General features: G+C 39.5%; 1 long non-coding RNA gene and 1 pseudogene across 1 annotated transcript; both read right to left on the reverse strand.

Moving 5' to 3' along the window:
• Positions 1-4,595: 4,595 nt before the first annotated feature.
• On the reverse strand, positions 4,596-7,410 carry LOC112582594 (annotated as a pseudogene).
• A 19,960-nt stretch (positions 7,411-27,370) lies between these two features.
• On the reverse strand, positions 27,371-59,481 carry LOC123465582. Its single transcript, XR_006640826.1, has 2 exons — positions 58,934-59,481; positions 27,371-27,624 (listed from the first exon to the last, which is right to left on the reverse strand). It is a non-coding gene; the product is annotated as an uncharacterized LOC123465582 (long non-coding RNA).
• Between the last annotated feature and the right edge of the window lie 11,309 nt (positions 59,482-70,790).

Consider the following 70,790-nt stretch of genomic DNA (forward strand, 5'->3'; position numbering starts at 1 on the left):
GTGTTACATGTCTACAGTTTCCAGGGTGACACTGTCCCAGACACTTTATCTGAGATCACATGTCTTCAGTCCCCAGGGTGACCTCACCCAGGCACTATATTTGGGGTCACATATCTAGTCTCTCCCATATTGCATTCTCTCAGACCCAATACCTGGTGACAGATGTCCATATTCTCCGGGGTGCTGTCATTTCCCAGATCTTGTACCTGGGTCACATGTCCACAGTCTCAAATGTGAACCCCCACCCAGACCCTGTACCTAGGGTTAAATATTTGCTATCTCCAGAGGACACCCTTCATCCGGTACCTGAGGTCACAGTTACAAAATATCCAGGATTACATCCCCAACAAGATTCTGAACCTGGTGTAACACGTGCATAGACTCCAGTGTGACCGCCCTCCCAGAACCTGTTCAGTTCAGTTTAGTCGCTCAGTCGTGTCTGACTCTCTGTGACCCATGAATCGAAGCACGCCAGGCCTCCCTGTCCATCACCAACTCCCGGAGTTCACTGAAAACTCATGTCCATCGAATCAGTGATGCCATCCAGCCATCTCATCCTCTGTTGTCCCCTTCTCCTCCTGCCCCCAATCCCTTGCAGCATCAGAGTCTTTTCCAATGAGTCAACTCTTCGCATGGGGTGGCCAAAGTACTGGAGTTTCAGCTTTAGCATCATTCCTTCCAAAGAAATCCCAGGGACAATCTCCTTCAGAATGGACTGGTTGGATCTCCTTGCAGTCCAAGGGACTCTCAAGAGTCTTCTCCAACACCACACTTCAAAAGCATCAATTCTTTGGCACTCAGCCTTCTTCACAGTCCAACACTCACATCCATACATGACCACAGGAAAAACCATAGCCTTGATTAGATGGACCTTTGTTGGCAAAGTAATGTCTCTGCTTTTGAATATGCTATCAAGGTTGGACATAACTTTCCTTCCAACGAGTAAGCATCTTTTAATTTCATGGCTACAGTCACCATCTGTAGTGATTTTGGAGACCCAAAAAATAAAGTCTGACACTGTTTCCACTCTTTCCCCATCTATTTCCCATGAATGATGGGACCAGATGCCATGATCTTCGTTTTCTGAAGCCAACTTTTTCACTCTCCACTTTCACTGTCATCAAGAAGCTTTTTAGTTCCTCTTCAGTTTCTGCCATAAGGGTGGTGTCATCTGCATATCTGAGGTTGTTGATATTTCCCCCGGCAATCTTGATTATAGCTTGTGTTTCTTCCAGCCCAGAGTTTCTCATGATGTACTCTGCATATAAGTTAAATAAGCAGGGTGACAATATACAGCCTTGACGTACTCCTTTTCCTATTTGGAACCAGTCTGTTTTTCCATGTCCAGTTCTAACTGTTGCTTCCTGACCTGCATACAAGTTTCTCAAGAGGCAGGTCAGGTGGCCTGGTATTCCCATCTGTTTCAGAATTTTCCACAGTTTATTGTGATCCACACAGTCAAAGGCTTTTGCATAGTCAATAAAGCAGAAATAGATGTTTTTCTGGAACTCTCTTGCTTTTTCCATGATCCAGCAGATGTTGGCAATTTGATCTCTCGTTCCTCTGCCTTTTATAAAACCAGCTTGAACAACTGGAAGTTCACAGTTCACGTATTGCTGAAGCCTTGCTTGGAGAATTTTGAGCATTACTTTACTAGCCTGTGAGATGAGTGCAATTGTGCAGTAGTTTGAGCATTCTTTGGCATTACATTTCTTTGGGATGGAAATTAAACCTGACCTTTTCCAGTCCTGTGGCCACTGCTGAGTTTTCCAAATTTGCTGGCATATTAGGTGCAGCACTTTCACAGCATCATCTTTCAGGATTTGAAATAGGGCAACTGGAATTCCATCACCTCCACTAGCTTTGTTCGTAGTGATACTTTCTAAGGCCCACTTGACTTCACATTCCAGGATGTCTGGCTCTAGGTTAGTGATCACACCATCGTGATTATCTGGGTTGTGAAGATCTTTTTTGTATAGTTCTTCTGTGTATTCTTGCTACCTCTTCTTGATATCTTCTGCTTCTGTTAGGTCCATACAATTTCTGTCCTTTATCAAGCCCATCTTTGCATGAAATATTCCCTTGGTATCTCTAATTTTCTTGAAGAGATCTCTAGTCTTTCCTATTCTGGTATTTTCCTCTATTTCTTTGCATTGTTCACTGAGGAAGGCTTTCTTATCTCTTCTTTCTATTCTTTGGAACTCTGCATTCAGATGCTTATATCTTTCCTTTTCTCCTTTGCTTTTCACTTCTCTTCTTTTCACAGATGTTTGTAAGGCCTCCTGAGGCAGCCATTTTGCTTTTTTGCATTTCTTTTCTATGGGGATGGTCTTGATCCCTGTCTCCTGTACAATATCACGAGCTTCCATCCATAGTTCATCAGCCACTCTATCTATCAGATCTGGGCCCTTAAATCTATTTATCACTTCCACTGTATAATCATAATGGATTTGATTTAGGTCATACCTGAATGGTCTAGTGGTTTTCCCTACTTTCTTCAATTTAAGTCTGAATTTGGCAATAAGGGGTTCATATTCTGAGCCACAGTCAGTTCCTGGTCTTGTTTCTGTTGACTGTATACAGCTTCTCCATCTTTGGCTGCAAAAAATATAATCAATCAGATTTCGGTGTTGACCCTCTGGTGATGTCCACATGTAGAATCTTCTCTTGTGTTGTTGGAAATGGGTGCTTACTATGACCAGTGCACTTTCTAACAAAACTCTATTAGTCTTTCCCTTTCTTCATTCCATATTCCAAAGCCAAATTTGCCTGTTACTTCAGGTGTTTCTTGACATCCTACTCAATATGCAAGCAAATTTGAAAAACTCAGCAGTGGCCACAGGACTGGAAAAGGTCAGTTTTCATTCCAATCCCAAAGAAAGGCAATGCCAAAGAATGCTCAAACTACCACACAAGAGCTCTCATCTCACATGCTAGTAAAGTAATGCTCAAAAATCTCCAAGCCAGGTTTCAGCAATACGTGAACTGTGAACTTCCTGATGTTCAAGCTGGTTAGAAAAGGCAGAGGAACCAGAGATCAAAATGACAACATCCGCTGGATCATGGAAAAAGCAATGGAGTTTCAGAGAAATATCTATTTCTGCTCTATTGACTATGCCAAAGCCTTTGACTGTGTGGATCATAATAAACTGTGGAAAATTCTGACAGAGATGGGAATACCAGACCACCTGACCTGCCTCTTGAGAAATCTGTATGCAGGTCAGGAAGCAACAGTTAGAACTGGACATGGAAAAACAGACTGGTTCCAAATAGGAAAAAGAGTACGTCAAGGCTGTATATTGTCACCCTGCTTATTTAACTTATATGCAGAGTACATAACGAGAAACTCTGGGCTGGAAGAAACACAAGCTGGAATCAAGATTGCTGGGAGAAATATCAACAACCTCAGATATGCAGATGACACCACCCTTATGGCAGAAAGTGAAGAGGAACTAAAAAGCCTATTGATGAAAGTGAAAGTGGAGAGTGAAACACTTGGCTTAAAGCTCAACATGCAGAAAACGAAGATCATGACATCTGGTCCCATCATTCATGGGAAATAGATGGGGAAACAGTGGAAACAGTGTCAGACTTTATTTTTTGCGTCTCCAAAATCACTACAGATGGTGACTGTAGCCATGAAATTAAAAGACACTTACTCCTTGGAAGGAAAGTTATGACCAACCTAGATAGCATATTCAAAAGCAGAGACATTACTTTGCCAACAAAGGTCCATCTAATCAAGGCTATGGTTTTTCCTGTGGTCATGTATGGATGTGAGGGTTAGACTATGAAGAAGTCTGAGTGCTGAAGAATTGATGCTTTTGAACTGTGGTGTTGGAGTAGACTCTTGAGAGTCCCTTGGACTGCAAGGAGATCCAACCAGTCCATTCTGAAGGAGATTGTCCCTGGGATTTCTTTGGAAGGAATGATGCTAAAGCTGAAACTCCAGTACTTTGGCCACCCCATGCGAAGAGTTGACTCTTTGGAAAAGACTCTGATGCTGGGAGGTATTGGGGCAGGAGGAGAAGGGGATGACAGAGGATGAGATGGCTGGATGGCATCACTGACTCGATGGATGTAAGTCTGAGTGAACTCCGGGAGTTGGTGATGGACAGGGAGGCCTGGTGTGCTGTGATTCTTGGGGTTGCAAAGATTCGGACATGACTGAGTGACTGAACTAACTAACTAAGATGCATTTGAAGAATTGAGAGGCTTTAAGAATAAATGATTCAAGGCTAAAATGATTCCCATATTAACTCAAATTTACATGAATAAAAATAAAATTTTATCAACAAATATAACAAAAAGCTATGACAAGCTACTGAAGCCAAAGTACGATATATAAAATACAGCCTCTGGGAAACCTGGAATTGACTATCAATATAATCCAGGTAACTGAAGCTTCATTTTGACATATTCATTTAAGGTTTGAGCATTGCATTTATCTGCTTCTTCATAATACTGTAATGTGATAACATAAAGATTAAAATTATTACCTTAATAAAGAGTAAATTACTAGTACCTGTCTATGTTAACAATTTAGAACTAAATCTCTTAACATTTCATAAATGACACGATGTCCCTACTCAAAGTAAAGGATTTCTTTGGTCTAATTTTTATTTGCTGGATACAAGGTATGCTTTTAGGCTGGTTTAGAGACCATAGATTCACAGCCTGTGTATTTTTTATATTCAACTAGATTCAACATTTAGCCAGAATCAAGAATCACTTTGAACTTTCTTTCAGGAAGTCTGAGAATTATTTCTCCTTCTGGATACTCACTTCTTCTGTTTTCTCATTTTTGTACCAATACACTCTCTCTTTTAAATGATTTCATTCCTTGATTAACTCCTTGTTTCTTTTCTCCAGCATCAGAACTTGTTTCTCATATTGGCCTGAAGTTTTCTCACAATCTGCTGAAACTGTTCTTGGATGCTAATGACCGTCTTCTCTTTACTGTCGGCTCCCAGTTGCTGTCGGAGCAACATGTTTTCACTCTGGAGTTGAGATAATCTCTCCTCTAAGGATTCCTGCTTTCCAAGGTATGTATTCACTTTGCCTTGTTCATTCTGATACATGTGTTCAATTTCCTGCTTTTGACACTCTGATTGGCTTAGATCTCTGTGGACACGTTCTAACATCAAAGTCTTTTCTCTAAGATCATCTCTCGTGTGATGCAGCTTGACTTTCAGCTTATTGAAGATACTTTCCACTGTACATAGTTGCTGGGAAAGCGTCTCCTTGTTATCTTTTAGATTAGCCACATCGTACTTCATTTTGCCCCACAAGCATAACCACTAGTCTCTTGCTGTCTGGAAGGTAAGTTCCAGATCTCTTTTTGATGTTTGACCTTGATCATGATCATGTAAGGCAGCAGCCAGTCTAGAATGGTAGGATTTCACTTCCGTTTCCAATCTCTGTTTACTTTCTTTTTTGTTTTCCAGCTTAGAGTTTAGCATCGTATTCTCAGCTGTCAGAGCATTAAGCTGGCCTGTATAGTGGGATATAGTCTTTGTTAACATTTCCTCATTCAGTTTTATTGCCTTTTGAATTTTTTATCATCATTCTTTATCATTTGTCATCATTCTTTACTTTGAGAATTTCAATGTCCTCAAAATAGTTCTCTTCCTTTTCCCAGTGCTGATTTTTCAGTGCATCTATCTCGTCTTAGCATGGAAATTTCCTCCTGCAGCATGTGCTTTTTGTGCAACAGGTCTTTTGTTTCTTCACAACTATCATAAACCTAAGTGAAACAAAGGATATTTTTAGCTAGTACTCAGTAAAGTGACATTCCATGATTTCTTCGGAAATGAAAGTCTAACTTGTATGTTTATACAATTAAAAGACTGCACCAAGTGTGTCTCCAACAGGAACAAATAAGGTTCAATTCAATCCTCAGACTTTATACAAGCAGAAACTCCCAAAGGTTCAAAAATTTAATGGAAGACAATGAATTCATGAAGTAAAAAAAAAAAAAAAATCCCAAGAGATTTTCAAAAAGCTCAAAACTGGAAAGGCTTCTCTCTCAACTACAACAAACCCAAAAGGCTTAAAATAAAAGATTCATAGATCTGTCTACACTTAAAATTTGCATCTGATGTGGAATATTTATATAATGGAAAACTAGTAAGCCATAAAAAAGAATGAAATAATGCTATTTGAAGCAACAGGGACGGACCTAGACATTATCACCCTAAGTGATGTAAGTCAGACAAAGACAAGTATTATATCATACTGCTTATACGTTGAATCTAAAATGAACTTATTCACACAACAGAAAGAGACTCATAGACACAGAAAACAAACTTACGGTGACCACAGGGGAAAGCAGGGTAGGGGAAGGGATAAATTAGGATGTTGGGATTAACATATACACACTAGTAGATATAAAATAACCAACAGAGATATACTGTACAACATAAGGAACTACACTTAATATTCTGCAATAAGAATCTGAAACAGAATATGTGTGTACATGTAAGCATGTGTGTGAGTGAGTGTGTATGTGTATTAGTCACTCAGTCATGTCCAACTCTTTGGGACCCCATAGACTATAGCCTGCTAGGCTCCTCTGTCCATGGAATTTCCCAGGCAAGAATACTGGAATGGGTAGCCATTTCCTTCTCCAGGCTGCTGCTGCTACTGCTGCTAAGTTGCCTCAGTCGTGTCCAACTCTGTGTGACCCCATAGACTGCAGCCCACCAGGCTCCCCCGTCCCTGGGATTCTCCAGGCAAGAACATTGGAGTGGGTTGTCATTTCCTTCTCCAATGCATGAAAGTGAAGTCACTCGGTCGTGTCTGACTCTTAGCGACCCCACAGACTGCAGCCTACCAGGCTCCTCTGCCCATGCGATTTTCCAGGCAAGAGTACTGGAGTGGGGTGCCATTGCCTTCTCCATCTTCTCCAGGGGATCTTCCCAACCCAAGGACTGAATCCAGGTCTCCTGCATTGCAGGCAGATTCTTTACAGTCTGAAACAGCAGGGAAGCCCCATTTATATAATATACACACACATATACATATATATCTAAGTAGCTGTGCTGTATACCTGAAACTAACAGAATATTGTTAATCAACTATAATTCAATAAACAGCACCACTTGCTAGGTTTATAAATGCTGCATTTGATACCTCCTATACATCTACTTCACAGTAAGAGCCTTAACTCTGTATAAATAGACTAAATTTTGTACAGAAGTTTTTCCTTGAAAATATGCTACCTTCTAACATTTTAATAGGCAATTACAAGAATTACACCTATTGACAACTGTACTAGGCACTTATACAAACATTAATTAACTCATGAGCTGTAATGATTCTGGAAAGGAAAAAGTTAAAAATATGAGTAAGCTGCAGCCTTTTCTCCAGGTCTTTGGACTCTACTAGTCTTCTTACATCAAACCACATGTTTCTAGTACAAACATATCAATACAAAATAAGCTTCCTATTTAATTCATGGTACATACACTAATGGTAAATAAGCTAAAATTTAGAAAGCTTTTAGAAAACTATGAGATTATTTGCTGCTGCAATAACTTTCATTATCTCTCCATGTTTAAAATAGTAAGATGGGAAAAATACAATGAAAAGCACTTAATAACTATCACTAAATATATATTATGCCATATCTATCACTGTTTTCAAAAGTTCCTTGTACTGAAATAGGACACTCACAGAGCAGAGGGCTCATTTTCTCACAAGTAGAAGAATCACATCCAAAATGTGGTCTCTGAACTGCCTATAGTTTCCTCCTTACCATTAGGGGAAGTGATAAACTAATCTAATGATCAATCGAGGAAGTGAAATAATTACCAAAACCCAGAATATCTTTAATTGGTAGCAAGAGTTTCCCCCGACCCCTTGGTGCGGGGGAGGCACTTTTGTAAGTTTATTCTAAAGAAACAAGTTTTTAAAGTGTTCAAAAGTGTTTTTACAACTGATGCCACAGTTTTTACAAAATAAAAAACAGTAAATGATGTGAAAAGGTCGTTGACAGGGTATTGGTTAAAGAAATGACAGTGCAGCCAAGAATGGACTCTGATTCAGAAACTGAAGGTGACGACGTGCATGGAGTGACCGACACATTCACTCCAAAGCAGAGGAACTTGGTCAGGTAGTGCAGTCGATGGTGGACCATATATGGTCTTCCTTGCCTAAACCACAATCAGGGTGCCGGCTCCTCTGAGATAGTCAGAAAAGATTTGAGATTGATTCCTATGGAAAATATTAAAGGCCTCTCCTTCGATGAGGCCATTGTATGTCACTACCTGATTGCTCTAGACAAATGGATTTGAATTACAAATACTACTTTCCCGAGCTCTTCCCGAGAGCTTTTTGTTGTGGGAGATCTGTTGCTAGGACCTCGGGGATGGGACACAGTCCAAGTTTGAGAGGGACATCGGGTGTGGAAGCAAATTCCTCTGCTGTGAGATGCCACTTGAGAACTCTGCAGAAGGAAGGACAACCAACTTCAAGAGTGTCTGGTTTCTACCAAATGCTGGAAAAAAATTCCTGCACCTCTCAAGGATGCCAGTTAACACCTGTCCTTGAGGACTCCGCTGTGAGGGAGAACCATCTGGGAAAGCTGGAGCCAGCTCTGAGCTGTTCATGGGGCAGGTGGACTGGAGGGCTGACGGACACAGAGGGAGGGGGGGTCCACGACCCTCAGCCACCTGCCAGATTGAAGGCCAGAGGCAAGTTGATGTAAAATTAGGCACGATCTTCCCTCCCAGTGCCCCTTCTCTTCTAGACCTATTCACTCATGAATGGTCCATCAAGGCTGAAGGATTGGTTGCCTGAGGTGGGCTGAGAGCTTAACCTCCAGTTTCTACACCATTCTCAACCCTGTGGTTTCTCAGGATCTATTGTGTGAGCTACTGACGTGACCTCTTCCTCCCTCTGCTCGAAAAAGTGCACCCAGCATGTCAGGATCATACAATTCTTATTTCTGGCCTTGTTACTTTGGGAACGTTGAATTTCTTTTCTTTTGTTTTTAACAATTAACCTAAAATTTCCTATAACACTAAACAAAATGACACTAATCAGGTAGAGTAATCTTTGGTGAAAATTTCAAATTTCTAACACGATTTTATCAATATTATTTATAATATCCCCCTTTTTAAAAAATACCATTATTTATTTAAATAAATGGTATTTTTTAAAAGGGGGATATTATAAATAATATTGATAAAATCGTGTTAGAAATTTGAAATTTTCACCAAAGATTACTCTACCTGATTCAGATCATTTCTCTCAGTCTTCACTTTCACTTCTACTGCTTGGAAAGTGAGTTCTAGGTGCTGTTTCACTTCAACTTCTTTACTATATTGGTCTTCTTTTCTTCTTAAATGCTCCCTCATTTTTTCATAAAACATCTCAGCATTTCTTCTATTCTCTTCTTCTTGCTTTAAGATGAATCTGCAAAATTTAAAACTCTTCTTAGAAAATCATGATATTATTCACGGCTGCAATAACTTTTGTTCCCTCTTCACAATTTTTAAAATAGTAAACATGGGGGGAATACAATGAAAAACACTTAATAATGGTCACTGTTTTCAGACAGAGGGTTAAGAATAAAACTGCATAAATTCTGTCCTCATTTTCTCTTGAGAAAAATGGCTACTTCATAAATCTGTGGATGGGAATGTAAAGTAATATAAACTTTCCTAAGAATAGTTTAGAAATATAGATCACAGACCATTTTTAAGTTCTCATGTGGCGGATTCATTTTGATATTTGGCAAAACTAATACAGTTATGTAAAGTTTAAAAATAAAATAAAATTAAAAAAAAAAGCATAACCACAAAAATAAAAGTTCTCATATTTTGACCAAATTATATGATATTATTAAAGAAAATGTATTTAAAATAATTAGAAAGGTAGAAATGAATTTATAGAAAAGGTGTTCCTTGCAGTATTAAATAGAATGCAGAAAAGTGAAAAACAACTGAAAGTCAATTTGGTAAATATTTAATGGGGTTTCCATTATGGTGGACTTCTGTATGCTCATGAAAATGATGATTGGGAAAAATATACATTAAGTTATTGGAAGCATTCACTGTTAAGAAAATGCTATATTATTTCCAAGAATTTCACACTCCACAATACTACTAAAACTTTCTCCTCTGTAAAATCCTAGAGGATGTTAGTCCTTATAACATGTCTACGTCTCTGCAGTATTAAAGGAAACAATAATTCAAATATTTCTTTAAAAGTGAGGTGTACAGTACCTCAAGCTGCTGAGCTCTCGTTCCCACTCCACTTTCTGATGCTCTAACTGTGATTTCACTTCTTTGGTTTCTGACAGCTCTTTTTGTAGCCCACAAATCTTACTTTTCATTCTGTAAAATTCTCCTCTAAGTAGTTCACAGTGGCTTCTTTGAAAATCTACTAGTCTTTCATTCAAAAGAAATGTATCCTGAATTTTCAACAAGCCAACAGAACCTGCATGATGAAGAAAACAAAGATAGAAACTAACAAACAAGAATTTATGTGAGTAATTTTTGAGTATAAAGGACTGTGCAATTCACGTTCACTCATCCATGCATTGAACAAGCATTAAGGGTCCATAATATGGAAAATATTCTAAAGCTCTGCAAATAAAAAAGATGCCCCTGGGTTTTGTTTAGCTTGAAGTCTAGTAGAAGACAAAGACAAATAAAATAATTATGAGCTCAGATAGATACTCTAAGAAAAGAGAGTTCTATGATCACATAACAGAACATGACATAGACTGGGTCCAGGAAAGATTTCCTTGGGGAAGAGATGTCACACTGAGAAATGAAGGATGAGCAGGAAGTAGTACTTACTTACTTAGAGTAGGAAGAACAACCCTGTGGACAGTCTCCAGCTCCCATTATGTTTTTAACCAGGACAGAGTGAACAGCTACTGATTTACCTTCCTGAGTGGAGCGAGCAAAAACAACGCTGACAAAATATATTAAACAATAATTTTCATGACAAAAGACTTCAGGGAATGAAAGACAATGATCCTGGAAACACATGAGGTTAGCCTAAGGAATGCCCCAGCTCACTGCCTTGAGAGAATTTCCAGGCCCCAACACAGGGAGAAGGAATGGAAGCTGAGTTAGCCAGACTCCCTGACAGGAGGCGATGAAGCTGACAGTCTGGTGAACCAAAGTGGGCAGAGATCACAGATTAGAACTGCAGAGAGGAGAGAGTGGAAGAGAGAGAAAAAGTACCCTGGAGATCTGAGGAGGAGCCCCTCAGGTATTCAGCAGAGGAACGAACAGAGCCCATCTGGGAGAAACCACCTGAGACCAGGGAGAAACCATCTGAAAAGACTATAGGAACTTGTGACTGGTGCTCACTCAGTCCCAGGAATTCTATCTATTCTCATGAGCTAGGCTGGAAAATTCCTAAGGCAGGAAATAATCAATCCTAGCCCCAGAGCCCCTCTGGATGCACGTATCGAATCATGAGAAGCAAGAGCCACAGAAGGATCTCTGGAAAACTCTCAATATTTGGAAACTAAATCACACAGATCTAAATAACCCTTGGATCAAAAAGGTAATGAAAAGAGAAAGTACAAAGTATTTTGAACTGAAGGAAAATGAAAACGTTAAGACTAGAAGACATTTTAGGGAACTAACAAGCTGATTCTAGAATTCATGTAGAAAGAAGGGTGAAAACTAAAACGAAATGGAACCACACAATTGTGATCTTTAATCATGCAGCAAAGAGAGGCAACAGTTGGGCTTGAAGCAAGGGGGTAGCATGATGAGACCTGAATGTTTAAAAATAGGCAATAATTACAGTTGCTGTGCAGACCAAGGTTCTGCCAGGTGGAGTGGCACAGAAAGAAGTCCTGAGATTATTTCAGTTAGTCTAGGAGGAAAATGATGCTGACCTGACCATGGGTGAAGGCATAGGAAAGAAGAAGAGTCAACAGAAGGTACAGTGAGTGAGATTATCATAGGCCTGTGGCTCAGAGTATACACTCACTTTCATGTCTTTTTAATGCAAATCAAACTTCTGAGATGTACAGCACTGTAACATATCCCTGGCTCTAGAGCAGTACTGACAAGGTGTGCATATATCACTACTCTATACACAGACAGGCTTTCCATTAACATTTATACTGCGGTCCTACCTTTACACCCCACATTGAGAGGTTTTATTTGCAATGTGGAATTCATCGAGTAAAGCAAGTCACCATCCTCAGAAAGTCTTGGACGACTGAGTTAAGTAATCCAGTTCATTCACGTAATTAATTTGTTCTTTGACTTACACAGAGGTGCCTGGTAGGCTGCAGTCCATGAGGTCGCTAAGAGTTGGACACGACTGAGCGACTTCACTTTGACTTTTCACTTTCATGCATTGGAGAAGGAAATGGCAGCACACTCCAGTGTTCTTGCCTGGAGAAACCCAGGGACAGGGGAGTCTGGTGGGCTGCCGTTCATGGGGTCGCACAGAGTCAGACACGACTGAAGTGACGTAGCAGCTTAGCAGACCTGCACGTAAACAATACTGTTTCACAATGTCCTTAAAATCTGTATAAATACACCAAGTGTACAGAGGTGATAAATCTCCGTATCAAAACAAAAACAGACATTTCTTAAAAGAAGAGATTTTTATCAAAAGGATAACTTTATCAACAGTGTTTCTTTTTTTTTTTTTTTCTACAAGAGACCCACCTCAAAACAGGGGACACATACAGACTGAAAATGAAGGGCTGGAAAAAGATTTTCCATGCAAATAGGGACCAAAAGAAAGCAGGAGTAGCAATACTCATATCAGATAAAATAGACTTTAAAACAAAGACTGTGAAAAGAGACAAAGATGGACACTATATAATGATCAAAGGATCAATCCAAGAAGAAGATATAACGATTATAAATATATATGCACCCAACACGGGAGCACCGCAGTATGTAAGACAAATGCTAACAAGTATGAAAGAAGAAATTAACAATAACACAATAATAGTGGGAGACTTTAATACCCCACTCACACCTATGGATAGATCAACTAAACAGAAAATTAACAAGGAAACACAAACTTTAAATGATACAATAGACCAGTTAGACCTAATTGATATCTATAGGACATTTCATCCCAAAACAATGAATTTCACCTTCTTCTCAAGCGCACATGGAACCTTCTCCAGGATAGATCACATCCTGGGCCATAAAGCTAGCCTTGGTAAATTCAAAAAAATAGAAATCATTCCAAGCATCTTTTCTGACCACAATGCAGTAAGATTAGATCTCAATTACAGGAGAAAAACTATTAAAAAATCCAACATATGGAGGCTGAACAACACACTGCTGAATAACCAACAAATCACAGAAGAAATCAAAAAAGAAATCAAAATTTGCATAGAAACGAATGAAAATGAAAACACAACAACCCAAAACCTGTGGGACACGGTAAAAGCAGTCCTAAGGGGAAAGTTCATAGCAATACAGGCACACCTCAAGAAACAAGAAAAAAGTCAAATAAATAACCTAACTCTACACCTAAAGCAACTAGAAAAGGAAGAAATGAAGAACCCCAGGGTTAGTAGAAGGAAAGAAATCTTAAAAATAAGAGCAGAAATAAATGCAAAAGAAACAAAAGAGACCATAGCAAAAATCAACAATATCAACAGTGTTTCTAAATGATGTGTTCAAAGTAAACTTCTTTACAACAAAGGAAGACTTTCTATTTTACCACTATTCCTTTGACAAAGTATTTTCGACAAGGATAATATTTTTGAGAGTTCTTTTTTTTTTTTTTTTTTTTTTTTTACTATACCTTCTTCTTTTCATACAGTGTTTTCCTTGCAGGCCTAAAAGAACAAATGATTCTTTTCAGGCTAATATTAAATATTCAAAAATACAAACAATACCTCAACTTTTCTTTTTTATATAACTCTTTGCATTGGCAAGTAATTGTCTATAAAGGATGCAGAAATAAATAAGAGCAGCATTAAAGGACACAGAAAATGTCAGTAATATTAATAAAGTATTAAAGTTAGATCCAAGGAAAAGGAAAAACATAAAGTTACTTGTGTTGTGTGATAGGAAACAGTATACCAGTGTTTTTGGCACCTGTTCTTTTCCATAAGAACTAACTTTTATGGCAATATGACCTATCTGGGAGGTATTCCTTCAGTCCTTCTAAGAAAGAAATCCATTTGAATAACCAAGATATTAGCTTTTTGAGGACATCCTATGCATTGGCCATACATTATTAGAAGCACCTGACATGTCCTAAAAGCATTTTCATCCCCACAGTCATTCTGAGATATAGGTATAGGAAGAAATGGAGCACACAAAGGCTGAGGAACTTGCCCAAGCCCACTCAGCATGTCACCAACAGACCCAGAATTCAAAGCCAGGAAGTTTGGCTTCAACACTGCTCTTCCAAAATATGCTGATAAAGTAATATTGAAAAGTCTTTCTAAGTAATATGATAGCAAATGAATCTATAGTATTATTTCAGGTATAGCTATAGCTATAAATAATAATTTCTGAATCTTAAAACATATTTCTCAAAAATTAAAAAGACTTCAGAGGTAGGCAAGCCTGCAAATCTACTGTCAATAAAGTTTTGTTTTCTGTAAAGAAATTCATCAATAGGCATTCATTCACCCATTCTGCTGTTTCTTCATGTATCTGACATACATGTATTGAGCACACATTATGTGTTAATGACACGCTTAGTAAAGGAAGCACGGGTTTTGTCATTTAGATCTTTATCATGCAAAAGGAATAATTTGTGAAAGATTGTTAATAATGTTTTTCTATTGAATATAAACAAAATCTTTCCCTTTTCCCTGGAATCTATAAACAATTATGAAGTTAATATGATGTGATGTTTCAGAGCACCTTACAAAATCATAGCTACTCATCATGCTACTGTCAACTAGAATCATCAAGGAATGACCATATCCTATTCAGTAGAGCCTAAGTGTTTATAAATTCACAATTATGTAATTTTTGAAAATCTATATATGATAGAATTAACTTAAGCAATCATCTGCATATTCCATTACATAGAAATATTACACTTCAGAACCAATGAACAAGCCTTTACCATAAAACTACACATGAACAGAAGTAGTATGTACAATTAGTTCACTGTAATAGTTTAAAGATAATGTCATACAATCAATAAGCTTTCTAGTATTGGAAATGCAAACAAGACTAAACTAAACAAACACGCCCTCTGCTGGCTCATTTCCAATAGCATGCTGCTGCTACTGCTAAGTCACTTCAGTCGTGTCCGACTCTGTGCGACCCCATAGACAGCAGCCCACCAGGCTCCCCCTTCCCTGGGATTCTCCAGGCAAGAACACTGGAGTGGGTTGCCATTTCCTTCTCCAATGCATGAAAGTGAAAAGTGAAAGTAAAGTCGCTCAGTAGTGTCCGACTCCTAGTGACCCCATGGACTGCAGCCTACCAGGCTCCTCCGTCCATGGGATTTGCCAGGCAAGAGTACTGGAGTGGGTTGCCATTGCCTTCTCCCTCCAATAGCATACATACTCTAAAAGTTCCCTTCTTAGCATAAAACAAGTAACAACTGTGAACTCCACATTCCTCTTCAGTTACCATCCAGTTCTTCATTGCCTGTCCCAATAACATTCCTTACTGAATGTTTACGTGTATTCATTACAGTCCAGCTTCCAAGGGGACTATTTACTGAAATGACTTCCTGGCCAAAGGCACTGGCCCTCACCTTAACCTTTCAGCAGCGTTCGTCCACTAGAGTTGAGCAATCTCTTGTTTAGGCCTGAGCACTCTATAATGCTGCTCTATTTCCAGAAGAAGTATTCAGTGCTAATATTTCTTCCCCTACAAACAAGGAATCTGGAGAATATACCTATCATCAACCTGATCCACTTACCTTAAAATGCTGTCATCATTCACGTGCAGCAGACCACCAGTCATGTCTTTTCAAATATTGGTGCCATCACATGTTCTTCCAGTGTCCATTTGTCATTCTTCTTTTTCTTTACTTCTTTCCTGTGCAAACCAGGATCTCTACTTTAAAAACTCCACAAAAAAGCCAATGTTTTATAATAATTCAACTGATAAGGAATAAAAAACAATCAATTATTATAAGATTCCAACTCTTACCCATCTTAAGTCATTGATTAATTCACAAGACAGTTATAGAGTACCAACCATATGCAAGAAAACAAATTCTTCCTTCAAACACAGATATGATTATGATACAATATGATATATAAAACTTGACATATGAAAGTGATAAGTGAAATAAGGAAGGATTTGCAGAAGAAGTGAAGAGAGGAGGTCATAAGAAACAGAAAAGGGAGAAAATCATTCTACTTGGAGATTCGAATGTGAGCACAAACATCAGGCACAGGGCATCTGGGTTCTTTCCGAGGAACCTGGAAGGAAGAGCACAAAATACATGGAAGAAAATAGAGAGATGCATCTGGAAAGACACTGAGAAGAACCTCAAGGGCTACACTGAAAACCTGGAGTCCACTGGCTAAGTGCCTTGACTCTTAGACATGGGAGTCATAAGTAGATTTACACTATATTTTTTTTGTTTTGCTTCTAAATATAATAATGGTGAATTTAGGGACTTCCCTGGTGGTCCAGTGCTTAGGAGTCCACCTACCAATAAAGGGGGAAGGTGTTTCATTCCTGGTCAGGGAAGATCCTGCATGCCATGGTGCAACTAAACCGTGCTACACAGCTACTGAAGCCAGCACCCTAGAGCCCACGCTCAGCAATAAGAGAAGCCACCACACTGAGAAGCCCAAGCACTGCAGCAGCAAAGACCCAGAGCAGCCAAAAATAAATGAAAAAGAGAATTCACAGAAAAAAGCCACACTTAATTTAGGTGGTATTTTAAATGACATGAGGCACATATACCATGAAAGAAGAAACCAAGGAGATATTTGGCCAGGGGAGGAGAGCTCACTTTTAAACCACCCACATGATGTTGGAGAACATCGGTTCTTCCACCACCAGCAGCAATTTGGCCTCCCTCCATGGACATACTCAAAGTGCTAGAAGAGAAAAACCTGTCAGCCAAGAGTACTCTTTCTAGAAAAGTTGTCTTTCAGAAATGAAAGAGAAATAAAAACTGTCCCAGACAAAACAAACCTGATGGAGTTCATCACTAGTCCCGCCTCATGAGAAATGCTGAAAGAAGTCCTCAAACTGAAATGAAAGGATGTTCATTAGTGACAAAACAAATTTAAATATACAACACACTGATTAAGGAAAATATGCAGTCACATCCGGAATACTCTAATATGTAACATGGTGGTATGTTAACAAAGGAACTCTAGAAATAAGGCTAAAGGACAAGAGTATTAAAAACAACTATATCTCTAGTAAAACATAAAATCTGTACATCACAAACATTAGCTCAAGTTAGAAATTATTTTATAGGAACATAACAAGGGACGTGCTGTTAAATATTGATATAGGATTACTTATCAGAACCCTCATTCTGCATAGCAGGAAACTACTGGTTGCTGTTTCCTCCACTCTTTCTCTGCTGAAACAATCTACTCTCATCAGCAGCATCACATATGTTCTCTGATATTTCCACTTCACTACTTCTGTGTTTCTTTTCTTCTTCAACCTTTAATGGAAGTTGGACACTAAGAATAATTGCTATGTATTGACATTAAAGACTTTTGTTTTCAATTTTATTATTTGACTCAGTGCTCACCCTGAATTTAAGTGATAAGAATATTTTGGTGTTTATTTTAATTTTATCACTTACAAGTCACTGAAATTTTTGTAAAATCTGCTCCTTTCTGTTTGAGGAAAAGACAAAATTCCCCAAAATTTCAAAAATGGCTTTCTTAATAAGATGCAATTATTCATATTCAGTCTTCCCCATCTGGCTGGCAGAGACAGTGAAATAAAAAGACAAAGACACAAAATTTGTCCTCTTTGGTCTTTACTACCTGGATTTTCCATTAAACAGCCGGATGTAGAGGATGTGACACCTTCACGCCTCAGAAAGGAAACAATTTTCTCTCTGCACTAAAGCTATTCTTTCCCCTCTGCCTTTTACAAATTTTTTTTTCACTTGGATCCGGGAGATAGCAAAAAAAGTGACGATGTTCACTAAATTAAATGAACCAGAGTTTACCAAAACACAAGGAGCAGAATGAAACTGAGGATTTGTTAGTTAGTGTGGAATTCTGGAATATAAGTAATGCTTCCCAATTCAACATTCAATAACCATCAAACCTCACAGCTAGAGGGTACAGAAATAATTACCTAGTATTGCCCCACTATTTACCAAAAAAAGCAATAAAATTAAAAAAAAAATGTTCAAGGTTTTGTTTAAGGCCCTAAACTGACACTCCCTAGCATTTTATGGCACCAAAAGAGATGATACAATTCTGGAACGTTGAATGTTTTATATTACCAAATGAATTCATCAGATTAATCAGATAAGTTAAAAGCATGACTTTGGCACAGTAACTCAATGCCTTAGTTGGGTGTAAGGCTCATCTCCTTTTTCTTTTTTTTAAACAAGAGAATACATAGAGTTTTGTTGTTGTTGTTGTTTCTTTTTGTTTGTTTTGTCTTTTTGTCTGTTGTTCAAACTCAGTCAAAGCACCTCTTACACAAAACAGCAAACAAACAGTTTTAAAAACCTATTACTGAAGAAAGAAAAATCTCACAGCATCTCAGAACTCAGTCTTCTCCTTTGTAGATAAACACTTTTTTTTTTCTTTTTTGCTCAGGGTTTATACTACCTATGGGCTTCCCTGGTGGCTCAAATATTAAAGAATCCACCTGCAATGGGGGAGACCTGAGTTCGATCCCTGGGTTAGGAAGATCCTCTGGAGAAGGGAACAGCTAGCTGCTCTGGTATTCTTTCTGGCCTGGGGAATTCCATGGGCAGAGGAGCCTGGCAGGCTATAGTCCAAGGGTTCAAAAAGAGTTAGACATGACTGAGCAACTATCACACACACACACACACACACACACACACACACACACACACTATCTATGTAACAAAATCACACATGTCAAAACTTTCTACATTTTAGTAAACAACATAATGGAAAGGTCTGTCTCAAAAGAAACATCTGAGAGTGCTGATTAAAGCATATGTGGGAGCACATGTATTTGTTATTAAAAAGATCCTGAAGTGGCCATGCTGGAAATCTAAGTGCCCAGCGATTGTGGAAAGCAGAGAAGATCACACATATTCAACCACAATGAAGAGATTAGAGGGAACACATGTTCATGTCCCATCTATCAGTCAGTGCTTTCTTCCCATTCTATGGAAATATAACTTATATTTAACCCAACAGCTTTAAAGGAAAAAAAAAATAGACACAAAACCTTAGCTGATTATTCTTCTTAAGCAATCTCCTTGGTGCTTATTCTAGCTCAGAAGACCACATGGTACATAGCTAAATGAGTTTCCCAGTCCATATGAACACTGACGGAGAAGAATTAGATATGAGAATTGATTGAAGGACAAATGCCATGAAAATAGTTTCCTGAATTCCTGTTATTGAGATAATAATCGATTTCTACACAATTTCTGTTGGGAAGCATAGTACAAAATAGCCGTATTAGGAGAAAGTCCTTAGGAAAATAGCGAAGGGCCAGAAGTACCCAGCTTTGTGTACTGTGGACAAAAAAACATCTCCTGCCTTTGGTTATGCTCAGCGCCAATATTTAATAATAAATAGAGATGTTACTTGAGAAAACGGGTTGTGGGATAAGCACATGAGTCACTTAGAGTGCACTGTCCTTGAAATGTTTTTACTGATTATGTGTTAACTCCGTATGTGCTCTGCTGGCCGTACACTTTAAGCTCTTTGTTCCTGCTTCTATAAAAAGGCTTGACTGCAGAAATAAACTTGTCAGTCCTTGCAAGAGACTGTCTGAGTGTCATTCTTTCAGGTTCATCGCTTCCAAGTCCCAGGGAGAAAATCCCCAACAAGTGGCGCCATGAACAGGGACTTGAAAGGAAGGCTGAACAAAGCGACAAGCCCTGGCAGAAAGAGGTAAGCAGGATGGGACACATAGCAGTAAAATTCCTTTCATTTCTATAATGCATCATTTTTTGAAACAAAACGGTGTTAATGTTTCAAGAGATCAGTTGAATGACTGCTATATTTTACTGGAATAATTCATGGTTTCCAGAAAAGGGGACACTCAATCTAGACACATAGAAAAGGGTTAAAAATAATGTTTTGTGAGCATATCAGCAAGGGTTACATGGTCACTTATACAGGCTATCATAGAACAAATTAAGGGCATAATGTTGATTTGGAGGTAAAAACTATTCAACCTTTACATGAATATGAGCTTAAAGAACAAGATATACAAGGTGCTTTGAAATATAAGAATGTTATGCTCAATCAGACACAATCCTTAGAAAACCAACTTAGAGACATATATATACCGGATGTGTCAAAACTGAAGCCACTTAGAACGGAGATCATTTCATTCAACGGACAGCCCAAATCTGAGGTTTTTCCTTCTGCTCCACCTGTAACAGCAATTGCGAACTTTGCTCATACTAAGCGCTTCACTCCTCCTCGGGAGATGCCTGCTTGTGCTTTTGCTTTCCCAATACAATTTGATCAACCCGTCCAAGGTCAAAATTCTTGGGACGGTATAGATTTTGGCATGTTGTCTAATTTTAAGAAAGCACGTACTCTGTATGGACCTATTTCTCCTTACTGTATAGAATTTCTCAGAGGATGGGCTGACCATTGGATGCCATATGATTTTTTTCAAGTAGCAAAGATGGCTTTAAATCCTCAACAATCACTGCAATGGCAAATATGGATTAGTGATGAGGCCCAACAGCTGATGATTGACCAGCAATCTCATGGTAACCCTGCCAATTTAACTTATGATATACTGACTAGAACAAGGACTATGGCCGATGTAATGGCGCAATTAGCTAATATTACCCTTGAGATGTTGCATTTCATTAAAGAAACTGCCTGCAGGGCATGGGCAAAGGTTGATTGTGCTAACTCTGATGGTTCATTTGTTAAGATTATTCAAGGACATGAGGAGGAATATTCTCAATTTATAGGAAAATTAAAGGATGCAATTGAAAAATCTATTAAGGATGTGACTTTACAAAATATTATTTTAAAACAACTTGCTTTTGAAAACGCTAATGAGGAATGTCAATCCATGCTTAGACCAATTCGAGAGACTAACTCTCTTATGGAATATTTGAAAGCATGTAGGGATATTGGATATATGTCCCATAGAGCAAAATTGGTGGCATTGGAAACCTTTATGTTCAAAAAGCTGCTAATGCCAAATATTTTAACTGTGGGAAGCCCAACAATATGAAAAAACAATGCCACATACCAACACAGACCAGAAAAAATAATACTACTTCTAATAAGAAGAAACCCCCAAGAATATGTCCAAGATGTAAAAACGGGTTCCACTGGCTGAATGAATGTCATTCTAAATTTGATAAGGATGGAAACACCTTGAACCCCGGTGCACAACAAAAACAACAGGTAAACTAATAAAGGGGCCATCCTCTAGCCCCACTACAAAAGGAGCACCTAATGTTATGACGCTACAAGCAGCTACATCTAAGAGTGCTTGCATTAATATACCTAGTCCTTATGATATGGAACTAATAAAATTATACAACCCCCACAAAATTCCCACTGGATATTATGGCCCGATTCCACCCAGGACAATGGGACTGATTTTGGGACGTAGTAGCTGCACAATGAGAAGTTTAATGGTATTGACCGGTGTTATGGACAAAGATTATGAAGGGGAAATACATGGTATGGTAAATGTTAAGAAAATGGGAAATGTATACTTACAAAAAGGGGAACGTTTTGCACAATTATTATTTTTACCACATGTCAAACCAATGAAGGCATCTGATAAAGTTCGGCAGGGATGCTTTGGCAGTACCAACCTTACTGCTGCACTATCCACCTTATTAAAGGAACATCAGAAACTCATGCTTACTTTATGCATACAGGGAAAGAATTTCACAGGCATGTTAGATATCGGAGCTAACATTTCAATCATTAGAGCTGCAGAATGGCCTCTTGATTGGGGTAAGGTTATGGCTCCTTCTAGACTATTAGGAGTGGGTGAAACTGATGCCACACAAACTTTTGTCAGTGCATCCTATTTACAAGTGTATGGCCCTAATCAAATTGTCATATATTACTAATATCCCAATCAATTTATGGGGACGGGATTTTCTTGAACAAATGAAAGCCACAATTTCTTTAAATTAACCTTTTAATTGGGGGCCATTGAGTTAACACCGCTGCCTCTCGATTGAGAATCTGATACCCCAGTATGGACACCTCAATGGCCCCTAACTAAAGGAAAATTGGCAACTCTTATGTAATTAGTTAATGAACAATTACAAAAAGCTCATATAGAACCTTCATTTTCCCCGTGGAATTCCCCTGTTTTTGTAATAAAAAAGAAATCAGGAAAATGGCGAATGTTGATAGATTTAAGAAATGTTAATAATACCATGTTACCTAGGAGGCCTTTACAACCTGGATTGCCCTCCCCTTCTATGGTACCAAAAGGATGGTCTGTAGTTATTATTGACTTACAAGACTGCCTTTTTACTATATCTCTGCACCCTAAAGATACAAAATGTTTTGCCTTTTCAGTTCCTTCTAAAAATCACATGGCTCCTATTAAAAGATTTCAATGGAAGGTGCTACCTCAGGGAATGATGAACTCCCCTACCATTTGCCAATATCTCATATCTGTTTTATTGCAACCCATTAGAAATAAGTATCCTACTGTGTTTATAATTCATTATATGGATGATATACTTCTCTCTATGGAATCTGAACTCTGTTTACAACAGTTATATAATGAAGTTACAACTACTCTTCAAAATCATGGCCTGCTTGTAACACCAGATAAAATTCAATGGAAAGCACCCTTTAATTATTTAGGACATGTTATGGAAGAATCTAAAATCAAACCTCAAAAAACTCAAATTTCTGTGCAATCTCTATGCACACTGAATGATTTTCAAAAATTGCTAGGAGATATTAATTGGCTGTGGCCATCTGTTGGCATCCCCATCTATGCCTTACAAAATCTATTTAAAATTTTAGAGGGATCCCCTGACCCTAATAGCCCTAGGCAGCTAATAAAAGAGGCCAAAGAAGAACTGGCCTTAATGGAGAAACACATTCAACAATCTTTTTCAACTCGGCTAGATTATGATCAACCAGTTTCTTTATATGTATATTCCCCACTGAACATTCGCCCATTGCAATTATAGCTCAACATAGCCCAATAGAATGGGTATATTTACACACTAAACAGTCTAAAAAAATTGTATCATATATTGAGAAAATAGGGCACTTAATTGTGTCAGGAAGAAGCCATGTACAAATTTTGACTGGATTTCATCCATATGCAATACACGTCCCCTTGACAAAAAAAAGAATTGCAAATTGCCTTACAATATAACCTGACCATGCAAATGGCATTAAATGATTTTCAAAATGTTATCTCATTTCATTTACCAAAAGGAAAATTATGGGACTTTCTACAATGTACTAAATTCATTATAACTAATATCATTGCATCCCAGCCTATTTCCAATGCACCCACCTATTTCATTGATGGCAACAAGAAAGGCATAACAGGGATTGTCGGCCCTGATATCAAACAGAAATTACCCACTACCTATTCTTCAATACAAGAAGTTGAGTTATATGCTTTATATGCTCTTTTGTCATTTCAACCATTATCCTTCAATGTATATACTGATTCCAAATACCTTGCTTCCCTTTTTCCTGATTTTGTTACCGCTTTTTTATACAACCTAGATGAAGAATTATATACTCTCTTTTCACAGACTCAAGCTTTAATTCGCTCATGTATGGAACCCTTCTTTATTGCACATATATGTGCTCATTCAGGTTTACCTGGCCCTCTGGTCGCAGGAAATGATGCTTTTGACAGGCTCATAGCTCCCATTTTTACATCTGCCAATGACGAACATGCTTATCTTCATACCAATGCTAACAGATTGCACTCTAAATACCATATTCCTCTCGCTGAAGCACGGCATATTATTAAAACCTGTGCTGTCTGCGCCCCTCTGCACTTATGAACTACGATTTCAGGAGTTAATCCCCAGGGGCAACAGCCTAATTCCCTTTGGCAATCTGATTTCACTCACTGCTCCTTAGGAAAGTTTTATTTACTTTTTGTCTCAGTTGATACATTTTCAGGCTTTATCTGGGCAATTCCTTTCTCTTCAGAATCCAGCAAACACGCCATTTCCGCACTCTTACTCACTTTCCCCATTATGGGGATTCCTTCTGTCTTGAAAACAGACAATGGACCTACATTCACCTCACATTCATTTTGTTCATTTTTATCAGAATGGAACATAACACACATTACAGGAATACCCTATAATCCTCAGGGCCAAACCATTATTGAAAGAGCCTACCACAACCTAAAAACTCATTTATTAAAACAGAAAGGGGGAATATGGAAGAGGAGATACACTTCTTATCCCATGAACCCTCAATTACTATTATCTTTAACTCTTTGTTCCCTAAATTTTTTAAACTTAACAAAAAATAATTCTGATACTTGTGCAGATAGATATTTTGCAGAAGACAAAAACAGCAAATTAGAAATCAATACACCAATATGGTATAAGCAATTTAATCAATGGCTGCCAGGAATCTTACGACTCCTAGGCAAGGGTTATGGTCTTGTCATTGCAGATGGAGAGGAAATCTGGGTTCCCCTTCACCATGTCCATTACCGAGAGGGACCCCAAGACCAGACTCCCTCGGGAAATGATGAAGTTGATGCGAAGGTTCTCATCAATGACCCTGGAGGAGCCAATGAGGAAACACCATCATCTGAATCCTTACCCGACATGTGCTCAAGTGAAAAACATGACTCGTCAGGCTGAGCAGACACTGAAGAGCAAGAGGAACATCATAACTGCCCCTGGTTTAATAGATCAAGAATTGGAGGCTTTCATAAATCTAAGACAAGTTTCTAGACTGATAAGGACATATTGCTGAATTGGTATAATGGGGGATTATCACCCCCACGACTCAGGATTATCATCCCTATTGTGGGGCCAAAGCAATGGCACATTTGGAAAATTCCAGCAGCTTTAGAGCACTTCGCTAATGTTTATGGGACTATGGGTGTGTTTCGTCCTTCTAATTATACCTTCCTATATACTAGTACTGGCTATATTCAATAATGTGTTCACCTTCCGTACTTGTTTATTGTAGGGCATTTTGATATCGACTTATTGGCCAAGATTGTCAATTGTATTGCATGTGCCTTGTATACCTGCCTTAATCACACCATTTCATATCACAATGTTAGCATTGTGCTAGTTAAACAAAGATCTGAGTTATGGCTTCCTGTAAACTTAACTGAACCTTGGACTGATTCTGTATTTCTTTCTGTATTGTTGAAAACTGGGCTTAGGCGATCTAAGCGCATCATTGGGTAAATTATTGCAGGCATCTTAAGCCTTATCTCCATTGTGACTGTAGGAACTTTGTCTGGTACGGCTTTACATAATTCTATACAAAATCATGATTTTATCACTGCTTGGCACAAGGACTCTCATGATCTATGGACTCGACAAGCTCAAATAGATCAGCAATTACAAACATGAATTAATGAGTTATGAACTGTGGTTATCTACTTAGGAGATCAAATGCAGCAACTGACTTTCCAAACACGTATACATTGTCACTGGAATTTTACTTCTTTTTGTCTGACTAACATGCCCTATAATAGCACTGAATATCCTTGGGATAAAGTTAAGGCACATTTGCAGGATCTCACAGATAACTCAAGTTTAGACATCAATTTGTTGAAACAACAAGTTGCTAATTTTCAGGTTAGAGTACCTAGGGAATTGTATAGCACTCAATTCTATGATACTTTAACCAAAACCCTATTGTCTCTAGACCCTAGAGCTTGGCTTTCAGGAAGCAATATTTTTATATATTTATTAATCACCCCACTCTTTTTGTCATTGCTTATAGGATACAGAAGTCTCTACTCAAGACTCCGTGCCTCCCACAATGGAGTCCAACTAGCAGCTGCCGTGCTTAAATTAAAAACAAAAGGAGGATATGTTGGGAAGCGTAGTACAAAATAGCTGTATTCAGAGAAAGTCCTTGGGAAAATGGCGAAGGGCCAGAAGTACCCGGCTTTGTGTACTGTGGACAGAAAAACATCTCCTGCCTTTGGTTATGCTTGGCGCCAAGATTTAATAATAAATAGGGATGTTACTTGAGAAAATGGGTTGTGGGATAAGCACATGAGTCACTTAGAGTGTGCTGTCCTTGAAATGTTTTTACTGATTATGTGTTAACCCTGTATGCGCTTTGCTGGCCATATACTTTAAGCTCTTTGTTCCTGCTTCTATAAAAAGGCTTGGCTGCAGAAATAAACTTGTCAGTCCTTGCAAGAGACTGTACGAGTGTCATTTTTTCAGGTTCGTTGCTTCCAAGTCCCGAGGAGAAAATCCCCAACAATTACCTCTTTGGATGACACCGCTTTATTCATAAATGGAAAATCAAAATGGACCATATCATCAAGAAAGAGAAAAACCAAAGCAAGAGAAAATGAGAAACTCTTTTGGAAGTTAAATTTTCTTTTTCCAGAGCCAGCAACTCTACTTGAAACATGTCTATTTCATTCTTAAGCCTCTGCATATCCTTCTCTAATTCTTCATTTACATACATTTCAGATGCACTGTGACTATTAGGTGGAAAAGAATCCCCATTTTCTAATTCAGGTTCCATGCTTTTATTGTCACTAGCACTACAATTATCTGCATGCAGTGGCTTCTGTAGCCAGTCCTGTATTGCTTTATTTTTCAGATCAGTATTTTAACAACAGCAAGGGGAACGTGAATTTTTATTTGATTTCTATGTTTCATCTTACCAGAGTAGACAAGCCACAGACTAGAATGACATGCCTGTCCCATGTCTAATTTCCAATTAGTGGGATCTCGCCTCATATTTTGTGACATTTACATATCAATCTCTTGGTCTTTCACTTCAAATATAACTACCAACTCCCCTACTTTTTTATTTTCTGTATCATTATAAAAACTCTCTTCAATTTTCATAAACACATGTTCAATGTCTAGTTGATAATTTTCAAAGTCTACTTTATTTTCAGGGAAACAAAGCTTTGAAGATGACCCACAAGTCTGTCCAAGGGACCCAGAGTTTACAGACCACAGAAAAACATTTTTGAGACTGGATTCTTTTTGTTCAGGAAATGCTTGGAATACTAGAGAGACAGATACTCCAAATGCATCTTTTCCCTCACAATCAGGTATATTATTTGTGAGATTAGGAGATATTTCTTTTTGGTTTGCTCCTTATTTAGGGTTATCATGTAGTTGGTATTTTGGTATTCCTCACAAAATTTCACTGAACTTCTGCTTTAACTCATTTGTGATGGGTGTTAACTTATCTTTCCATTCTAATTTGCCTTGTTTGATACACATTTTTTCATACAGTACTACACCAGATATTGAAATTTACAGTTTTACATACCTGTGCATGGTTATTCTCATCTTCATCAAGTTTTCCTTGTTCTTCCTCTGTTATCATTTCCAAGTCTAGTTCTCTTGACAGATCTGCATGTTTAGTTAAAATTACTTAGAATGTTTAGATAAAAGACATACTCCTCATTTAAAACAGAGATCTAAAACATTGTATGAAACAACAGATTAAATCAATCTTAATCTTCAGCTGAATATTTACTTCTTTAAGAACTACTTCCAATGACCTGAAAACTTCAACAAATCATTTGGGAAATACCAAATGTCACCAGGTTACAGGCACACAAACACCTCAAAGATTCAGTCACAGATTGATCCAAACAGCAGTGAACAAAACAATCAGAAACCAAACAAAATACAGGACAGACATATAAAGTCACCATACATTCTCTTCTCTACTTCCTAACAGGACCTTTTAACAACATGCCAAGCATCAACTGCAACATTATTCATGGTTTACAAAATTCCTCTTCTTTTTTAGCTTTTATCAGTTCCTGTATCTGAAATGCTTCCCTATACTCTTCTGACAAATTACTTTCATCTTTTAAGGCTCAACCTGCTTTGTGAAGTTGTCTTTGATTACTGCCATCTTTCCCCTGATAAAGAGGTACACCTTTCCTTGTAGCTCCCTTAGTACTTTAAAGATTTTTCTAGTGTACCTTTCTAGATTTTCCTAGTGATAGATATAGATCTGAACTGTAAATTATTTCTTTACATCTCTATCCTCTTGGCTCCTAGACTGCAGGGGACAAGCTCTTAAAAGTCACCTTGGTATATATAGTGTTGTTGTTGTTTTTAATTTATTTTTTTAATTGAAAGATAACTACTTTACAGAATTTAGTTGTTTTCTGTCAAACCTCAACATGAATCAGCCATAGTACACATATATCGTCCCTTTTGAACCTCCTTCTCATCTCCCTCCCCATCCCACTCCTCTAGGTTGATACAGAGCCCCAGTGTCTCTTATTCAAAAATTATTTCTCAGGTTTCTGTTCAGTACTAGACATTGGAGTTTAACGAAAAATGTAGAAAAAGGTGTCAGGGATGGCTTTTCTAGAGATAATGACTGAGTGCAGACTTACACAGTTCAAGGGAACAGAGGGCAGGAAAGGGAGAGCATTTCAGGCTGTAGCAAGATGGGGAGAGGAGCACACACAACACAGGGTAGATATTTGTTCAAAGTGAAGGGATGGGACTGACGAAGGTCATGGCATCCAGTTCCATCACTTCGTGGCAAAGAGATGGGGAAACAATGAGAACAGAAGCAGAATTTATTTTCTTGGGCTCCAAAATCAATGCAGATGGTGACTGCAGTCATGGAATTAAAGGACACCTGCTCCTTGGAAGAAAAGATATGACAAACTTTGTGTATTAAAAAGCAGAGATGTTACTTTGCTGACAAAGGTCTGTCTAGTCAAAGCAAAGGCTTTTCCAGTAGTCATGTATGGATATGAGAGTTGGAACAAAAAGAAGATTGAGCACCAAAGAACTGATGCTTTTCAACTGTGGTGTTTGGAAAGACTCATGACAGTCCCTTGGGCTGCAAGGAGATCCAACCAGTCAATCCTAAACAAAATCAGTTCTTAACATTCATTGGAAACACTGACGCTGGTGCTGAAGCTCCAGTACTTTGGCCACTGGATTCGAAGAGCTGACTCATTAGAAAAGACCCTGATGCTGGGAAAGGTTGAAGTCAGGAGGAGAAGGGAATGACAGAGGATTAGATGGTTGGATGGCATCACCGACTCCATGAATGTGAGTTGAGCAAGCACCAGGAGATGGTGAAGGACAGGGAAGCCTGGTGTGTTGCAGTCCATGGGGCTATGTAGAATCAGACACGACTGAGCGACTGAACAACAGCAACAGGAACAAGTGACGAGGGCGCCAGCAGCAGTTCAGAATTCTAGAGCAAAGGACTGAAAGGGCTAGAGATAGAGGGTCAGGCAGAAGTCAGATTATGAGAGCATCAACGGTGCTTTAAGAGGTCTAGACATTAATGTGACTCAGAGTGCCTCATGGTCACGTGTGCTTTTGAGATTGGTGACTCTGAAGACCACAGGAGGGAGGAATCTGAAGGGCATAAAAATAACCAGAGGAAGGTGAATCTGAAGGCATTAATACTGGGAATAACAAGGTGATGCAGGCCTGAACTGAGGGAGTGTTTACAGAAATATTTAGGATATAAAACTTTCAGGGTACAGTATAGAATAAATCTTTAAGAAACCAATAAATGTACAAATCCAGGGATCCTGAAGGATAAAATAACTGCTAGCTCTTTTGTAAAATGTATTGACTGAGAAGAAAAATGATCAACATGAACTGACTGAAGTGGCTTCTATATATTTTTCTATTTTGTAGTTTTCCTATCTCACATCATCCAGTGTTGAAGGGACTCATGTAGGCATTTTTTTTTAATTTGTTTTTCCTGGACCTACCAAGTTCATGGAGACACAAGAGCAAATGACTCAGTTGTATAGATTAAAAGAAAAAAAGACAAACACGTTGAGTTTAGAGCCTGTAGTCATGAGAGAGTCATTTCCTAGGCAGGTTGATAGGGAGTCTAGGGGTCCCCAAGGAGAGAGGGGTCTGGAATTCTCAAGGAGGAAGAAAGGACAAACTTTTTTTTCTTTCTCCACATTCCTTAGGATTATATAACAATAATGTATCCTGCCTAAGGACAGTCTTTGGATTAAACCTTCTGTTATCTTAAAATGTAAATTATGGGAGTAGGTCTGATGAGGTCTTTACAACCTCCAGATATTCTTTGGATTCATTGGAGAGTATATAACTTCATTGTTAACACTAGCAAGCAGGTACTCTTTCTGCCCCCTTCTGATGCCTATGTCAGAAGCTTTCTCTATCTCCTTTATACTTTAATAAAACTTTATTACACAAAAGCTCTGAGTGATCAAGCCTCATCTCTGGCCCCAGATTGAATTCTTCTCCTCCGGGGGCCAAGAATCCTGGTGTCTTCGTGTGATTCAACAACAACCTTTCATCTTGGGGGCTCGTCCGGGATCCTTCAGGTCAAGGTAAGAATGCTTGGAGCCTTAATTCTTTGTTCTCTTAGCTAACACGTCTTCTGCTGTGCTTTACTAACTCTACAGTGTGCTTGTGTGAATGAATGGCATGCCCTGCGTGAAGCAAGGACCCTGCTCTGTGGTTCTACGGTGATCTCATACGGCTTATGGAAGAAACCTGTCGGGGCATTATACCAACCTGCCAATGCCAAAAGGCACCCAATGTCTCCTTCGGGAACCGACCAGAAATGGGCAAAGCATATGGACCGAACTCTCCTTTCTCGGTCAAACTTTTCCATCTCTTTGACCTTTTCATAACTCCTTGGGAATTAGAAGTACTAACCTAATCTATTGGATCATAGGCTTTCAAGGGACTTGTGATGTATACTGTTATTGTGTACTGCGGCTTAGGTCCCAAACTTGGATTGGTAGCCAATAAAGCACCTAGTCTCACCAGGAATCGAAAGTTCAGAAGCTAGATGGAGCTCTAGCTCCCAGAACATCTCTGAGGTTAAAGGTTACTCAGATTGGGACTGTAATGGGTTTTTTTTCTTTGGTAACGCTGGCTCTTAGTGGATCAGAGGAGGCTATTATACTGGTGTGGTGATGCTTGGAAAGAACATCTCAGTTTTATGTTCATGTCAGTCTTATTGTAGTCAGGAAATACTCAGGGTCGTGCACAGGCACTCAGGTGACGAATGTTTCCCACAGCGGTCTTAGCTTGGGAGGCATTCCAGAAGGTTACTCTGATTCACCCCGGGTGACATCAGAGGAAAATAAGGTTAAAGGTGAAGAGCTGGATGTCAAGTAGGGATGTTATCAAGTCTACCCCTGGTACATCCTCACCCCATCTTGGTGGTATAACCAGGAGGGACGAGTACAGTGCCTGCATCGGTAAGAGACAGACTAATTCTTACCAGGAAGGAAAAGCTTTTGCTGTAACGTCTGTCTACACCCCCATCTAGAGCAGGGAGGGACGCCTCCAGTAGAAAAATGGCCTTGGTCACTTTTATTCTCTCTTACAGATGGGAGCTAACAATTCCAGCCTCACTCCTTTGAATTGTATCCTGAAAAACTGGGATAGATTTGATCCCCAGGGCTTAAAGAAGACATACCTGGTCTTCCTATGTTATACTGCATGGCCACAGTATCCATTGGAGGATGGAGAACAGTGGCCAGTTGGAGGGTCTCTTAAGTATAATACTGTTCTACAATTAGACCGGTTCTGTAAGGAACAAGGGAACTGGGTACAAGTAGCATATGTGTTGCCCTTTTTCTCTCTGCAAAATATGCCAGACTTAGGTCCTAAGGTTATAGATTTGGGCATGAAACCTTCAGCTCCCTCCTGTCCTCTTACTTTGCCCCCGTACCTGGGACTCCAAACTGGGATTCAAACTGCCCACATGGAGGTCCAAACAACTCCTGTCTCAGTACGACCTCAGACTACTCTGGTTTCAGTAGAAACTCAGACCACCAAAGTAAGAGATGAGATGGAGGACAGGAGACAAAGATAAGAGGAAAAACAGGTTTCTCCAATCTATCCCTGGGATCATATGCGCAGAGCAGCCAAAGAGACTGAGGAACAGCCACACAAGCTGTTGCCTCTTTATGAAACACCCACCGGGAAAAATAATCAGTCTGTGAGAGTTAATAAGCCTTTCTCTTATCAAGAAATACAAAAAATCAAGGAGAATCTGGGAGACTATTTAGAGGACCCAGAAAAATATATTAGAGCTTTTAAAGGTGTTACTCTGCTTTATGACCTCACTTGGAAGGATGTGATATATATCTTGGGACAAACGCTGACTCTCAAATCAAAGACTCGTGTTTTGCAAAAAGCGGTTGCTTATGGAGATGAATGGCTTGGTAATGAATCAGTAGGGAAGAGGGAGAACTAGATAGCGGCCCTCCCCACTGGGAATCAGGCAGTCCCAACTATAGAACCAGACTGGGACTACAACACAGCTAAAGGAAGATGGGATCAGAGTCATTTTGTTAGATGTATTCTTGAAGGACTTAGGCATGCGTGTTCTAAGCCTTTAAACTATGGCAAATTGGCAGACATAGAACAGGAGGAGAAGGAAGCTCCTGGTAAATCCCTAGATAGACTGAGAGAAGGCCTTTGCAGATTCACTGAGATTGATCCCTAAAGTGAAGAAGGAAAAGTGATCTTAAAGGATAGATTTCTCACTCAGTCGGCTCCAGATATCCACCGTAAGCTATTAAAACGGGCGTATGGACCAAATCAGTCTTTAGATACTCTGTTACAACTGGATCAGACAGTCTATTATGGTAGGGAATATGAGGAAAAGAAAGAAAGGCAAAAAAGACAAACGAAAAGGTGGAAGCCTTCGCCATGGCTATGAAAAAACATTATTAAACAGCCTGAGAAAAATGCCCAGAGGGGCCCAGGTGAAAAGGGATGGGCTTGCTATTACTGTGGAAAGGAGGGGCACCTAAAGTGGGATTGCCCTCAGGCATCTAACCCGCCCCCAGCTCCATGTCTGGTCTGCAAAGGACCACACTGGAAGAGAGACTGCCCCCAGAGGTGTAGGTCTCCGGGGTTGGACTCTCAAGACAATCAGGACTGAAGGTGCCTGGGGGTCCCCACACAAGCTCCCATCCTAATTACACCTGAGGAACCCCGGGTATTAATAATTATGGGGAGTGGGGGCAATCAGTCAATTTCCTTTTAGATACTGGGGCAACTTATTCTGTGCTTACTGAAGCCCCTGGCCCACTTTCTTCTCAATCCCCTTCCGTAATGGGACTGTCTGGACGAGCCAAAAGGTATTATTTCGGTTATTCTTTATCTTGCAACTGGGATTCTGTGCTGTTTTCACAGGAGTTTCTGATTGTGCCAGAATCTCCCTCACCCCTTTTGGGGAGGGATATACTGAGCAAGGTCCATGCCTCTGTTTTCATGAATATGGAGCCCTCCCTTTCTCTCCCTTTAGTTGAACAAAATGTAAATCCTAGAGTATGGGCTGATGGAAAATCTGTGGGTTGAGCACAAAATGCTATTCCTGTAGTTAAACTCAAAGACCCACACGTATTTCCACATAAGAAGCAGCATCCACTGAAACCTGAAGTTAAGGAAGGGTTAAAACCCATCATTGAAAATTTAAAGGAGCAGGGACTATTAATTCCCTGTAACAGTCCTTGCAACACTCCTATTTTGGGTATAAAGAAATCAAATGGTAAATGGAGACTAGTTCAAGATTTACAAATAGCTGTAGTTCCTTTACACCCCATGGTGCCTAATCTTTATACTCTATTGTCTGAAATTCCTGAACAGGCCAAATATTTCTCAGTAATTGATTTAAAGGATGCCTTCTATTCAGTGCCTTTGGAGGAGGAAAGTCAATTTCTATTTGCCTTTGAAGACCCTACGCAGCCAGCTTCTCAGTTAACCTGGACAGTTTTGCCCCAGGGATTTTGTGACAGTCCTCACTTATTCGGACAAAGTTTGTCACGGGATCTACAAAACTTTAATAGCTCTGAAGCAGTGGTGTTACAATATGTAGATGCTATTTTGCTCTGTGCTGAGACAGAAGAAGCTTGTTCGTGAGCCTCAGAAGATTTCTTAAACTTTCTGGCAGACTGTGGTTACAAGGCATCAAGAGAAAAGGCTCAGCTTTGTCAACAATCGGTTAGCTATCTGGGCCTAATCATATCAGAAGGGACTAGGGCCATAGGTCCTGAGAGAATTAAACCTATACTAAATCACCCCCTACCTATGACTTTAAGACAATTGAGAGGATTTTGGGGAATCACAGGTTACTGTCTCATTTGGATTCCGGGTTACGGGGAACTTGTCCAGCCTTTATATAAACTTATAGCTGAAACTCAGCAGGCCCAAACCGACAAACTGGTTTGGTCTCCAGAAACTCAAAAGGCTTTTAAGGTTCTTCAGACTGCTCTCCTGCAAGCTCCAGCTCTGAGCTTGCCCACAGGGTCAGAATTTAATTTGTTTGTCACTGAAAGAAAAGGTGTGGCATTGGGAGTTATGACACAACCCCGAGGGCCTCACCAGCAACCTATTCCTTATCTAAGCAGAGAATTAGATGTAGTTTCACGTGGGTGGCCACACTGCCTAAGAGTAATTGGGGCAGTGGCTTTATTAGCACCCGAAGCTTTAAAAATAATTAATGGTGAAACCTTACTGTACTGACTTGTCATGATGTGAGTGGAATCTTAAATTCTAAGGTTAATATTTGGATGACAGACAGTAGGCTTCTTAAGTATCAGTCATTGTTGTTAGAAGGACCAGTAACTAAGCTTAAAGTTTGTGGACATTTAAATCTGCCACTTTCCTTCCTGAGAAGGAAAATGAAACACCTGATCACGATTGTTCTCAATTCCTAACTAAACTATGCAGCTCGGGAGGATCTAAAGGATACCCCATTAGAAAATCCTGACATGGAAATATTTACAGATGGCAGTTCTTTTGTTCGGGATGGAAAGCATAAAGCAGGTTACGACGTGGTGACTGCTGAACAGGTTTTAGAAGCAAAATCTCTCCCCCAGGGAACGAGTACTCAGTTAGCAGAGTTTGTGGCTCTGACCCGAGCTCTAGAGTTAAGCAAAGGGCAGCGGATGGGCCTGATAATCTATGTGAGTCTAATGCTGACTCCAAAAATCCTGAGTCTGCAGTTTGATCCTCAAGACAATGTCTTCCTGTTCTGGGCTCACTTCTATGCTGCATTCCACAATCGGTCTAACTGCTAGGTCTGCAGAGCGCTCCCCTCTTCATCAGTGGAAGGCTTCCCGTGGTGAACATCCCCACTTCAAGGAAAAGACTTTCTCCAAGTCTGTGAATACCTTCGACAACAATCACATGCAATGCCTCTTCTTCATCTGATGACATTTACCAACCCTAAAATGGACTGGTGAAACACTTTGCACTTTAACTATGGACATAATGTGACTTTTAATTTTGATTCTGATTGTTTTGTTCTTGCTGTTTGCTCCCTGCATCTGTAATTGTATAACTGGATTTGTTTCTAGCCGCATGAAAGCTTTTAAGTTACAAATGGTTGCTCAAACTCCTGCTACTGCTGTAGCTTCCTCCAGCTACTACTTGGGGCCCCTGGATCAGATATCCTCAATATGAGGATTAGGAGAATATTTTGCCTCACCAATTTAGGGACAACACCCCTTGTCAGCTCGGAAGTAGTTATGGAATGAGAATGACGCCCCTTTTCCCTAGGCAACATAATTATCCTAAAAGAAAAGGGGGGAATGAGAGAGTCACTTCCTAGGCAGGTTGATAGGGAGTCTAGGGGTCCCCAAGGAGAGAGGGGTCTGGAATTCTCAAGGAGGAAAAAAGGACAAACTTTTTTTCTTTCTCCACATTCCTTAGGATTGTATAACAATAATGTATCCTGCCTAAGGACAGTCTTTGGATTAAACCTTCTGTTATCTTAAAATGTAAATTATGGGAGTAGATCTGATGATATCTTTACAACCTCCAGATATTCTTTGGATTCATTGGAGAGTATATAACTTCATTGTTAACACTAGCAAGCGGGTACTCTTTCTGCCCCCTTCTGATGCCTATGTCAGAAGCTTTCTCTATCTCCTTTATACTTTAATAAAACTTTATTACACAAAAGCTCTGAGCGATCAAGCCTCGTCTCTGGGCCTGAATTGAATTCTTCTCCTCCGGGGGCCAAGAATCCCGGTGTCTTCGTGTGATTCAACAACAACCTTTCAGTCACTATTCTAGGAGATAACTGAGAATATTCTGTAAATGCAAGGTGAGGATAGAAAAGAATAACTTACCATAGTCCTGACCATATGACTAATTAAGGGTGCTAAATTAATTAGTATTTATGGACAACACTTTCTTAGACGTGGTTACTCAATAGACTGGGCATCCTAACAGAATCAGAATTGACTTTCTATATACTGCTTTTAAGTGATACACCACTCCTTTATACCAACCTTTCTTGTGAACTCTTAATTCATTACAAATACTAAAACAAGTTGATATACTATGTGGACACAGCTGAGAAGGAGGTACTATGTAGCAAATTTCCCATGACTCCCATTCCCACTGGGAAAGCTAATTCTAAAAAATACGAAGCCACAGAAAACACAAAAAATATTTTAGTATTTGGTATCAGAGTTGCTTTTGCAGTTATACTGAATATAATCATGACTAATTCTTATGAATTGACAGCCATATAAAAACACTGGTATGAAGTCCCATTTTGAGAAGGCAGTCTGTAGATGGCTACCTAGTCTCCAAACTAGTCCTAGAGTTCTAAACGTAATCCTGCTACCCACTCTCAGGTGTATGCTAAACACCAGCCTGAACGAACTTATGTTTTCCTAACTCTCTTTTTTATTTATTGTATTACTTTGGTCAGAGGGAGAATGCAAACACCTTGCTAAGAGGTATTGATTGGCTGTAGGCTGCATAAAAGGAGTCAGCACAAGGTAGATTTTGCCACAGAATCTAATTTGGAACCATCAGAAGGATGGCAAGGCCATGCCCAGGTTGCCCACAGCTGAGTGCTCTGGGCTTCTGTATTACCTTCTTTGCTTCCTCTGTTTCCTGGCAGCTCTGACTTGCATAGCTGACAGAGAGAGTAATTCCCTACCAGGAACACTGCTACAGTCTTCATCTTCATTTTATCTATTATGGTCTTCTGTCCAAATTCTGTGGATGCTGACTGATTTTTGGTCATTGAATGGGACACAAATGCACACTGACCATCAACTTTCAAATGCCTGGCTCTTTGACAAGTCTCATTATTGAGGCTCAAAGCAGCAGAAGCCCCATTTGAAAAATGTGAAAACAAAGTCTCCACTTATTAGAATGTGAGAATACAACTCTGACTAGCTTGTACAAAGTCTTTCTTCAGAGAATCAGTTCCATGCCCTCCTCTCCCCTGAAACTCACTAGTCCTTCACAGCTTTCAGTATCTCACAGGTCATCATCATTCATGAACAGATGTAAAGTAGTGTGTCTCATTTCTTCTCCTTTTTAATTGCCTAGTATTACTGATTTTGATTCACTCAACTTCTATCACATATTCTGTATTCCATAAGAACTTTACTAATAATTATTTTGTCAACATCAGTTTAGTTCAGTTCAGTCACTCAGTCGTGTCTGACTCTTTGCGACCTCATGAACTGCAGCATGCCAGGCCTCCCTGTACATCACCAACTCCTGGAGTCTACCCAAACTCATGTCCATTGTGTCAGAGATGCCATCCAACCATCTCATCCTCTGTCGTCCCCTTCTCCTCCTGCCCTCAATCTTTCCCAATATCAGGGTCTTTCAAATGAGTCAGCTCTTTGCATTAGGTGGCCAAAATATTGGAGTTTCAGCTTCAACATCAGTCCTTCCAATGAACACCCAGGTCTGATTTCTTTTAGGATGGACTGGCTGGATCTCATTGCAGTTCAAGGGACTCTCAAGAGTCTTCTCCAACACTATAGTTCAAAAGCATCAATTCTTCTGCTTTCAGCTTTCTTTATAGTCTAATTCTCACATCCATACATGACTATTTTTCAACATACAAATATATTATTAAGAAAATGTATATCTACCTTATTTTACACTTAATTATGCCTTATAATACCGTGTGCTCTAGAGACCATGGTTTTAAAAACACTTTTAATGAATTCTACTACTTTAATTAATGTTACAAACCTAGACAACATTAAAAAGCAAAGACATCACTTTGCTGACAAAGGTCCGTACAGCCAAAGCCATGGTTTCTTCAGTAGTCATGTACAGATGTGAGAGTTGGACCATAAAGAAGGCTGAGCACCGAAGAATTGATGCTTTCAAAGAGTGGTGCTAGAGAAGACATCTGAGAGTCCCTTGGACAGCAAAGAGATCAAACCAGTCAATCCTAAGAGAAATCAATGCTGAATATTCACTGGAAGGACTGATGCTGAAACTAAAGCTCCAAAACTTTGGGCAACTGATGTGAAGTGCTGAATCACGGGAAAAGACCCTGATGCTGGGAAAGATTGAGGGCAAGAGGAGAAGGAAATGGCAGAGGATGAGATGGTGCAATTTTTTAAGCCCTGGATAGATATCATAAACTTATATGAGACCTGATAGTCTTGTGGGTGACCAATTGTTTCCACGTGAAAATAGGATAAGTCTAGGACAACACTAGATCCAAAGAGCACAGAGCACCATGAGGGAAGAGTTAACACAATACAGAAATATTTGCTTAACAAAAAGGAACTCTCAGGTCTAAATTTCTTCAGAGAAATCAAAGAAACAAGCAAGAAATGTAAAAGTGAAACTTTAAACCCCATGTCAACACAAGGGTCCCTTTATCATTTCACATCCAACCATGCCAATGGTTTAAAATTGTGGTTCTGTAGTGTGCCCTGAGAACCCCTGAAGTCCAGAGACCCACTGGGCCAGGGGATCCAAGAGGTCAAAACTCTTTTCACGACAACTCTAAATGTAATTGCATGCTCAATTATGTTCTGAGTGCACACAGGAGCTCTCCAGAGACAGGATATGTGATATAAGAATTCTAGTGACGAATGGAATTAGCCATTATGATTGTGTATGCCTGTATCTTTACCTTTTTTTGTTTTATTTTCTAGGAGTCTCTGGCTGAGGCGAGGGTTGGAGGTGGCCTGATGCACGGTCAGGATAACTGAGTGCAGCAGTGCATGCATGGGACCTGTTGAAGGAGGTGCCATTATCTTCATTACCTCCACCATAGTTTCGCCTCAGGTCAAACAGCAGGGAGGGAACACAGCCCCACCCATCAACAGCAAATTGGATTAAAGATTTACAGAGCATGGCCCTGCCCATCAGAACAGGATCCAGTTTCCCTCTCAGTCAGTCTTTCCCATCAGGAAGTTTCCATAAGCCTCTTATCCTTATCCATCAGAGGGCAAGCAGACTGAAAACTTCAATCACAGAAAACAAACCAAACTGATCATATGGACCACAGACTTGTCTAACTCAATGAAATTATGAGCGAGTCATGCCATGATGGGCCATCTAAGAGAGTCGGGCTATGCTGGAACATTCTGACAAAACATGGTCCACTGGAGAAGGGAATGGCAAAGCACTTCAGTATTCTTGCTTGAACAGAATGAATAGGCAAAAAGATAGGACACTGAAAGATGAACTCCCCATAAGCAGGTCAGTAGGTGTCCAATATGCTACTAGAGATCGGTGGAGAAATAAATCCAGAAAGAATGAAGAGATGGAGCCAAATCAAAAACAACACCTAGCTGTGGATGTGACTGGTGACGGGAGTCAAGTCCAAGGCTGTAAAGAGCAATACTGCATAGGAACCTGGAATGTTAGGTCCATGAATCAAGGGAAATTGGTAGTGGTCAAGCAGGAGAAGGCAAGAGTGAACATCAACATTTTAGGAATCAGTGAGCTAAAATGGACTGGTTTGTGGTTTAGGCCGTAAGGTGTGTCCGATGCTTCTGACCCCATGGGCTATTCATAGCTCGCCAGACTCCTCTGGCGATAAGATTTTCCAAGCAAGAATGCTGGGGTGGGTTGCCATTTCTTTCCTCAGGAGATCTTCCTGACCCAGACATTGAACTCGGGTCTCCTGCATGACAGGTAGATTCTTTACCAACTGAGCTACCAGAGAAGCCCCCAAATGGACTGGAATTGGTGAATTTAACTCAGGTGAACATTATGTCCACTACTGTGGGCAAGAATGCCTTAGAGAAAATGGTGTGGCCATCACAGTCAACAAGAGTCCGAAATGCAGTACTTGGATGCAATCTCAAAAATGACAGAATGATCTCTGTTCATTTCCAAGGCAAACCATTCAATATCACAATAATGCAAGTCTATGCTCTGACCAGTAACACTGAACAAGCTGAATAGTTCTATGATGACCTACAAGACCTTCTAGAACTAACACCGAAAAAAGATGTTCTTTTCAATATAGGGGACTGGAATGTGCAAGAAGGAATTCAGGAGATACCTGGAGTAACAGTTAACTTTGGCCTTGGAGTACAAAATGAAGCAGGACAAAGGCGAACAGAGTTTTGCCAAGAGAACGTACTGGTCATAGCAAACATCCTCTTCCAACAACACAAGAGAAGACTCTACACACGGACATCACCAGACAGTCAATGATGAAATCAGACTGATTCTATTCTTTGCAGCCAAAGATGGAGACTCTCTATACAGTCAGCAAAAACAAGACCGGGAGCTGACTGTGGCTCAGATCATGAACTCCTTATTGCCAAATTCAGACTTAAATTGAAGAAAGTAGGGAAAACCATTAGACCATCCAGGCATGACCTAAATCAAATCCCTTAGGGTTATACAGTAGACATGACAAATAGATTCAAGGGATTAGTTTTGATAGACAGAGTGCCTGAAGAACTATGGATGGAGATTTGTGACATTGTACAGGAGGCATTGATCAAGAACATCCCAGAGAAAAAGAAATGCAAAAAGGCAAAATAGTTGTCTGACGAGGCCTTACAAATAGCTGAGAAAAGAAGAGAAGCTAAAGGCATGGGAGAACAGGAAAGATATACCCATTTGAATGCAGAGTTCCAAAGAAGAGCAAGGAGAGATAAGAAAGCCTTTCTCAGTGGTTGATGCAAAGAAATAGAGGACAATAATAGAATGGGAAAGACTAGAGATCTCAAGAGAGTAAGAGATACCAAGGGACCATTTCATGCAAAAATGGGCACAATAAAGGAGAGAAATAGTATGGACCTAACAGATGCAGAAGATATTAAGAACAGGTGGTAAGAATACACACATAAAAACTATATAGAAAAGATCTTAATGATCCAGATAAGCACGATGGTGTGATACTTTACTTAGAGCCAGATATCCTGGAATGCGAAGTCAAGGGCCTTAGGAAGCATCACTACGAACAAAGCTAGTGGAGGTGAAGGAATTGCAGTTGAGCTATTTCAAATCCTAACAGATGATGCTATGAAAGGGCTGCACTCAATATGCCAGCAAATCTGGAAATCTCAGCAGTGCCTACAGGACTGGAAATGATCAGTTTTCATTCCAATCCCAACAAAAGGCAATGCCAAAGAATGCTCAAACTACAGCACAATTGCACTCATCTCACACGCTAGCAAAGTAATACTCAAAATTCTCCAGGCCTGGTCTCAACAGAACATGAAATGTGAACTTCCAAACATTCAAGCTGGATTTAGAAAAGGCAGAGGAACCAGAGATCAAACTGACAACATCCACTGGATCATGAAAAAAGCAAGAGAGTTCCAGAAAAACATCTACTTCTGCTTTACTGACCACCCCAAAGCTTTTAACTCTGTGGACCACAACAAACTGGAAAATACTTAAAGAGATGGGAATACCAGACCACCTGACCCACCTCCTGAGAAATCTGTATGCAGGTCAAGAAGCAACACTTAGAACTGCACATGGAACAACAGACTGATTCCAAATAGGGAAAGGAGTATGTCGAGGCTGTATATTGTCACCCTGCTTATTTAACTTATATGCAGAGTACATCATGCAAAATTCCGGGCTGGATGAAGCACAAGCTGAAATCAAGATAGCCAGAAGAAATATCAATAACCACAGATATGCAGATGACACCACCTTTATAGCAGAAATTGAAGAAGAACTAAAGAGCCTTTGGATGAAAGTGAAAGAGGAGAGTGGAAAGGTTGGTTTGAAACTCAACATTCGAAAAACTCAGATCATGGCATCTGGTCCCATCCCTTCATGCAAATAGATGGTGAAAGAATGGAAACAGTGACAGACTTTATTTGGGGAGGCTCCAAAATCACTGCAGATGGTGACTGCACCCATGAAATTAAAAGATGTTTGCTGCTTGGAAGAAAAGCTATTACCATTCTTGACAGCATAATAAAAGCAGAGACATTACTTAGCCAACATCAGTCTGTCTCGTCCAAGCTATGGTTTTTCCAGTAGTCATGTATGGATGTGAGAGTTGGACTGTACAGAAAGCTGCACATCAAAGAATTGATAGTTTTGAATTGTAGTGTTGGAGAAGACTCTTGAGAGTCCCTTGGACTGCAAGGGATCTCCAACCACTCCATCCGAAGGGAACTCAGCCCTGAATATTAATTGAAAGGACTGATGCTGAAGCTGAAACTCCAATACTTTGGACACCTGATGTGAAGAACTGACTTACTGGAAAAGACCCTGATGCTGGCAAACACTGAAGGCAGGATAAGAAGGGGAAGACAGAGGATGAAATGATTGGATGACATCACCAACTCGATGAGCTTGAGTCTGAGTAAACTCCGGGAGTTCTGATGGACAGTGAAGCCTGGTGTGCTGCAGTCCATGGGGTCGCAAAGAGTCAGACACGACTGAGCAACTGAACTCAACTGAACTCCCATATAGTAAACATCAATAGACATCAACAAAAGTTCCTTGGAATTCTCAATAATTTTTAGAAGTATCAGATCAGATCAGTCGCTCAGTCATGCCCGACTCTTTGCAACCCCATGAATTGCAGCACTATAGGCCTCCCTGTCCATCACCAACTCCTGGAGTTCACTGAGACTCACGTCCATAGAGTCAGTGATGCCATCCAGCCATCTCATCCTCTGTCATCCCCTTCTCCTCCTGCCCCCAACCCCTCCCAGCATCAGAGTCTTTTCCAATGAGTCAACTCTTCGCATGAGGTGGCCAAAGTACTGGGGTTTCGGCTTTAGCATCATTCCTTCCAAAGAAATCCCAGGGCTGATCTCCTTCAGAATGGACTGGTTGGATCTCCTTGAAGTCCAAGGGACTCTCAAGAGTCTTCTCCAACACCACACTTCAAAAGCATCAGTTCTTTGGCGCTCAGCCTTCTTCACATTCCAACTTTCACATCCATACATGACCACAGGAAAAACCATAGCCTTGACTAGACGAACCTTTGTTGGCAAAGTAATGTCTCTGCTTTTGAATACGCTATCCAGGTTGGTCATAACTTTCCTTCCAAGGAGCAAGCTTTCCTAAAGCCAACAACTTTTAGAATCACTGTTTCAAAAGATTATGTCTATCCAATAGTCATTAAATTATGATTAATTCCCCTACTTCTAATAATCAAAGACACCACAAACTCACACAAACACATGCACATACAAACACAGACACACACAACCTGCTCATCAAAACATCTGATTGGCCTACATTCATCTGTGTAATGATACTATAATGAAACAATTATAAGCTGAAGTACAACTGACATATTAGCAAGTGAAGTTTTACTCTAGGGAAAGGTTAGAGTTCAAATAAGCATTTTTGGACACTGGAAAAAACTTAGAGTCTAAAATTTAATCTCGGAGAGTTCCTGAGAAGTATAGAGATTCCAAACTGAGAACTTCAGAGTGTCAAAGCATATACAGAAACATGCTGAGTTGAAGCTTACAATTTAAAATTTTCTTGTTCTTATCCTTGTAAATATCTTTTGTTTCAAGACACAAGTATCAACAATAACATTTGCTTTGTGTATGTCCAATTCTTCAATTACATTTGCAAAGAAAATATTAGAAGTATGAAGACTGAGCATTTCAAATAGTTCAGTGTCCCTCTTTCCAGACTTAACTGTGTACTGCAAAATTTACCTGAACTGGATGTTTGTAAACCCTTCATTCTGACTGTTTTATTAGCAACAGACTCTTTCATTCTGACTGCTGGCTGAATGGGGTTTGGAAACAAGTTGATTACTAAATAATGTACATAGCAGATGATCCACAGTTCAGAATTCAAGACAAAATCATAAACCTTTTTACCTTCACATTAGGATATTTCCCAGGAGAATCTAAAAGGAAAAAGGGACACAAAGTTAATTACATGTAAATATGAAAGCCAGCTGTACATTCATGCAGAGTTAGTACTGAGCAGAATCCTCACACTCAGCCTTGGCACTGAATACATTCAGTTTTAGTGTCTTGTTTTTAGGGGGATCTTAGGATGCTGGTAAGACAGACATAGGAATCCACCAAAGATAGTGAAAAGGAAATAATACATTTAATTGCCACAGAATTATTAGAAATTAAAAATCTTGCATGTTTCAAAATCAGTGTAGTATTTATTAAAAATATTTCTAGCATTTAGGGAATGAACCCTATTAATCTGTTTGGCTTCAAAGTTTAGTTTGGTTTGGTACATCATGCTAATGCTTCAAAGGATTTCTATGAAACAACTTTCAAAGAATCAGCTATCTTAAAAAAAAAGTCAATGCCTCCTTTTTCAAATTAATCTAATTTGAATAACAAATACCAGCACAACATATATCTTTGATGCCTAAGAATTACTCGGAGGGGTTGTGGTTTCCCCCACTTCTAGCACTCCCTCCCACCTCCAGGATTCTCTGGAGCAATAATGATCTTATCTCTTTTCAGGGCAAATACACTGAAGTCATCTAGAAGGAGTTCTATCAAGTGTCCTCATGAACTCCAAACTCACCTCCCTAAGGCCTTCCTTTCCTCCCTTTGTCCTTTCACTAGATTCTCTCCTATCCAAAGGGTAGTAATCTCTGGATCTGTGGAATTAATTCTTCCTCCTTGACATCCTTTCTATGGATTATCCCTATTCTGTGGTCTTCTTTATAGACTGGGGCCTGGTGGACTGGAGTCAATGAAAAGAAAGCAAAAGAGAGAGACCAATATTCCCTGGGTTAGGTGGTAAACCAATAAAGCCCTAGAATAGGGCTTGTACTGCTCACTAAGGCACAGGGCGTCTTCTCAAGGTCTTGGAAGCCTGAGCAGGAAAGTGAGCTCGGCAGGCCTCCATGCTCCAAAGAACTAGCCAGAGATACAAAGAAGGACACAGGAGACCCAAGTCTCTAGTGGAACAAGGGTGCATTATTCATGTTTGTGTGAGTTTATATATTGTTATACAAGGAAGCTTTAGGCAAAAAAATAAAGTCAAGAAAAGAACAAAAGCCAGATGTAAAACAACGGTTACCAAGGGAATAACAAGGAATAACAATCGCCACAAGGCCAGAAGACAATCCATATCTTGAGTAAGAGGGTTGTGACTAAACAGTTTTACTGTAGGGTAAAAGTTACTGAAGGAAATCCAAGTATGTGTTCCATTCCGTGTACTCAGTCCTGGGAACAGCGTGCCGCTCCACTTGTTCCTGTATACCAGGAACTGATAAGGAATAGAGGGTTCATGAAAAACAGAAAACAACATACAGGAGTCCTAATGTTAAACATTACCTGACACCTACCATTTCTTTCTCCTCTTTGCTTAGCAATGGTATCTTACACCTATAACTGCTACTTCAACTCTTTGCTTCCCTCTGGCTATAAACACGCTCAGAAAGAAACACAAAATAATGCTTTTCCTTGATCCTGTTATGTCCTGCACTATCCAATGCTCTTCTTCCAGATTTCTCTATATGCAAGGCTACACCCTTGCTACTCAGAGAGCTTATTAGAAACACAGAATCTCAGACCTCCTGCCAGCATGTGCACTTCACACATGGTCCCCAAGTGACTAATTAAAATTTGAGAAGCTCTGGTCTACATGAAGTCTGCTTCTACATGACTTCAACTTAATTCATTCTCCAGAAATCTCAAGCTCTGTTTCCTCACGTGAACACGTCCCCTCAAACTGAAATGGCATTAGAAGTTGGAAACCCTCCCGTGGACTCTCTATGAGGCTGTGGGTTCCTTGGTCTCCCCCATCACGTCCCCTGTTCTCCCCTTCTTTCCAGCTCTCTTGTTTTGTCCCATGTGATACCACGCTGGAAAGCAGCACATTTTGTATGAAACCAATTTGCACACATTACAGCTGAGCATCTATGCCCACGCTCCCCCAGAGGATGACACACCACTCTGCACGCCCAGGGACCACAGTTCTGAACGTCTTCCTAATAACAAGTAAACAGGAAGAGGCGAGAACTTTGCTGTTCTTCTCTGACAAGTTTTGGTGCAAGAAGCTCACTTCCAATTCACTGTCCATGTCAAATACTCTCCCTTTATCTAAAGACCTTCATTACTTATTGCCCCCTTCCCCCACAGACATGTGCTTCCTTTTCTTCATTTCCTCCATGTACCCTCTGCCTCTCTCATCCTTAATTCCCTCTTGCCTCTTATTTCTTGACTTTATTTAGGTCATAGAGTATCTTGAAACAGAACTAATAATTTGTTTTTGGTCATGTGTCACATGGAATCTTAATTCCCTGAGCAGGGATCGAAACTGAACCACCTGCATTGGAGAGTCTTAACCGGACAAAGTCTTAAACATTGGACTGCAAAGTAAGTCTAGAACTAATAATTTAGCTCCTTAAACCAGATTCTCAATGTAATCTGTGGTAGACACCTGATAAGATACATAATTGCCCTCCTTTTCTCATCTTTTTTTCTCACTACCCATCTGATAGGTGATTTTCTTTGCCTATTAGAATGTATCAGCATTCCCATTTTCAATCAACGTTCTGTCAAATGATTTTTCTGTAAAATACAGTTCTTACTTTCTACTTGTCCAATTAATGTCTTTTTTCCTCTTTGACCCGCAGTTCCAGGTAAATGATCCACATACTTCTGTGGAAGGCTCTCAGAGATACTCTGCTAGAATGGATGATAACAATGAGTTGCATGAAGTTTTCCTAATCACTTTTGAAGAAATACCCTACTTTTAACCTGGTTAAGACAGGTTTTGCCAAGATCCCACAGTTGATATATGACAGAACCAGGATGCTGAATTCAAACACGGTGGTGCATCACCAAGCAGTGGCTGCCACATCTAAGAGATCAGGCCCTTCTTATCTCCTTCCATAGCTGCCACCTTCAAACAAGGCATCGTTACTTTATGTTACTTCAAGTACAGCTGTCATAAAGGTACTCTGCACGTGCTACTTAAGATATGCAAAATGGTTTGCACTTACTAAAACATCACTAAAGCTAACTGCTGTTATTGTAGCCCCTCATATTTATTACTATTTCCCATGCTTTTACTTCTCTTGAAACGTTCCTTGCAAATCAACTTGACAATCCAAATGTAGCAATACTTTCAAGCCTCAAGCACTATCTTGTCAACGTTGATTTGGTAAAAAAAAAACACAGTAGAAATAAAAATCAAAACTACACTGAGATACCACCTCACACCAGGCAGAATGGCCATCATCCAAAAGTCTGTTACCTCTGCTGCTGCTTAGTCGCTTCAGTCATGTCTGACTCTGTGCCACCTTAGGACTGAAGCCTTCCAGGCTCCCTTGTCCATTGGATCCTCCAGGCAAGAATACTGGAGTGGGTTGTCATGCCCTCCTTTCCGACTCAGGGGTCAAACCCAGGTCTCCCACTGAAGACAGATTCTTTACTGCTCAGCCACAATGAGATACCACTTCACACCAGTCAGAATGGCCATCATAAAAAATGCTACAAACAATGAATGCCAGAGAGGGTGTGGGGGGAAAGGGAACATTCTTGCACTGCTGATGGCAAGATAAATTGATACAACCACTATGGAAGATGGTATGCAGGTTCCTTAAGAAACTAGGAATAAAACCACCATATGTCCCAGCAATCCCACTCCTAGGAGTATACCCTGAAGAAACCAAAATGGAAAGAGACACATGCACCCCGATGTTCATTGCAGTGCTGTTTATGATAGCTAGAACGTGGAAGTAACTTAAATGGCCATTGACAGATGAATGGATAAAGATGTGGTGGTACATATATACAAACTAACATTACTCAGCTGTAAAGAGGAATGCATTTGAGTCAGTTCTATTGAGGTGGATGAACCTAGATCTTATTATACATAGTGAAGTAAGCCAGAAAGAGAAATATAAATATCTGATACTAACACATATGTATGGAGTCTAGAAAGATGGTACTGACAAATTTATTTGCAGGGCAGCAATGGAGAAACAGACAGAGAGAATAGACTTAGAGACACGGGTGAAGGGAAAGAGGGGAGAGGGTGAGATGGATGGAAAGAGTAACATGGAAACTAACAATTCCATATATAAAATAGATAGCCAATGGGAATTTGCCCCATCACTCAGGGAACTCAAAGAGTGGCTCTTCAACAATTCAGAAGGGTGGGATGGAGAGGGAGATTGGAGGGGGGTTTGGGAGGGAGTGAACATGGGTGTACCTAAGACTTATTCTTGTTGATGTCTGACAGCAAACAACAAAATTCTGGAAAGCAATTATCCTTCATTTAAGAATAAATGAATTTTTTACAACCCTATTTGAACATTCAGATGGTTTACTGCCTCTTTCCCTGTAAACAGCACACTAACGACTGTAACTTCTTATCTATGTCTTCTGGAATGGCAGGTAAAGATTAAAGGAATGACCTAGATATAAAAAAAGGAGGAAGACTATGATTATCCAAGTTGAAGGTTTAAAAGTTTTCAAATACATTTATGATGATCAACAAGGACTCAATATTCACATTGGGAAAGAAAAAAACAACTAAAAAAATCAGGTAACCACAATGACTAATTTTTCTATATGGAAGAATTTACACGTTAGTTTCACATAACACAGAATTGACATGGTAATTTCACATCTCTGAACACTGAAATCAATAAAGTTTCTTAAAAATAATATGGGGGGGGCGGTCCTAAGATGGCAGAGGAATAGGATGAGCAGACCACTTTCTCCCTCACAAGTTCATTGAAAGAACATTTGAACATTGAGCAAATTCTACAAAACAACTTCTGAATGCTGGCAGAGGACATCAGGCACCCAGAAAGGCATCCCATTGTCTTCAAAAAGAGGTAGGACAAAATATAAAAGATAAAAAGAGAGACAAAAGAGGTAGGGACAGAGATCCATCCCAGAGACGGAGTCTTAAAAGGGGAGAAGTTTCCAAACATCAGGAAACACTCTCACCGGCGGGTCTGTGGGGAGTTTTGGAATCTCAGAGGGCAACATAACCAGGGGGAAAATTAAATACATAAATAAATAAAACCCACAAATCACGTGCCTAACTGGAACTCCCTGTGCTTGGATCCACCACCAGCAAGTGGGGGCTGAACAGGGAGGCACGGACTGCACTGCTTAGGGTAAGGACTGGGCCTGAATGCCCTGAGGGGGCAATCTGAAGGAACTAACATGAGATAGCAACCCAAACTGCGGGATAGCCAGAGAGAGACAGAGAGGGGGGAAAAAAGAGAGAGAGAGAGAAGAGAGAGAGAGAGAGAGAGAGAACTATCCTGCAAAAAGCCCTAACCTAAGGCACTGCCAGGCCCGCTCAAAAAACAAAGGAATGAGCAAATACCAGAGGAGAGCTAGATGGCTGCGGATTGGCCCATCCCCCACTGGAGACAGGGAAGCAGGAGCATGGCAGCCAGAGCTGGAAAGAGGCAAACTCGGCCCCAGAGAGGCAGTCTCTAGCAAGCAGGCACCCAGTCGCTAACCAAAACCCCTTGGGATTCTGGATGGTTGACTTCTGCCAGGAGGGTCGCAGCCAGAGATCAGCTCCCCAGAAGAGACATAGGGCACACTGGAGAAGGGCACACCCACTGCCACCCAGGACACCGAGTGCCTGGGACCAGGGAGGTGATAAGACAAACTCCCCACCTGGGGAGACAGAGCTCGCCAAGCACCTGGTCGCCTGAGCTGCTCGGACCTGGGAAGGGCAAAAAACACAGGCCAAACAGAGTCTGCCCCTTTGTGGACTACCCAAGAAACTGAACCTGAGTGGCTTAGACCTCGGAAATGCACACAACCCAGGGCCTGCCTCAGGTAGTTCCCTGGCAGAGCAACCTAGAGCCTGAGAAGTGTAGATTGGGAAAGCACATGAGCCATGAGCAGAGGCAAACCCAGTGTGGCCGAGATACTGTAAGCACTCCCCACACATGCCAGTGATATTTGTTTGCAGTGTCCCTCTGTCCCCACAGCAGTACTGAACAAGTGAGCCTAAATAAGTGACCACCTTCGCCCCCTTGTGTCTGGACAGAAATTAGACACTGAAGAGAACAGCAAATGGAAGAAGCTAAAATAAACAGAGGGAACTGCTTTGGAAGTGACAGGTGCAACAGATTAAAACCCTGTAGTTAGCAGCGACTACATTGGAAGGGGCCTATAGATCTTGAGAAGTATAAGCTGGATCAAGGAACTATCTGAAACTGAACTGACCCCACACTGCCCACAACAGCTCCAGAGAAATTCCTAGATATATTTTTACTATTATCATTATTTAAATATAAATATATATACATAAATATATATATACACACATACACATACACACACACACACACACACACACACACACATTATTTTTAAGTTCTCTATTACTCTGTCACGGTCTTTGTAGACCAGGACCTGGGGACTGGAGTCAATGAGAAGAGGTACACAGGCGACCCAAGTCTCGAGTGAAACAAGGGTGCTTTGTTCGCAGAAAAGCATGTTTATATATCTTCATACAAGGCAGCTTTAGGCAGTAAAAAAAAAAAAAAAAAAAAAAAACTGAGCAAAAACACAGCCAAGCAAATAACCATCTTCGAAGGGCCAGAAAGCATTGCATGTCTGCATAACTGAGAAGATCACATTTCAGTGAAGTCACTGGAGGGAGTCACTGAAGGGACCAAGCAGGTCACCTTTTCTCAGGATCTCAGTCCCAGGAAATGCATGCAGCTCTGCTCATTCCTGCAGCAACTGATGAGGAATAGAGAATCCTTGAGAAATGGCACACAAAAGAAAAGAATAACATATTGGATTCCTTAAAGCTGAACGTCCCCTGAAATTACTCCTTTAATTTTCATTTTTATAACCTACTATTACCTTGCAAAAAAAAAAGACCCTATTTTAAAGCAAATTTCATGTATATATTTCATAATTTTTGTGACTTTGTTTTGTTTTTCTAATATCATATTTTTCAGAGTCTAACCTCTACTCTAGATTTTTAATCTTTGCTTTTTGGTATTTGTTATTAATTTTGTACCTTTAAGAACCCAATCTTCAGTACCCATTTTTACTTGGGAGTGTGACTACTGGCTTGATTTTTCTCCCTCCTTTTTGACTCTGCTATGTCTCCACCAGGTCACCTCTATCTCCTCCCTCCCCCATATTTTCTCTACCCAACTCTGTGAATCTCTTTGTGTGTTCCAGACTGTGGAGACTACTTAGGAACCTGATTAGTGCCTGGATCTGTCTCTCTCCTTTTCATTCACCCTTTTTTCCTCCTGGTCACCTCTGTCTCTTTCCTCCCTCTTCTCTTCTCTTTGTAACTCCGTGAACCTCTCCAAGGGGTCCAGACTGTGGAGAGCACATAGGGAATTGATTATTGGCTAGCTTGCTCTCTCCCCTTTTGATTCCCCCTCTCCTACTCCTGGTCACAAGATCTATCTCCCTTCTCTGTCTTCTCTTCTTCATGTAACTCTGTGAACCTCTCCAAGTGTTCCTCACTGTGGAGGAGCTTTTCATCATTAACCTAGATGTTTTATCATTTGTGCTGTATAGATGGAGAAGACTTGAGGCTACTGTAAGAATAAGACTGAAAACCAGAGGCAGGAGGCTTAAGTCCAAAACCTGAGAATACCAGAGAACTCCTGACTCCTGGGAACATTAATCAATAAGAGCTCATCCAAAGGCCTCCATACCTACACTGAAACCAAGCACCACCCAAGAGCCAACAAGTTCCAGAGCAAGACAAGCCACACAAATTCTCCAGCAATGCAGGAACATAGCCCTGAACTTCAATATACAGGCTGCCCAAAGTCACACCAAACCCACAGACATCCCAAAACTCACCGCTGGACTCTTCATTGCACTCCAGACAGAAGAAATCCAGCTCCACACACCAGAACACTAACACAAGCTTCCCTAACCAGGAAATCTTGACAAGCCAACCATCCAACCCCACCCACAGTGAGAAATCTCCACAATATAGAGGAACCACAAACTGCCAGAATACTGAAGGGCCACCCCAAACACAGCAATCTAAACAAGATGAAAAAGCAGAGAAATACTCAGAAGGTAAAGGAACATGATAAATGTCCATGAAACCAAACAAAAGAGGAGGAGATAGGGAGTCTACCTGAAAAAGAATTCAGAATAATAATAGTAAAAATGATCCAAAATCTTGAAAACAAAATGGAGTTACAGATAAATAGCCTGGAGCCAAGGATTGAGAAAATGCAAGACATGTTTAACAAGGACCTAGAAGAAATAAAAAAGAGTCAATCAATAATGAATAATGCAATAAATGAGATCAAAAACATTCTGGAGGGAACCAACAGTTGAATAGTGGAGGAAGAAGATAGGATAAGTGAGGTAGAAGGTAGAATGGTAGAAATAAATGAAGCAGAGAGGAAAAAAGAAAAAAAATAATTAAAAGAAATGAGTACAACCTCAGAGACCTCTGGGACAATGCTAAACACCCCAACATTCAAGTCAGAGGAACCCCAGAAGAAGAGGACAAAAAGAAAGGCCATGAGAAAATACTGAAGGTGATAATAGTTGAAAACTTCCCTAAAATGGGGAAGGAAATAGTCATCTAAGTCCAAGAAACCCACAGAGTCCCATACAGGATAAACCCAAGGTGAAACACCCCAAGACGCATATTAATCAAATTAACAAAGATCAAACACAAAGAACAAATATTAAAAGCAGCAAGGGAAAAACAACAAATAACACACAAGAGGATTCCCATAAGGATAACAGCTGATCTTTTGATAGAAACTCTTCAGGCCAGAAGGGAATGGCATGACATACTTCAAGTGATGAAAGAGAAAAACCTACAACCCAGATTAAGCTTTACAGATAAGCAAATGCTGAGAGAATTCAGCACCACCAAACCAGCTCTCCAACAAATGCTAAAGGATCTTCTCTAGACAGGAAACACAGAAAGAGTGTATAAACTCGAACCCAAAACAACAAAGTAAATGGCAACGGGATCATACTTATCAATAATTAACTTAAATGTAAGGGGGTTGAGTGCCCCAACCAAAAGACAAAGACTGGCTGAATGGATACAAAAACTAGACCCCTATATATGTTGTCTACAAAAGACCACTTCAAAACAGGGGACACATACAGACTGAAAGTGAAGGGCTGGAAAAAGTTATTTGACACAAATGGAGACCAAAAGATAGCAGGAGTAGCAATACTCGTATCTGATCAAATAGAGTTTAAAATAAAGCCTGTGAAAAGAGACAAAGAAGGAAACTACATAATGACCACTGAATCAATCAAAGAAGAAGAAATAACAATTATAAATATATATGCACCAACATAGGAGCACCACAATATGTAAGGCAAATGCTAACAAGTATGAAAGCTGAAATTAACAATAACACAATAATAGTGGGAGACTTTAATACCCCACTTACACCTATGGATAGATCATCTAAACAGAAAATTAACAAGGAAACACAAACTTTAAATGATACAATGGACCAATTAGACCTAAATGATATCTATAGGACATTTCACCCCAAAACAATGAATTTCATCTTTTTCTTCTCAAGTGCACATGGAACCTTCTCCAGGATAGATCACATCCTGGGTCATAAATCTAGCCTTGGTAAATTCAAACAAATTGAAATAATTCCAAACCTCTTTTCTAACCACAATGCAGTAAGATTAGACGTCAATTACAGGAGAAAAACTATTAAAAATGCCAACATATTGAGGCTGAAGAACACGGTTCTGAATAACCAAAAAATCACAGAAGAAATCAAAAAAGAAATCAAAATATGCATAGAAACGAAGGAAAATGAAAACCAAACAACCCAAAATCTATGGGACACTGTAAAAGCAGTGTTAAGGGGAAGGCTCATAGCAATACAGGCTTACCTCAAGAAACAAGAAATAAGTCAAATAAATAACCTAACTCTACACCTAAAGCAACTAGAAAAGGAAGAAATGAAGAACCCTGGGGTTAGTAGAAGGAAATAAATCTTAAAAATTAGGGCAGAAAGAAATGCAAAAGAAACAAAAGAGACCATAATAAACAAAGCTAAAAGCTGTTTCTTTGAGAAGTAAAATTGACAAACCACTAGCCAGACTCATCAAGAAACAAAGGGAGAAAAACCAGATCAACAAACTTAGAAATGAAAATGGAGAAATCACAACAGATAACACAGAAATACAAATGATTATAAGAGACTACTATCAGCAACTATATGCCAATAAAATGGACAACTTGGAAAAAATGGACAAATTCTTAGAAAAGTATAACTTTCCAAAACTGAACCAGAAAGGAATAGAAAATCTTAACAGACCCATCACAAGCATGGAAATTGAAACTGTAATCAGAAATCTTCCAGCAAACAAAAGCCCAGGTCCAGACGGCTTCACAGATGAATTCTACCAAAAATTTAGAGAAGAGCTAACACCTATCCTACTGAAACTCTTCCAGAAAATTGCAGAGGGAAGTAAACTTCCAAACTCATTCTAGGAAGCCACCATCACCCTAATACCAAAATCAGACAAAGATGCCACACACACACACAGACACACAAAAGAACACTACAGGCCAATATCACTGATGATCATAGATGCAAGGATCCTTACCAAAATTCTAGCAAACATAATCCAACAACATATTAAAAAGATCATACATCATGACCAAGTGGGCTTTATCCCAGGGATGCAAGGATTTTTCAATATCCACAAATCAATCAATATAATACACCACATTAACAAATTGAAAGATAAAAACCATATGATTATCTCAACAGATGCAGAGAAAGCCTTTGACAAAATGCAACATCCATTTATGATAAAAACTCTCCAGAAAGCAGGAACAGAAGGAACATACCTCAACATAATAAAAACTATATATGACAAACTTACACCAAACATTATCCTCAGTGGTGAAAAATTGAAAGCATTTCCCCTCAAGTCAGGAATAAGAAAAGTGTGCCCACTCTCACCACTACTAATCAACATAGTTTTAGAAGTTTTGGCCACAGCAATCAGAGCAGAAAAAAGAAATAAAAGGAATCCAAATTGGAAGAGAAGAAGAAAACTTTCACTGTTTGCAGATGACATAGAAAACCCTAGAGATTCCACCAGAAAATTACTAGAGCTAATCAATGAATATAGTAAAGTTGCAGGATATCAAATTAACACACAGAAATCCCTTGCATTCCTGTACACGAACAACGAGAAAACATAAAGAGAAATTAAGAAAACAATTCCATTCACCATTGCAATGAAAAGAATAAAATACTTAGAATATACCTACCTAAAGAAACAAAAGACATATAGATAGATAGATAGATAGAAAATTATAAAACACTGGTGAAAGAAATCAAAGAGGACACAAATAGATGGAGAAATATACCATGTTCATGGATTGGAAGAATCAATAAAGTGAAAATGAGTATACGACCCAAAGCAATCTCTAGATTCAATGCAATCGCTATCAAGCTACTGACGGTATTTTTCACAGAACTAGAACAAATAATATTACAATTTGTATGGAAATACAAAAAAATCTTCGAATAGCCAAAGCAATCTTGTGAAAGAAGAATGGAACTGGAGGAATCAACCTGCCTGACTTCAGGCTATACTACAAAGCTACCGGCATCAAGGCAGTATGGTATGGGCACAAAGACAGAAATATAAATCAATTGAACAAAATAGAAATCCCAGAGATAAATCCATGAACCTATGGACACCTTATCAATGATAAAGGAGGCAAGAATATACAATGGACAAAAGACAGTCTCTTTAACAAGTGGTGCTGGGAAAACCAGTCAACCACTTGTAAAAGAATGAAACAAGAACACTTTCTAACACCATACACAAAAATAAACTCAAAATGGATTAAAGATCTAAATATAAGACCAGAAACTATAAAACTCCTAGAGGAAAACATATCTCTCCGACATAAATCACAGCAGGGTCATCTATGACCCACCTCCCAGAGTAATGGAAATAAAAGCAAGAATAAACAAATGGGACCTAATTAAACTTAAAGGTTTTTTCACAACGAAGGAAACTATAAGGATGGTGAAGAGATAGCCTTCAGAATGGGAGAAAATAATATCAAATGAAGCAACTGACAAAGAATTAATCTCAAAAATATACAAGCAGCTCCTGCACCTCATTCCAGAAAAATAAACGACCCAATCAAAAAGTGGGCCAAAGAACTAAACAGACATTTCTCCAAAGAAAACATACAGATGGCTAACAAACACATGAAAAGATGCTCAACATCACTCATTATCAGGAAAATGCAAATCAAAACCACCATGAGGTACCATCTCACGTCGGTCAGAAGGGATGTTATCCAAAAGTCTACAAACAATAAATGCTGGAGAGAGTGTGGAGAAAAGGGAACCCTCTTCCACTGTTGGTGGGAATGCAAACTAGTACAGCCACTATGGAGAACAGTGTGGAGATTCCTTAAAAAACTGGAAATAGAACTGGCATACGACCCAGCAATCCCACTGCTGGGCATACACACTGAGAAAACCAGAAGTGAAAGAGACATGTGTACCCCAATGTTCATCACAGCACTGTTTATAATAGCCAGGACATGGAAGCAACCTAGATGTCCATCAGCAGATGATGGATAAGAAAGCCTGGTACATATACACAATGGAATATTACACAGCCATTAAAAAGAATACATTTAAATCAGTGCCAATGAGGTGAATGAAACTGGAGCCTATTATACAGAGTGAAGTAAGCCGGAAAGAAAACCACCAATACAGTATACTAACGCATATATATGGAATTTAGAAAGATGGTAATGATAACCCTATATATGAGACAGCAAAAGAGACACAGATATAAAGAACAGTCTTTTGGACTCTATGAGAGAAGGCAAGGGTGGGATGACTTGAGAGAATAGCACTGAAACATGTATATTATCATATGTGAGACAGATCTCCAGTCCAGGTTCGATGCATGAGACAGGGTGCTCAGGGCTGGTGCACTGGGATGACCCAGAGGGATGGGATGGGGAGGGAAGTGGGAGGGGAGTTCAGGATGGGGAACTCATGTACATCCATGGCTGATTCATGTCCGTGTATGGGAAAACCACTACAATATTGTAAAGTAACTAGCCTCCAATAAAAATAATGTGGAATGTACATGTTGTTAGAGATATTTTTAAAAGAAAAATTATCTTCCACAGATAATTTTATAAACTCTGCTGGTAATTTTTCTTTCTTTATGATTTAATAATAACAAGTAGTCTACATAAGAAAAAAAGCATAAATCGTGATTTCATTCATTTAATGTATGTAATTACCCATTATTTGCTGACATTCAGAAAAAAGAAATCAGAATCTCTCCAGAGGAAAAAATATACTTCTACATTTCTTCTTTCAGACTATTGCAGCTGAAATTTTCTCATTTAATGAAGAGAGATTTAGAATCTCATTTATAAAATTATAAATTATAATTTTAGTAAAAAGAATAGATAAAATGCTTATGTATTTCCTCTTTATTTTCAGAAAGATCTAAAACATCCACCAAGGTTATAGCAAACAGTAAGATAAATTAAATAAGTGCATTAAGTATTTAGCATTGGACACGACTGGGCAACTGAACTGAAGTTAGAAACCATAAGAAACAGAAGGACCAGAAATTCTTAATTCACAATACATATCCAAAGGCCTAAAACACGGCTCATCTTGAATTGTCTCTAAACAAAAGTTTTGCTAGGATAAATAGAAGACATCACTTCATTAATTTCAAAGTGAGAATTTTTTTTTTAAAGAGAAATCACTTCAAATGTAAATAAACTTCCAGAGGGAACTATATATATATATATATATATATATATATATATATACATACATACACACACACACACACATACATACATACATACACATACACACACACACACAAATACACAAGTATAAACAAATCACATTGCTGTACACCTGAAACTTACACAGTATTTTAAACTGACTACACTTCAATTCAATGAAAAAACAAGAACCACCACCAACCTCGAAAACAACCACCAAAAAAAAAGTGAACACATTTTTTTAAGTTCTTCATAAAAATCAGCTATATGTCTTTCAAAAGAGTATGAGCATTGTTTTTTTACAACCTCACTTTATCTTCTTAAGTTGGATTTGAAATAATTTCTTGCATATTTATAATATAGAGTTCCTGGTCTGACTGACCCCACTATTTCTGTTGTGTTTGTATAATATCTGTCTCATCTTCATCCTCATTCCATCTTATATTCATCTTGTCCTTCTTAAAGGAATTCTTCCCCTTCATCCTCCTCCCCAACTTCATATTCATCTAGTTATTTTTCCTCAGTGCTTTGTAATTCTTTTCTTTCATAATGGCATACTTCTTATGCCAATATTTATAAATCTGAATCATGCACATGTATGACTTTTATTATCACGCCATTTCATATTGTGACTTTGAGGGCTTCTAGTTCTGCGGTGGGATCTTTTTTTTCACCATAAGGATCAGGGGACTGGTATGTGAACAAATACAGGGAAAGAAGAGTTACAAACAGAACAACTTACCTTTGTACGACCAAGGCCTGCTACAGACTTGAGAAGTTTTGAAACAGGCTCAGGCGATGGGAAGGCAGGATGACAGATGCCCTCAAACCAGGGTGATGGTTTGGGAAATGTTTCAACCACATCTTCAACATTACTATCAGAATTACTGTCCTGAGAGAAAGTTGTACTCTCTGGTCTCAAAATGCCACATTTTGCTTCTAGTACAGTGAAAACAGGAGAGAGTACATGAGAACATGTGTCATTTCAAATCAAGGAATAACACCAGGAGGACAGTCTTCAAATAACTTACTGTTTCTCTTGGATTGCTGAGAAGCCTTCATTAGCCTCGTTAACTTTGATTTCAAGATATGCTGGAGAAGAAAATAAGAGCTTGAAGAATACAACAAGTGTTAACCTGAATAAAAGAATTATAACATCCCCCATTCCTCTATGATCTAACATAAAGAGCACAGGCTCTGGAGTCATTCAGATGTGGATTCAAATCCCAGTTCTGTCACTGACCTGCTCATGGGGAAAGGATTATGACAGATAACATGAGAAGCCCCAGATGTTCTTCTCCTTACCCCTAATTGACTGCTATACAAATACTAGGACACCCACTAGATTACTTTCTCTACCAAAATGTTCTAGAGTAATAATTTATCTCCGGTAGCTTCAGTCATGTCCAACTCTGTGCGACCCCATAGACGGCAGCCCACCAGGCCCCGCCATTCCTGGGATTCTCCAGGCAAGAACACTGGAGTGGGTTGCCATTTCCTTCTCCAATGCATGAAAGTGAATAGTGAAAGTGAAATTGCTCAGTCGTGTGCAACTCTTAGCGACTCCATGGACTGCAGCTTACCAGGCTCCTCCGTCCATGGAATTTTCCAGGCAAGAGTACTGGAGTGGGTTGCCATGCCTTCTCCGCCGGTAGTTTAGAGCACTATTGAAAAACTAAGACATTTAAATTAATTGCTATATTTTGAAATTTGCTTCCATGATTAATATATACATGGATTATCACTTGTGAAGGGAAATACGAAAGTTTAGGTTTTACAGAACCTTATTTAGATGGGCTAGAACCGCAAAGACGATAAGCCACTTCTGTCTGTCAAACAGCTAGAGACCAATGAAACAGGGAAAGAAATTCAGCTGCTTCCATGAAACAGGGAAAAAACAAGGTTAAACCCATAGGGCAATGATCATGAATGAAAGCCACACTCTAAATAGACAGCCATAAGCAAACATGTTCACAATAGAGACAGAGAGAGATGGACTGAAATAACAGACACTGAAGAAATGTGTTCTGCAAGGAAAAATTAGGTTAACAGTAAATATTAAAAAAAAAATTTTAAATGTAGAAGAGGAAGAAGAAAGGAAAAAGTGAGACATTCCTAGTCAAGAACAAACTTTACGGGAAAAAAAAAAGTATAATAAGGTATGTGGAGAAACACATATATTTAGAATTTATATACAATAGATCAGTAACGTATCAGTATTCTTAAGGATATACTATGAGCAAAGCCTCCATTTCATATGATTTTATTAATATATTTTTATGCATCTACACTGTTCTTCAAATTTTATGAAAATATCAACATCAGTTCAGCTCAGTTCAGTTGCTCAGTTGTGTGCAACTCTCTGTGATCCCATGGACTGCAAGCACACCAGGCTTCCCTGTTCATCACCAACTCCCAGAGGTTTTACAAACTCTTGTCCATTGAGTTGGGGATGCCATCCAACCATCTCATCCTCTGTCATCCCCTTCTCCTCCAGCCTTCAAACTTTCCCAGAACCGGTATTTTCCAATGAGTCAGTTCTTCGCATCAGATGACCAAACTATTGGAGTTTCAGCTTCAGCATCAGTCCTTTCAATGAATATTAAGGACTGATTTCCTTTAGAATGGACTAATTGGATCTCCTTGCAGTCCAAGGGACTCTGAAGAGTCTTCTCCAATACCACAGTTCAAAAGCAGCAATTATTCGGTGCTCAGCCTGCTTTATAGTCCAACTCTCACATCCATACATGACTACTATAAAAACCATAGCTTAGACTAGACAGAACTATGTTTGCAAAGTAATGCCCCTGCTTTTCAATCTGCTGTCTAGGTTGGGCATAGCTTTTCTTCCAAGGAGCAAGCGTCTTTTAATTTCATGGCTGCAGTCACCATCTGCAGTGATTTTGGAGCCCCCCAAAAAAGATGTCTGTCACTGTTTCCATTGTTTCCCTATCTATTTGCCATGAAGTGATGGGACCAGATGCCATGATCTTAGTTTTCTGAATGTTTTGTTGTAAGTCAACTTTCTCACTCTCCTCTTTCACTTTCATCAAGAGGTTCTTTAGTTCTTCTTCAATTTCTGCCATCATAGTGGTGTCATCTGCGTATCTGAGGTTATTGATATTTCTTCTAGCTATCTTGATTCCATCTTGTGCTTCATCCAGCCTGGCATTTTGCATGATGTACTCTGCATATAAGTTAAATAAGCAGGGTGACAATGTATATCCTTGATGCACTCCTTTCCTGATTTGGAACCAGTTTATTGTTCCATATCCAGTTCTAACTGTTGCCTCTTGTCCTGTATACAGATTTCTCCAGAGGCAGGTCAGATGGTCTGGTATTCCCATCTCTGGTTCCTCTGCCTTTTCTAAATCCAGCTTGAACATCTGAAGTTCATGGTTCATGTACTCTTGAAGCCTGGCTTAGAAAATTTTGAACATTACTTTGCTAGCATGTGATATGTGTGCCATTATGTGGTAGTTTGAACATTTTTGGCATTGCCTTTCTTTGGGATTGGGAGGAAAACTGACCTTTTCCAGTCCTGTGGCCACTGATGAGTTTTCCACATTTGCTGACATATTGAGTGCAGCACTTTCACAGCATCATCTTTGAGGATTTGAAATAGCTCAACTGCAATTCCGTCACCTCCACTAGCTTTGGTCATAGTGATGCTTCTTAAGGCCTACTTGACTTCGCATTCCAGGATGTTTGGCTCTAGGTGAGTGATCACACCATCCTGGTTATCTGGCTCATAAAGATCTTTTTTGTAAAGTTCTGTGTATTCTTGCCACCTCATCTTAATATCTTCTGCTTCTCTTAGGCCCATACCATTCCATCCTTTATGGTGTCCATCTTTGCATGAAATGTTCCCATGGTATCTCTAATTTTCTTCAAGAGATCTCTAGTCTTTCCCCTTCTATTGTTTCCTCTATTTCTTTGCAGTCATCACTGAGAAAGGCTTTCTTATCTCTCTTTGCTATTCTTTGGAACTCTGCATTCAAATGGGTATATCTTTCCATTTCTCCTTTGCCTTTTGCTTCTCTTCTTTCGTCAGGTATTTGGAAGGCCTCCTCACAACCATTTTGCCTTTTTGCTTTTCTTTTTCTTGGGCATGGTCTTGATAACTGCCTCTTGTACAATGTCACGAATCTCCATCCATAGTTCTTCAGGCACTGTTTATCAGATCTAATCCCTTGAATCTATTTGTCACTTCCATGTCTAATCATAAGAGTAAATACTACATGAAACTAATTTCAGAGCAGGAAAACTAATTTCACAACAGAACACTTTACCTTGGTTTTAAAATCTAAGACTTCATCATTTGAGTAGGCCCTAAATCAATGCCAGGTTTGTTGGGAAACCTTTAAAGCAAAAACATACAATAAAAATGATTGACCTCATGTCCTTGAACAAAAGAAGAAAAAAATTAAAAAAAAAAAACAAGTGAAAGTTCGTCGATATATTAAATGAACTTTCTTGACATTAATAAAACTAATACAATTTTGTAAAGTTTAAAAATAAAATAAAATTTTAAAAAATGTGGCCTGTTTTAAAACAGCTTTTTTTTTTTTAATTTTTTTAAAGATTTCTTGATGTGGACCTGGAGAAGGAAATGGCAACCCACTCCACTATTCTTGCCTGGAAACTTCCATGGACTGAGGAGCTTGGTAGGCTACAGTCCATGGGGCCGCAAAGTCGGACACAACTGAGCGACTTCTCTCTCTATCTCTGATGTGGACCACTTTTAAAGTCTTTACTGAGTTAGTTCCAATGGTGCTTCTATTTTATCTTTTGGCTGTCTGACCCTGAGTCATGTGAGATCTTAGCTTCTCTGACCGAGTATCGAACCCACACTGCCTACATTGGAAGATGTCTTACTAACCATCTTAACCACTGCACCCCCAGGTGCAGTTTTTCATTACCTATTTCTGAATCCATCTCTACCAACCTATGAAATATCTAGTTAACACTCATTCTTAGTTTCCATAACAGAGAGTGACAGCCAGTGTATCGGCAGAGCCTAAAAATAATTTTTCACTTAAAGTTCTAATTGCTGAACTGAAAATTCAATTGATGGATTGAAATAATTCTTGTTTGCCCAAACTGGAATAAACCTGATGACTTAAAACAAAGTGGAAGAATAGGCTTTTCCTTCTCCATTGTCTGTTCAAGGTTCAGAGATGAATCTGAGTCCATCCAAAATGGGAGTCTTGGTCCGTCAGCAGGGATACCACTTACTGAGATGGCACCACTTCTCTCCTTTACTCTAAGGGATTACAGGGAGTTTCCCCACAATGTTGAAAACTAAAATGTACACATGTCAAAGAACTAATTTATATCTTTAACTTATATGCTACATAGGTACTTCTCAGTCTCTGCTGAGGGCCATGGGAGTGGACGTGGGAGCCAGGAAGGCCAATTGTCAAATCACAGGTCAGCTCATTTTAACCAGGGTCAATTCATTAACCTCCTGAAACCACAGTTGCCTAATTAAAAGTAGAACACAGCTACTTTGCAAAGCTGCTGTGATGACTCTATGAGGTCACAAATGTTAAGCACGTCTAACCCAGAGTAGAACACTCAATAACCATTAGTTTCTCTTCTCCATGTTCCCTTAGTTAAACATATAATTTAAAACATCCATAAAATCCTACTTCCTTTGAAGAGTCCTCTTCAGAACTCTCATCCACTATTAAAGAAAAAAACAAGATACATTTTAAATCAACAGAAGAAAAATACAGAGTATTAAAACCTCAAGACCGAGGCTTTGTTTAAAAGTTTTCACTTCAAACCACACCTGGAGGCCACACTAGAGGAAGAGAACAGTGGTTGTACTATACTTGTAGGTTACTAATGCCTAAGAACCACTCCTTCCCTTTATAGTCATCAAATGCCAAACAAAACAACAAAGAAAAGAACTGCTGTTTACAATGACCATAATCCTAACCAAACTCCAGGAAACTGACAGAAAATGATACTATACCATTAATACAATAAGTACTATAATCTGACAATAGCACGCTTAAACAGCATAGTATTTCTGGATTTCTATTGCCTGGAGCACTGAATAGAGACTATAGATGTTTTGCTGGGACATGATTACTTCTCTGGCTCTTCAGTTCACAATGAAAACGCCCTATCACAGGGAAGCTTGGTCAAAGGCACTGAACCTCACAGCAAGGTAAAACATCAGAAACAAAATTCTTCTCTTCCTGGCCCTCTTTCCAAAGGCAAGAGAAGTATGAAAGATGTAGTGATTCCAGGTTTAGAAAGGATAATCTCTTGAAAGGCAGGTGGGGGAGGGCAAACGAGTAAAGGGGCTCAATTCAGTGGTGAGAATGGGGACTAGACTTGTAGCGGTGAGCGAGAAGTAGGGTACACAGATGCTAAACTTTTTTAAAAAGCTCCATATATGTATATATATGAAACTTTTTAAAAAACTTTAAAATATTTTTTAAAAAGTTCAGCTTATGTGTGTGTATATATATATATATATATACTAACATGTTTAAAAAGAATCTGTTGAGACTATCTCCTTCCATTGCTCAGGAGTATCTGAACCACACAGATCAGGATGGCCCAAAGAGTGTTGTGTACTAGTGAGGGATATCATTATATCAGTCCTTCCCATTATATGGCAAATGTTTATAGAAATCATGCTTTTTCAGCTTGGAAGGCATACATCATCACATCCTAAGCTGATGAACAAGGGGAGTTAGGGAAGGATGGAGGGAACCACGGACTCTGGTGCTATTGGACAACATTTTCCAGGGTCGTCATGATCTGATGCTGGAGGGATGACTCACATGCAGTGACTCCACGGGGAGAGAAGCACTGCAAGCTTGAGCAAGGAGGGCAGGGGCAGTGATTTTTAAACGTTTTCACCCTGTGACATCAGAACAATGCTTAGTACATAAAAGACACTTGAAATGTATCTGTTTAGTGAACAAATGAACAAATAAATAAGCATGTTTTCTTTGAAAATTTTCTTTAGAAAAATACAGAAATTAACCAGAGAAAAACTCTATTCTGAGCATATTGAAGACCAAGACACTGTCATCTCTGTATCTCCTCTGACTAGTGTAATAAACCAAACTACAGCTCTTTGATAGATGTTTTTGTGGTTCAGTCACCAAATCGTGTCTGATTCTTGTGATCCCATGGACTACAGCTCACCAGGCCCTTCTGTCCATGGGATTTCCCAGGCAAGAATATGGGAGTGGGTTGCCATTTTCTTCTCCAGGGGATCTTCCCGACACAGGGATCAAGCCATATCTCCTGCATTGGCAGGTGGATTCTTTACTACTGAGTCACCTGGGAAGCCCCCTTTGATTAGATAGAGGCCTACTCAGTTAAAGGTATCCTTGGATACCCTGTACAATGTGCTGGATGCCACATCCAGTGGACCTAATGCTGGTTTTGTTAATGCAAAGTATTTTTGTGCTTTTATTAGAACCTGCAGAGTCCCAAGTTGTTCTATTTGAATATCTATTATGATAATCTTTTAACTGATGGCAAGAGAACATCTTGTTCTTACAAAACTATACTCTCATGACAATTGTCCAACACACAAAAGAATATATCTGATCCTAATGAAGTCAACCTATCTCACTCTCTCTGGATCTGTAAGGAATGAAGTTGGTAATCTAGACCTGCTTGGTACAATAGGCAAAATAACTGTTTCTCAACCAGGTATTGCTTTTCTGCCTTCTGTACAATCGGTAGGTATCTTTCAGAAATAATCTCTCACTACTATGCTGCACACTGCCTCAGCTTTGCAGTTATTGTTTATCATTTCTTATCCTACCAGGAAGGGATTATTCAAGTTCCCAGTTTTAATGATGGTAACTATTTTAATGAGACTAATCACTACACAGTAAAAGTGAAAGTGAAAGTGAAGTTGCTCAGTCCTGTCTGACTCTTTGCTACCCCATGGACTGTAGCCTACCAGGCTCCTCTGTCCATGGGATTTTCCAGGCAATAGTACTGGAGTGGATTGCCATTTCCTTCTCCAGGGGATCTTCCCGACCCAGGGATCGAACCCAGGTCTCCTGCATTGTAGACAGATGCTTTACCATCTGAGCCATCACTCACTAAATGCAAACCATTTTTAAAAATGAAAGTTCACTTTCATAAGACATCCAATCTGCTGTACTATGACTATAGATGAAATATACATCATACTCACTTAATTTTTTTTTTTTCTGATTTACACAAAGATCTAATATAGGACTTTAGGGGCCATATTAAAGAGATAGATTTCTTTTCAGACAATACTGTCTTTGATGTTAAATCACCTACAATTAACTTCTTAAAGAATTCTGAATACTAGAGTATAAAGAAATTAATTAAAAAATAAAATATACATGTAATTTACACTACTTTTTTCATAGTTCTTTCATTATTGAAACTTCCTCATTCCTACTTTATCTATGGTAGAATCACCGAGAGTAATTCGGTATCAGATGATGTACCTGGGTTGCTATTTTCAGGAGAAGTTTTAGATCTCTTTTCTTTATATTCAGAAATCAGTTGGCAAAAGCTATGTATTAAAAATGTGATAAATAATATTTTAACACTGATACGAAAAAACAACTGCCAAATTCTTAGATCGTTTTAGAGAATGTCAGAGATAATATCAAAACTTCAATTGTCATATACATTTCAAGTTTCTAAGTTCTACAAACTTTTATTTAGCATGTAGTAAAGGAGAAAGTAAAGGTATAAATTCACCCTGCTTATTTAACTTGTATGCAGAGTACATTATGAGAAATACTGGGGTGGATGAAGCACAAACTGGAAACAAGATTGCCGGGAGAAATATCAATAACCTTAGATATGCAGATGACACGACCCTTATGGCAGAAAGTGAAGAAGAACTAAAAAGCCTCTTGATGAAAGTGAAAGAAGAGAGTGAACAAGTTGGCTTAAAGCTCAACATTCAGAAAACTAAGATCATGGCATCCAGTCCCATCACTTCATGGCAAATAGATGGGGAAACAGTGACTGACTTTGTGTTTTTGGGCTCCAAAATCACTGCAGATGGTGATTGCAGCCAAGAAATTAAAAGACGCTTACTCCTTGGAAAGGAAGTTAGACCAACTTAGCATATTAAAAATCAGAGACATTACTTTCTCAACATAGGTCCGTCTAGTCAAGGTTATGGTTTTTCCAGTAGTCATGTATGGATATGAGAGTTGGACTATACAGAAAGCTGAGCACAGAAGAATTGATGCTTCTGAACTGCAGTCTTGGAAAAGACTCTTGCGAGTACCTTGGACTGCAAGGAGATTCAACCAGTCCATCCTAAAGGAAATCAGTTCTGGGTGTTCAATGGAAGAACTGATGTTGAAGGTGAAACTCCAATATTTTGGCCACCTGATGCAAAGAGAAGACTAATTTGAAAAGACCCTGATGCTGGGAAAGATTGAAGGCAGGAGGAGAAGGGGACAACAGAGGATGAGATGGTTGGATGGCATCACCGACACAGTGGACATGATTTTGGGTAAACCCTGGGAGTTGGTGATGGACAGGGAGGCTTGGCGTGCTATGGTTCATGGGGTCCCAAAGAGTCGAACACGACTGAGCAACTGAACTGAAAGGAAAAAGAAAAGGAAGATGATATAGTCATGAACTCAGGGCAGTACAGCTCCAATAATTAACTAGATTTAACTTGGCATACAAAAAATCTCTCGAGCTTGTAAATCCTACCTCTATAACCAACTGCTCTTTGTTCCTGGAGGAGTTGTTTCTCTTCAGTTCAAAGTCTTCCTCTACACAACTGGGATATTACTACCTTATTTCAAAAGAGGATTAATAGGATGTAATGAGATAATATATGCCCAAAATGCTTGCAGAAACAGTCAAAGAGTGGAATAATTTCATCTCCAACTTTATTGCTGTAACTACTTTGGAATCCCAAGTAAATCCCAATGTGTGCTTTTTCATACGTTTATCATTCAAGTGTTGCATGAAACTTATTAATTCTGGTGATTAGCTGTTCTTTGTGGTTTGTAATTTAGGGAATCTCAGCTTTTAGATAATGTATACCTAAATTTATTTATAACATATGAATTCACTACATTAGAGAACATAATGATCCCCCATTATTGCAGCTAATTACACCAAGAGCAGAAAACTAATCACAATCAAGACCTGGCCTGGACCACTACTCTTCCTTATCTACCTACTCAAACTCTGAAGCAGCAGATCTTTCTGACAATGATGTTTAACCTCCATGTTCCTCTCCAATTCACTTGCAAGACATATCCCTACCCTTACAGTGGGTACTGGCGAGTTCTAGACAGGGCTTACCTCTCTGAATTCCAACATCTTACTTGAGATTTAGGGATTTCTGCTGAATGGGTTCCTTATGGGGCAGATTCTGAAAACATTTAAGGTGGAGGCAGACAGAAATCCATTGGAAGATTTTCATTATTACAGGAAAGAGATCCCATGAGGGGCCAAGCATAATTAGGGAATCTCAGGCAAGCTGGCACCCACTACTTTGGGAAGGATGACAGGGAACGTGTGACCTAAGAAAAGGTGCCCCTACAGGACAGAAAGCCGCCTTGAGGTCCAAGTCTAGATACAAAGGAGAAAGGGAAGTCTGCTCAATCCCTGCATGAGCACTTGACCCTATCTGACAGCCTAAAATGGTCCCCCCTGACATCTGATAGAAGAAAAGATAAATAAGAGCCTCAAGGGCACCTCATTGTGAAGATCTAGGCTTCCATGTGGGCTCCACATAAGGTGTCTGAGTGAGGGGGGAAGCTAGGTGGCCCAGCTGCCCGAACTGGGTGCTGCAGCTTTGTTTGCAGCAGTGACTGAGCGACAAGCATACATATGAGAACAAAGGAGCTCTCACTCTGAAGTTGACATGTGCATCACCTTAAAGGCTGGGGAACCTGGGCCCAGAGGGGCAGCCTGGGAGCAAAGGTCAATCATGAGCCCACTGCAGGATGTTTTTTTTTTTTTCTTTTAAAATGATTTTATTAAAGGTCTTTATAGAGCCACATCCAGACTCCAGATCCAGCTGCCAAGCAGACCCTGTCAAGACCAGCTGTAGCAGCAGTGCTGCAGCAGTAGAATCAATGCAAGGAACAGAATAATGACAAGGAACTATTTTCTCCCCTCCAAATGACTTGTGGAAGAGGACTGTTTCGTTGATCTTAGAGAATCCTCTGGGTTCTTGGAAAATTCAAGTGGAAGTGTATAGAGAGGCAAGCCCTCAAGGGAAAACAGGATTTGCTGCTGAAATAAACATTGCAAGACCCAAAGAACTAGTTAGAAATATCACAACTGTGACACTGTTCATAAGCCATACAAAGAGGTCACACTTGGAATGAAATAGCTAATGTCAAGCTTTCTAAGGATCAAGGTCTACATGTCCTGAGATAAAGCACCCCGAGCCCACAGCCAAGAGTATCTAATTGGCCTTTGCTTGGCTTTCGGCTCTTGAGGGGGAACATCTCACTACCATTCTCCAAACTGCCTGCACCAAACTGGAACTCTCACTGGTCATGTAGCAAGTAACAGTTAAAATTATTTTTGGCTGCAGTTTAGTGAGAACTGGCATTTTAATGTGAACAGTTACATATTAAAACCACTAATAACAGCATATTCTTCTGCAGTCCACCTAAAAACATCTTGAGAAAAGATGTCAGCACCTTGCTGAAGAAGAAGTCTGACGACATTTGTTGATTCATACTTGACAGCAAGCATGAGGGCTGTTCTAAAACAACAGAGAGATGACTTCAGCCTCAGGAAGTTGAGTTGACTTACTTAAACAGTTAATTTGATATGCTTTACCAAGTGAACACCTTGCCCTTTCATGAAGAACTGATCATTTACAGGCTCAAGTGTGCATCTTTGCAAATTACCTCCAAGGCTAAAATAAAGGGTCAGAAAAGAAGCCTCCTGTCCCACTGGGATGCCAGGTAGCAGCACTTACTATTTCAAAAGTCCCTGTTGGGGACTTCCCTGGTGGGCCAGTGGATAAGACTCCAGGCTCGCAATGCAGGGGGCCTAGGTTCCATCCCTGGTCAGCGAACTTGATCCTATATGCTGCAGCTAAGAGTTCCCACAACTAGGACCCCATGTAGCCAAATAAATAAATGTTTTTTTAAAAATAATAATAAAGTCTTGATGGACAAGAAATGATGCTGAGGTCACTTATCTGAGGCAGATGACTACTGAAGGGATAAATTCCCTATTTCCTCCTTAGTCTGATATATTTGGCTTCAAAGTCAGCTAGAGGTTGGGCTAAGGAAAGGCTACTTGCAAGTTTAAATCAAAAATATTGATAATAATGGGAATAAAAATAGTCATGGTGGCAGTTAATGATGTAGACAAGCATGTACTAGGCACTAAAAATGAAATACTATATATAAAATCTTTCTTACACACAGGCACCTTTGAAAGATGCATTACTATTTGCCTTTTGTATCAGGAAACTTATTTGCTGATGATAACCCTAATCGGTAGGAAACCTAGGAATTGAAACTAGCCTGAATCTAAAGCCCACCATTTTCATCTGTATCATTCACCTCTGACTTGTCTTGGTTAAAGGAACTGTTTATCCAATAAAAGCTATCTTT

Source organism: Bubalus bubalis, chromosome 3 (genome assembly GCF_019923935.1).
Source record: "Bubalus bubalis isolate 160015118507 breed Murrah chromosome 3, NDDB_SH_1, whole genome shotgun sequence".
Taxonomy (NCBI): Eukaryota; Metazoa; Chordata; class Mammalia; order Artiodactyla; family Bovidae; genus Bubalus; species Bubalus bubalis.